This window comes from Theobroma cacao, chromosome 1 (assembly GCF_000208745.1).
Source record: "Theobroma cacao cultivar B97-61/B2 chromosome 1, Criollo_cocoa_genome_V2, whole genome shotgun sequence".
Taxonomy (NCBI): Eukaryota; Viridiplantae; Streptophyta; class Magnoliopsida; order Malvales; family Malvaceae; genus Theobroma; species Theobroma cacao.
The window spans coordinates 13,965,073-14,037,161 of record NC_030850.1 but is presented as its reverse complement, the minus strand read 5'-3'; the positions used below and the strand labels follow the sequence as shown (position 1 = coordinate 14,037,161).

Below are 72,089 nucleotides of genomic sequence, written 5' to 3'. Positions count from 1 at the left end.
ATTACATTGCAGTGTTTGTTTTGTAACAAACCACTGTAATGTAAGATTGCAATGCAATCACATTGCAGCCAATGGATGTAATGTGATTGTAGTCCAAAACCAATGCAATCACATTACATTGCACTCTGCAATATCTTTAAGGACATTTTTACCCATCATCTTTTAAAAAAATTACTCATAATTCGAAGCAAAGCATCGTTTTTGGGGTTGAGGGTTTGCTTTTTCTTCTCCATTTTGCTAAAGTCGCTTATTCTTCTTCTAGCTCTGTTTTTTCATCATCTGAAATTGTGGGTTGAAATCTCCCATTCTTCTTTTTCTTTCTTCTTTTTTATCTTCTTCTTGTATTCTTTAATCTAACTTTTTTCTGTTAATTTGGGTTTTCTTCATATTTATATTTTGGTTGCACCCTATCACAATTTGTTTAGTTGGTTGTGTGGTTAATTGCTTAGTGACGCTTGCATTATTGGTCTTGGGTTTGAGTCCTGCTTCTTACAATGTAATCGTTTTTTTTTTCCTTTGATTGCTACCATTAAATTGGTCTCTAGTATCAATTGAACTTACATTAAATTTTTCTAACATATTCCCTGCATATAAAAAATGGATCCTTCTATATGCTGTTTTTAAATTGAATATTCGTAAGGTGGACATGAAAAGTTAACTTTGTGCTTCCTATATACTGTTTTTATATAATGTTTATATTTCATTATTTTAATTATTTTTTTATATTGTTAGTTCACACAATGAAAGGGTTTTCTTAAGAGCAAACTGCAACGATCGTGTCTGCTATTGTATTAGCCATTGAGCTATTCAACATAATACTTTTAGCTAATACTTTGGTTCAAGGATGTTATCATATTTTAATGTATACTAGAAAGCGTAAAAGATCCAAAATTAGTACGTATAAGAGACATATTATTAGGCAATTGAATTTTAGGAGAATGGTGTTTGATTTTGATTTAACATGCATTGAAAATATTAGAATGGATGAGCTGTATTTTATAAACTATGTAATATGTTTCAATGCATTGGTAGGCTTACACCAACAAAAAACATGAATGTAGAGGAAATGATGGCTATCTTTTTGTAAATCATTTCTCATCATGCAAAGAATAGGATCATAAAGAGAGAACTTGTTAGAAGTGGTGAGACAGTGAGTAGGCATTTTGGTTTAGTTTTGAATTCTGTTTTAAGATTGCAATCAATACTACTAAAGAAGCCAAAGCCTGTACTCGAGAATTCAATTGACTTCAGATGGAAATGGTTTAAGGTAAACTAAAATTTCTTAAATATTTATAGCTTGAGTATAAGAATCTATTAAAAATGCAATTAAAGGATAATTTTTGTCATTATTCTATTGGAAACAATAGAATTGTTTAGGTGCTTTAGATGGAACTTACATTAAAGTCAATACCCTGAAAATTGATAAGCCTAGATATAGAACAAGGAAGAATGAAATTACTACAAATGTGTTAGGGGTATGTTCACAGGATATGCAATTCATATATATCTTACCTGAATGGGAGGGTTCTGCTTCAGACTCTAGGGTTCTTCGAGATGCAATATCCATAAGAAATGGATTGAAAGTCCCAAAAAGTATGAGGAAAATATACATTAAATTATTAACTATTTTAGCTCGACATTGTTCAGAGTGATGTACTAAAAATAAATTTTTATCATAGGTTTTTTCTACTTATGTGATGCTGAATATACAAATGGAGAAGGATTTTTAACTCCATATAGAGATCAGCGTTATCATTTGAATGAATGGAGACAAAATCGCACTCCTCATTCAAAAGAAGAACTATTTAATTACAAACACTCTGATGCTAGGAATGTTATTAAGAGATGTTTTGGATTCCTTAAGATGAGAAGGGCAATACTTAGAGAGAAGTCTTGATATCCAATGAAAACAAAATGTAGAATTATCTCTGTTTGTGCATTGTTACACAATCACATTAAGAGAGAAATGACACATGATCCACTTGAGGATGAAATGGATGAAGAGTATGTGGAATCAGAAGCAATGGAAAATGTAGATACGATCCAATACATTGAGACATCAAATGCATGGACTACTTAGAAAAATAACTTGGCACAAGAAATGTGGAATGATTGGATAGCTTCTAGAAATGAAACTTAATTTTTTATTTGGTTCAACAAATTGTATGCTTTATTTGTAATAACTCAAATTTATGTTGATTGAGACATATTTGTATTTGTTCTTAATTAAATAAGTTATGTTTCTTCTTTAATTTTTAATTAACTATTGTATACTATATATTTGTTATTATGTCGTTTCTATATTATGTGTTGTACTTGTAGATGGAAGTTGCATCGACATTAAGAACAACTATTACTATTATTATACATCATTTTCTCGGCAAAAATATGAACCAGGATGCCTATTCAATCACGTAAATATTATTAAATTAAATATTTTGTGCTTTATTTAATGGTTTACAATGAAATACAAATTATTAAGGAGTACAATGAATTTGATGATCCAATAAATGGGCTAAGTACTGTAATTGAAATTTGATGATCCAACTATGCAATGGCATTTTCGTAAATAATGGGAACTGTAGTAAACTATAGGATAAATATCAAATTTTTTCTAGCACTTTCTCTTCACTTCCAACAGCTTCTTCTTCTTCTTCCCATCTTTCTTCCTCAATAAACGTTTTTCATATTGCATGGAAGCCATCCCTTGAAACATCCATAACCTCAAAGTAACTTTAATTCTCATGCTTCGGTACACTTTTTGAAACCTCCATAACTAGCATAAGGTCTTTCTCTTCCATATGGACATCTTGTGTATCTTACTTTTCATTCAAACTCTGTCAAACTCAAGTTGAAATAGTATTATTCAATGCAAATATCAATGGCCATTTCGAAACAATCCCTAACAACTGTTGTCTGAAGGGCCACTATCTTCAGGTATGACACCTATAACATTATCAGAGTTTGTAGTCCGCATTGGACAACGATTTTGTCTGTGCCTGGGTTGTCTGCAAATTGCACATGCCTTGGGTTGACGTCTTCGAGCCGTCGGTTGAGCAAATAATGTTTCCCCATTTGTCGGTAGAGATGCAAACGTAGTCCGACAATTTTGTCTATTATGACATAAATCTTGCATTGTGAACATCTACGTCGTCCGTTGCCTTCCCCAATTGATGGAATCTTTTTCCTCCTAGGTCTTCCCACTTGACCTCTCTAACTTGGTGGCAAAATAATTGAACGTCATCGGGGATGTCCCACTCACTAAGATGCCCAACCGGATGAATGAGAACCTCATATCCTTTCACCTAAGATCGAGTCTTGTAATATTCTAAGCAGAATTCAATGGCTGCACGTTTGCACTTACTGCCAAGGTAATGAAATCACAGTTGGCGAATAATGTAAAAATTCAATTCATCATGCACAATATAACAAAACATGATTGCTCATACCTTATTGCCGCCATGGCATGTGTGCAGGGGAGTAGATCGAACTAGAACTCACAACATGAACACTCCCTGGTGGAAAGGTTCATGACTCTGTCCTTATTCCCGCCTATAACTTGAAACTCCACCCGATCGATTACTTGTATGGAAAAGTGACATGCTTCATTGAATCGTCTATTCAACAGATTGGTAGCCTAAAGGCTAAGGGGCATGGTCAAATTCAATGCCTCATTGTGCCGGTCATGGAACCAACATTGAAGCATGCCTCTGACGCACTCGATCAACACCGTTATTGGCATTTTTCTTGCATGCCTCAAGCAGGAGTTAATACATTTCGCAGTGTTGGATGTCATTAGCTTGTATCGCTTTACTGGTGATCGTGCACGTGCCCATCTCTCAGGGCCTAATCTCATAAGGCTGTCATAAGCAGGTTTGCAAAGCTGTTTCAGCTGATTCATATGTCTGTCAAAATCGGTGACCTTATAACAATTGGTGGCCATGGTGAAAATCGCTGCAACATCTTCACACTTGAACCTGTTTTTAACGTTTTTCCCTAAGTGGTAATTGCATAGACCGTGATGAGTGCCCTTGTACACTTGTTTAACTGCATTCTTAATGCCAAGATGCTGATCAGAAATGAATATTGCATTTTCAGGACAACCAATCGCATGACGCAATTGGTTAAGAAATCACAACCAAAACTCTTCGTCTTCGACGTGGCCAATGCCAAATGCAAGTGGATATATCTGCTCATTCGCATCTTTGCATACCGTCACAAATAGAATACCCTTGAATCTGCCTTTCAGATGTGTGGCATCGATAGCGACTACAGGCCGCATTACAACACTGAACCCCTGAATACATGACCCAAAAACCCAAAAACAATATTTGAATCGTTGTTCCCCATCAGTAGTGACACACGTGACAATATCGGGATTTTCATGTTCCAACATATGGAAATACGAGGGGAAGAGTTGGAATGACTCTTCCGATGGACTGAACACAAGACTCTCCACGTACTCCTTTGCTTGCCAGGCCTTACCATATAGGCATTGCAATCCCCACTTACGATTCATCTCTTCCATTAATTCATTTGGTCTCAATGGGGTTACACAATTTCCTTGCACCCTGCTGGAGATAAGCTCACCAATTACCCTCGTACTCGCAGTTTAGTACCCACATTGCAAACCATCGACAGTAGACGTGTGTATCTTCTGCAACGTCCGAACTTGCCAATATTTTCCCTCAGGCAACTCCGTTTCACGCAAAGCAAACTTGCATGCCTTATCCTTACAACCAACCTCAAAACAAGCGTGACATGACTTTTTAACTTTAAACTTAAAATGCTCTTTTACTGCCAACATGCTCAAAGCTCGTTTCAATTCAGCCTTCAATAGAAACACTTTTTCGCGATATAAATGGCCGTCCATTGATCTGGATTTCTCACTCCCAACTGTTTTGAAGGATATCATATCTAGCCAGGGAATAATCCATTGACGAATTACCCCTGTATTTACCCTCTCTTGATCACTATCATCAGGCGAATGAATGTCGTTCTCAAGTGCGATGGCGTTTTCGTAAATAGGGTCCACACTTTCAACATCTTCTAATTCAACAGTTCTGCCCTGGTTGTCCAACTCAACCTCTTCTAACACAACAGTTGTGGTATGACCTGTACCGCCATTTGCATGATTGCAATCAGGAATGTCAGTTTGCTCAACTCTATCACCCTCTAAACGGTCTTCATGTCTGCCAACATAATCATCTTCATAGTCATAACACAACTCATCGTTCCGATCCACCATGTCGTCCTTTTTAACATCATCTTCAATCTGATCAGATGCACCATCATCACTCACAACCATCACAATGTCGTTTGCTAATGACAATGGACCCAATGCATTTTCGAGCGACAATTGTGTTTGTTGCAAAGTACTGAGTATTTCGTTCGATGCACATTTCGATCAGAATTGTGCAGACATCATTTGCAGATGCTTCATGTGTGGGCCAACCTGCTGAAACTCATGAGGATACATCAAACATGATTACCATGGTTGTTCGTTAGGAAATCATGGTGTGGTATGTCAGAATAATTAACATTATGTTCTTGTTGATTACTACGTTGGATATCGTGCTCATGTGGAATATTGTTTGCATTTCCTGCCTTAACTGTCACAAACACAACAACTGCCCTCTCATCTCCCAGAATACTCGCTACATCTTCATCATCCCTGATAATTACGCGCGAAACCCCTACGACATGGCTGAACGATGCATGTAGCTCGATTTCATTATTATGTGAATTAACCACAACAACCTCTTCAACCAACTTCACTAGTCCCAAAAATGACAAATCACTCTCAACACCCCTCACTCGTGTCTCACCACCTTTGTAAGTGTCATCGACCCAATGACCACTGTATGTAATCATAAGCTTCACATTTGGCAAGTCGCTGAAATTTAACAGAAAACTATAAAAAATAAGTGTCATGATCAATCAATTTATCAAAAATAGCCTCTCAATGCATAGAAACCACTTATGCAATGCCTAAGTCACATTTAGCTGGCCACAAAAATTTAACAGAAATTAAGTGTCACAATGTATAATACACATTAATGCAATGCCTAATAACTAGTGAACAAACGCCCCTAAACAAGAGGTGAATTGCACAAGTCACACGCCACTACTCTCGCAATATATAACAGCAGGTCATGTAATCTATAAAACTAGTAACGTAATCCTAAAAAACTACTGAACAAAAGCCTCTAAACAACACATGAATTGCACAAGTCACGTGTCACCACTTTCGTAATACATAACAACAGGTCACGCAATATATAAAAACAAGTCACGTAAGCCTAAAAAACTACTAAACAAAAGCCTCTAAACAACACATGAATTGCACAAGTCACGCGCCACCACTCACGCTACAATAGGTAAGGCAATATATAAAAACAAGTCATGCAAGCCTAAAAAACTACTGAACAAAAGCCTCAAAACAACACATGAATTACACAAGTCATGCACCACCACTCTCGCTACAACAAGTAACGTAATATATAAAAACCAGTCATGCACTGCCTAAAAAACTACTGAACAAAAGTCTCAAAACAACACATGAATTGCACAAGTCAGTCACGCACTGCCAAGCTTGCAACACCTAAGAATAAATCACTCAATGAATAATAAGCGTCTAAACAAGAGGTGAATTGCACAAGTCACGCACCACCAGTCTGGCAATACCTAATAATAAGTCAATCGATACTTAATATCCACTCACGTTATGCCAACTTAAACAGTCACGTACTAGCCCAACGTCACGTAATACATAACAACACGTCACCATAGGTACTCTATTCCATATACATACAAACCACTCACGCAATGTCTCAACAAAAGATATGTATTGCATAATTCATGCACCGCGTATAACCCACTCTTCCAATACCTAATAATAGGTCACCCAATGCCTAACATCCACTCACGAAGTTATTCAGCATATTATAACTTAAACGAAAAAAATAAATCAACAAAATATGTGCTCAATGAAAATAAAAATTACTATAAATTTTATTCAAATTTTATTAAAAAGACCCCCCCCCCCCGAAAATATAAGGAGATGATACAAAAAAATGAACCGTAGTTCATTTTTTCATAAGTTCATCTACTTTGAACTCTATCTCGATGAGAATCTTTTCGTTGCTCAAGATGGCAGCCTTCAGGTCAAAAGTCCTTTGCATTAGGTTGTCGATGAGGACTTGCATCTCCTGCTGGAATATGTGCAACTGGTCCCTCACACTCAAGAATATGTGCAACTGGTCCCTCACACTCAAGGGCATCTCTTCCTCCTCTTCGGAGGCTGCCTCTTTCCCCTTTTCGACTTTTAGATCTCTAGAGGTCATTTTTCAATTATTTGAGATTGATTAAGATAATTGAATTTGATTCAAATGGTTAATGGTTCCCTTTATTTATAGGCATGAAAGCTGACTCTTCGTTTTCTACAACCATATCAGTGCAATGAAGGGGGGCTGATTTGGTTATTAAGTACCTATTCGGCCTGCCCTTTCATCTTATCTACATCTAAAAAGCAAAAACCAGGCCAAACATCATTTTTCAAGAAATTCTTAATAAAAAGCAGTTTAAAGGTTTTCCCTTTTTCACTAATCAAAAACGATTTTAAGGTTACCTCTTTTCTCTTTTCCAAGAAATTCGTTATCGTTTCCTATTTTCTCTTCTTCTTTTTTTTTTTTTTAAATTTAGGCATCATGGTAGGCCAACCAAAATCTAATACTATTGCTACTATACAAGTCTGAAATTATATGTAAACTTCAAGAATTACATTAGAGCTTATTAGGTTATTGAAGATAATCAATAGAGAATCACCTTCAGCATTAGGTAGCTAAAGTCATGCAATGCCTACAAGCAGGTCACACAATGCTCAATAAATATTCAGTCACGTAATGCTTGTCACGTAACGCTAACAAATATTCAGTCACATAATGCCTATAAAGAACTCACGCAATGCTCAACAAATATTCAGTTAGGTAATATTCAGTCACATACTACCTGTCACGCAATGCTTAAATATATTCAGTCACGTAATGCCTATAAAGAACTCACGCAATGCTCAACAAACATTCAGGCACCTAATGCCAAATAAACAAGTAACGATTCCTAATATCTAGTCACACACCCTAATATCCAGTGACTCAATGCCTAACAAATATTCACGCATCGCCTATAAACTGATTGATTTCACTACCCCCAGCTAGATTTAAGTTTTCAAACTCATATAATTTGCCCATCAACTTTTTCGTTCTATGAATAACCCAAAATAAACGCAAGAACTTATAACAAATACCTTGAAGTCATCTCTGCACTATGGGATCGTGAGAAAATTGGCTACCGATATAGACCTCAATGGCATTGGAGAGCTAGACGAAGGGATAGCTAAATCTAAATCGAGATTTAATTTTAGAATTTTAAGCTGAATGGCGGGAGAGCAGAAAGAAAGAAACTGAAACGCTCCTTCACTTGGATTAATTGGATTAAAGGGTATTCTTGTCAAGTAATATCAAAAATTGACTCAAAACAGTTAAAATTATAGAGACAGTCATTTTTTAAGTCACTTTTCTATGAAGGTCATTTCTCACAATTTTTTCTTTAATTTATTAAGGATTTGATACTAACATAATCATTTTGAAAGTCAAAAGTTTTTGCTTTGATTATGTAATTTTTCATTTGTTAGCTTCAAACTTAGCTCATGGTCAACATTCAACAATATTGTGAAATAATTTATTAATAACCAAAAGTCTATCTAAAATAGCCCAAAATAATACGTCAAGGATTCTCTTAATAAGACACAAAAACCTCAAACAAAGCAGAAAAAAGTAGTTGACTTATGTAGTTGTCACTCTTGTCAGGAAAAGCTGACTGACCATTTTCAGGAAGCAGCAGATTAAAATCAAAGTCAAGTCTCTTAACACAAAAAGCAAGTCCTTTATGACAGAAGAAAATTGTCCCAAGAGAGAATGCCATTGCTTCTTAATTCCACCTTGTCACGATCGACGATGCCGGGAAACTTTGTCCAACGTAGAAATTAAAGAATAGAAAATACCTGGTAAGTGCTAAGAAAGCCATGCTTGAATAATTAAGGAAAATAAGTAAGCTCTCTTGGTCTTAATTTCTAGATGAAATTTATTAGTAGACTTTGACTATTCAAAGTTGAAAATTTTCGCTTTCGACCGTTTCTATCACTAATTTTTATTAACAGAGCGATATATATCAGTGGAACAGTCTTAGTTTTCTTTCTTGTATAAATGGTTAAGTTTTGAAATGCATGTTAGAGTCAGTAAACCCCTTGTAATATTAAGAGGAGCATACTCAGAGATCTAAAGGATGGGAAGGACCGGTTTGAATTTTGCTGTCTGTACTTTGCTGCTAGCATATTTAGCGTTATCAATGACTTGGTGTCCTCTGACAGTGGAAGCAAGAATTCCTCAGTTTTCAGCTATCAAAGGTACAACTCTTTATAACTTCAGTATCTGTATATTGATTTAATATTTGATAGGATACACTTTTTCTTATTTTCTATGTGCATATTGTATAGATGAGGCATGATCAAGTATGCCCAATTTATTTTATTTTTTGATTTGCATACATAATTATTTAGCTATCAAAGGTGCAACTCTTTATAACTTCAGGATCTGTATATTGATTTAATATTTGATAGAATACACTTTTCTTTATTTTCTATGTGCATATTGTATAGAAGAGGTATGATCAAGTATGTCCGATTTATTTTGTTTTTTCGATTTGCATGCATAATTATTTATTTTCAACTACCAACGACAGAAAATCTAGCTCTTCAAAGTTTGGCCCGTCGGCGTCTGCGGAAGGATCCTCCACCTTCTAGTCCCCCTCCGCATCCAAATCCAACACATCAGCATGGCTAAAAGTTGAAACAGACAAAGATCGCATGGGAAACACGTAACGAGCCTCCATTGGAAAGGATTGTGCATTAATTTTTTTTTTGTTTGGGTAGATGAATTCATGATTACTCACTTCTATTATAACTATGTAAAAAAAGATCCCATGAGATAGTGTAGCAAGCAAAACCTTCTTGCGTTTGCATTTGGCTTTCTTGTTAATTTGAACATGGCACATTGGTTAAGTGTAATGAAGAACATCCTTGTGAGTCAATCCAAGAGAACTTTTTGATGGAGTATAATAATTAGTTCCGATTTACGTGGGTCATGTTGAAGAATATGTCAGGATTTTTAGACTTCAATACGAGCACGACAATAGATGAAAAGAACTTAGCAGTTTGAGAGATAAAATGATTTTTGTAAGGTTTCTTTTTTTTTTTAAGATATAAGTATCGATTTCATTGTATACATTTTTTATAAAAATTAGGGTAAAATACATTAATACTTCTAAGTTTTAGCGATAATTTCATATAGGTCCATTAGTTTTCAAATTGTATAGTCCATCAAAAAAATATCTTTTGCTGGACACATAAGTTCAACTTTTAGTCAACCGTTAATGTTTTTGTTAATTTGCAGATGTAACAATATTGAAAGGATAATTTTACCCTTATTAGTTTTAAAAATTACCAAATTATAATTTTTCAAAATAAAAACTCTATCCTACCATTGGCCAGCTGGCCACCTTGCGGCCAGATCTGGCTGGAAAGCGCCAAATCCGACTAGACCGTGCTCCCCTAAGGAGCACAAATCTGATGCTACCATATTTTTTTGTATAATAAAATTTTAAAAAGTGTAATTAAAACTCAAATTTTTTGTAGTGATTTTTTTAAAAAAATTTTGAATGAAATTAATAAATAAATATGAATAAAGGACTTGGAAATATGCCAATGTCTTCAATTCCATTTCAAATTTGTTGAATTCCAAATCTACCAATATTATCCATCATATACAAAACAAAAACTCGAAACCTAATACATTGGCTTTCAAATTTGTGAAAGCTTTCAATTCTAAGCCTTATTCGTTTGAGTACATTCTTTCTATTTATGTTACATTTTTTTATCAGATCTGATACTTTAATTTTCAATCTGCTATTATGGTATTTTTGATCGATTTCTTTTGCTGTTTCAAGCTTTCTTGTTGCTAAATTAATTTGCTTGTAAAATTTCAGTTAACAATATTATTTTAAAAAAACCTAACAACTCAAACTTGGAATATTTAATAACAAAAAAAAAAAAATGTTGTGATTAAAAGTCAAAAAATAATTATTGAAAGTGATAAAAGAAAATAGAAATAAGAAAATAAATACAATTTTAACCCTCCAAAGTCTAAACTAGAGTCATTCGCTGTTTCTTTTTCTCGTTCCTCGCCCTCTCCCTTTCCCTCTGTCATATAAAGAGGTTAACAACAGCTAAGCCTATAACTACGTATTTTGAGGCTGTAGACCATATAATCCATGTTAATATTAAAGGGTTTATATTGACATAATTATTTTCAAAGCCAAAGCCGCAAGTTTTGAGTCTTTTGCCTACTTTATGTAATTTTTAATTTCTTAAACCTAGCTAACGGTCAACAGTCAGCAATAGGAAAATAATTAATTATATACTAGAGTGTAGCTTGTGTTTTGCGCTCAAGGCACAACCATTTATATATGAACAAAATATGAAATTAATTTATATTTTATAGTAAAGATACTTGTCTAAAAACAAAAGGTGAATCAAAATGTTATCTACAAACATGAAGTTACATTGTAGTTTGTAAAAATAAGTCTTCAAAAATCAAATGACGTTGTGATTTTGCATCAAACACGTGCATAATGAACATGTTTGATATCCTTCACTGTGGTATCATCAAAAGAGCACGCAAGTTAGTTAGGCTTCATGTTGAGCTGGTTCCAAATATTTGTCCTCTTCTAATTCTATTTTCTCTTGATTGATTAATATGATCCATCATACACAAAACAAAAACTCAATAAAAAAGTATTGCAAACACCTATTATACTCAAGATATGGAGACACCTGCAGGGAAACAAAGCAAAAGAAGAGCTATTTTCATTTTTTAAAAAACCTACAAATAATAAACAATATCAATGTATGAAATATTGTTATCAGTATATTATAACCAGGAAAACACATCTACTTAAGCTTGGATTCTTTATGCCTTCTTTAATTGAAAGTAGCTTATTCTTCTGCTTGGGAGTGAATTTGATTGACAAAAGATTGTTATGCTTATGTCTACTCTCTTAGTTCTTGATATTTCTACCCTTTTATCTTATTTTCTCTTGATTGATTAATATGATCCATGATAAACAAAACAAAAGCTCAAACACTCAATCGAAAAGTATTGTAGAGACCTACTATATACAAATTACGGACACACCTACAGGGAATCAAAGCGAACAAAAAAGGAAGAAGCATATTCTAAAAATACAAATAAAAATGATATCAACTTTTATTAGAAGTAACTATATTATAACAAAAGAAAAACATCTACTTAAGCTGAGACTCCTGATATGCCTTCCCTGCTTGAAAGTCGCTTGTTCTTCTACTTGAGGGTCACTTTGATTGACAGAAAATTGATTATTTAATTCTGAATAAGATTGTTACGCCTACTTAACACCTTAGCTCATAATATTTTTATTCTTTTAATCTTATTTTCTCTTGATTGATTAATATGATCCATCATACACAAAACAAAATTTCTTAAATACTCAATCAAAAAGTACTTAAGAAACCTATTATATACAAATTACATTATAGACACACCTGCACGGAAACAAAGCAGAAAGAAAAGCAATTCTCAAAAAAAAAAAAACTACAAATAATCGATAATATCAACATATATTATATGTTAAGTTATCACCATATTATGACAAAATAGAAACATCCACCTAATCTTAAAGTTCTATTATGCCTTCCCTGATTTGAAAGTAGCGTGTTTTTTAACTTGAGGTCGAATTTGATTGATAAAAAATTGATTATTTAATTCTGAATAAGATTGTTTTGTCTACTTAAGATCTTAGGGTTCTATACTTTTGAAAAAATTATCAATATTTGAAAGTTAGTATGTTCTCTATGTCAAAAGTATCGATATTTTTAGTATAGGTATCGGTACATTGTTTCCAAAATGTCCTGAAAGGCATTCTGTTTGATAAGTATCAATAGTCTTGAATGAGGTATTGATACTTAAGGTTTATTTATGAAACTTGCACTCTTTTAAAAGGATTTTGAGATGTATTTGACTTAGTTATTTCAAACTAAACTTATCAAAGATTCTATAATCACTTAAAACCTTCTAAATCAATTTCGATAATGTTTTGAGATGAAATACTTATGTCTGCATTTTTATTAAAAATGTATTTGTGTAAACACTTTTCCGTTTAACTTATTCCCCTTCCCATATCTGCTCATGGAGTTTTATAACTCACACACGTACGTTGCATTTGTTTATTTCAGATAAGTAGACTACTTGGCTCATTGTCCTTTGGAGAGAGCTACGTCTGTTCACTGGTAAGTGGTTGGTAAGACATTCAATAGACCTCACTCTTTATTCAAGTTGTACTCCGCTGTCTATTCTGATTTTGTATATCATCTGTTGGGTTTATCATACTTTGTTTTATACTTTGTAATAAGTTTACATACTTTATGATTTGGCCATGAGATGGCATATAACCTTATCTGTTTTAAACCTTATTTTTGTTATGAATATTGAACATGAGATAGTGCACTTGGTTTCTGAAGTTTATATGTGTGTGTGTGTTTACACATGGAGATGCATTTCATGGCATTATTATCTGTTATTTGAATTCTGTCTGTTATTGCTGAGGCTTGCTTAGTTCTTGTGGACTTTTCCCATTAAACCCTTGCACCGGTCATGTCCCCGAAATTGGAATGTAACAATGTTGGTATCGAAGCTCTAGGTTTGTTTAAGTCTTAGGCTTTTCTGTTGTTTCAGTAGAGTTTTCAAGTCCTTATGTGGAATTTTTTGTTTGAGATTTATGTACCAAAATACATATCGTGAACAAGAGACTACATAGATTCCCTTACCTGTTTAGAAACCTACCTATCTATTCATTATGTAGTAAGACAAGTGTTTACTCTTGTTTAGGTTAGGATGCCACCTAGGACCCAAGCAACAGCTTGGGACACGATCAAGCAAGATGCTCCTATCGAGATGTCAACAAGGAAACAAACTCCTATTGCTGAGGAATGTGGTAGGCATAATTTTAGTATTCCATGCCAATATTGATGGAATTACCAATGAATTTTAGTATTTACCAATAGATTTGGGCTCAATTTTACCCATGGAATCAACCCTATCACCAACAAAATAAAGGATATCACTGGCAGAATAAAGGATAGCACCGACGAAACTACCAAAATTCAAAAGGCTTAGTTATATTGGTAAATTACCGACCACTTCAGCTTTTGACGGATTGCAAGTTTTATTTGTTGACTCCATATGTTTTTGATGATAACAAAACATTCTTCATCCCTTGATATCTAACTATATCACTTAAGTGTGAAGGACAAAGTTTAAATCCCTTAATAGAGTTGTTATTTGAAAGCAAGTGAAGAAGCTTACTCAATTACAAGATAAGTTAATCAATCAAGACAAGTAAAGAGGAAAGAATTTAATGGAGACAAAATGTTGTTAACTGATTAACATGGAGCCTTAATTAGTGTGTATGATTAAGGCTCCATGTTAATCAATTAAAGCAAAACTAGGTGATATACAAAGGCAAGATAAAAAAGCTTTAAACAGTTAGCATAAGGCTTAACTGATTAAAAGAGTGCTAGAAGCAAACCAAAAGCTCACTAATTGGTTAACCAAAAGGTAATAGATTAAAACTCAAACTTGAAGCACCTTGAAGTGCCAAAATTCAAATTCAAAGTGATGATTAACCGTTAAAGAGCACCAAATGAGGAGATCCAAATTTGAAGATTTTGTAATCACTTGAAGCATATTTTAATCAATTAAGAATAAAGAAAGAAAACCTTCAATTAGTTAACAAGAAGACTAATTAGTTGAAAGAAGGTTAGTGAAAAACTGTGCTTGAAAGTGTCTCAAAACAAAAAGTTCCTAATAAGTTAAACTCCCATTTAACTAGTTAACACAGTGAATGACATTGCTAGAAAAAAAAAAGGCTTAATCGGTTAAAGTGAGCTTTAATCAATTAAAGGTTCACTACCAATACATTTGAATTTAAGCATTAGAAGATAAAATAATTGCTATAATGGGTTTAGGACTGTTTCTAACAGCTAGAATCTATCTTCAACAGCTAAAAGCTATTTTTAAAGTATTTAAAGGGTCTCTAATGGTCAAAAAGAGAAAAAGAAAAGATACCAAGAGTTTATGAGAGCAAAAAGAGCAAACACCTTCTCCTTTACACTTGTATTCCAGTCTTATCTTTGTAAAAATGTTTGAGCTTGAACTTGTACAACTCAAATCAGCTAAATGATCATTTGTACATAATCTTTCTCTTATTTCTTGTTTGAATAGAGTGTGTGAGGCACTCTAAGGGCTGTTGTAAGGGTTTAGAGCTTGGGTTAGAAGCTCACCTTGTAAAAACTTAGTGAAAGTTATTAATTTATGTGTGTGATGCTTAGTTATGGATTTGTTTACTATTATGTGCTAATTATTATGGATATTCAATATATCTTGCTTAGCTACTTGGATATTGTATATCTTGTTTAGCTATTGTGGATATTATAAAGCTTTTATTCCAAATCTTTAAAGAAAACTAAATGCATTGACTAAAGGATAACAACTCATTATGCATAAAGATTTGAAGCATTCATATTGAATATAGACATTACACTATTAATTTAGGAGTGTTTTGTCATCATCAAAACTAAGAGAAAGAAAATGTTGACTTTATATATTTTTTATGGTAACAAAGCATTCCTACTCATTGGTGTCTAATTATATTGTTAAGTGTGCAGGAGAAAGCAAACAACATACTTGTTTAATTGCAAGATGGGTTAATTGGTCAAACAAGCAAAAAAAAGAAAAAGAAAAAGCTTTAATGAAGACAGATTAATCTTAACCGATTAACACAAATCTTTAATCAATTAAAGTAATTCTGGGCGCTACATTAAGGAAAGACAGAAAGGTCTTAACTAGTTAACACAAGGTTTTATCAATTAAGCAAGTGCTGGATGCAAACTATAAGCCTTTTAATTAGTTAAAAAAAAAGGAGTTAATTGGTTAAAGGTTAAAGATAAAGTGTCAAAAAGCGCCAAAATTCAAATTCAAAATATTAATGACCGTCCAAGGCACAAAATCAAAAGATTTAAAGTTGAAGAATTCTTAATTGGTTAGAGTCCATTTTAATCAATTAAGGATGAATGGAGAGAAGTTTCAATCGGTTAAATGGAGTATTAATTTGTTGAAAGGAGGTTGGCCAAAAGCAGTGCTTCAAGGTGCTTGAAAACAGAATGTTATTAATCAGTTAAAGCTGCCGTTAAATGGTTAACACAGAGAAACAGACTACGAAATAGAGAAGACTTAATCGACTAAAAAGTATGGTTAACCAGATAAAAGTTCACTGTGAGAAATTTGAATTTAAGCACAAAAGGATAAAATAATGGCCAAAAATGGCTAGTTTCTATCTCCAATAGCCAGAAATGATTTTGCAAATATTTAAAGCCTCTTCGACAGTTAAAAATGAGATAGAGAAGCCATCCAAAGTGATTTTGGCTTAAAAGACCAAAAACCTTCTCTTTACACTTGTATTGTACTCTTATCCTCTGAAAAAGTGTTTGAGCTTAACTTTGTACATCTTAGATCAGTTAGGTGATCAATTGTACTTCATATTTTATCTATTTCTTGTTTACTTAGAGTGTCTTATTTCTTGTTTACTTAGAGTGTGAGAGACACTCTAAGGGGTAGATCAAGCTTGCGTTAGCTTGGTTGTTGTTGTTGGTTATAACTTAGCCTTAGAAAAGTTAGTTTTGGGTTTTAGTTGATCCCGTGAAAAACCATTATCAAAGGTGGTGGTTGAGCCTGTGAAAAGCCATTGTAAAAGCTTGGTGGAAGCTTGACAATTTCACTGATTTTAGTGAATTAGTTTTAAAATCCTTGATTGAGGGATCAAGGTAATGGATGTAGATCAAAGGACTGAACCATTATAAATCATTGTGTTATGTCTATTTTCTTTTATTTTCTTCATACTCTTAGCACTTAAATCATTCCTCTAGCAAGCTTTAAACTTCCATTTTCAATTCCCTTAATCAGCTCTTTACTTAAAAAGAATTTTCGTGTCTTTCTAAAAATGCTATTCACCCCCCTCTAGCACGCTCTTTGGGACCAACAATGTTGTTGTTAGAGAGAGAAAATGAGGAAAGGAAGTGAAGAGAGAGGAAAGACAAATAGCTTAAATACCTAGGGTTTGGGGCTTCAAAACGATACCCTTTTTGCAATGGTTGTAAAGCAAAAGGGTGGTTCTTGAACGACATCGTTTGGAGGGATTTCAACACACCAAACGGTGCATTTTGCTTGGCTTTGGTGGGTTGCTGTGATCCTTCACAGTTTAGTCATTCTTAAGCTAGTCCAAAGCCTAAATAAGGTGAGGCCCATAGTCATTGGTATTTTATTTGGATGTGGTTTGGTTTGAGTGTATTGTGGTTGGCCCAATATTTTGTTGGAAAATGTATTAATCTAGGTATGTGATTAATTAAAATAAGAGGATGCAAAAAAAATAGAAAAATTATATAATGATAGGGTAGGAATATTAAGTGAAAAAAAAAGTAAAAAACTGTAAAATAGAAAATAAATAAATATTTAGTTACAAAGAAAGAATAGGTTTAGATAGATAAAATAAAAAGAAAGAAAGTAAATGATATTAGATTTAGGTAGGAAAATATAAAAGAATAATAAAATATTTAGCTAAAAATACAAATCTAAATAAAAAAATAAAAATTATTTAGTTATAGAGAAAAAAACTTAGATAGATGAACGAAAATATAGTAAAAAATAATAAAATATATTTAGTCCTAAAAATAGATTAGGTAAGTAGTAAAAATAATAATAAAACATGTAGTCATAAGAAAATAGGTAAGGTAAGTAAAAAAGGGAAGTACTTGGTCATAAGAAAATAGGTTAGGTAAATAAGAAAAATAGAAAAAATTAGTTACAGAAAGTAGATTAGAAAAATATATATAAATAATAGCAATTATAAAATAAAATATTTGGTTATAAAAAATATAGATGTAGATAAAAAGTAAATATTTATAGAAAAGTAGAACAACACTTAAAAATATATAAATAATTAGGTAGAGAAAATAATAATAATAATAATAATAATAATAATAATAATAATAATAATAATAATAATAATAATAATAATAATTAAATATTTATTTAAGATATGTACACATAAAAAAAATGAAATATTAAAAATAGAGAGATTTCAAAGAAATAATAAATGAGCTATAGGAAAATTGAAAAAGATAGATTGAAATTTATAAGTATATCAAACACCATCATTGCATCATTTAAATATCATAGCATGTAAACGTATTGTGTGTGCGAGTCTAAGCCCCGATAATGAGACTTTTCGAGGGGGCTTGCAAAAGCGAGTTCCTTCAAAAAATTTCTTAGGTGAAAGGATATCTTCAAGTCCCACCAGTATGATGGGAGGGCTCGGAGAATGTCCTTAATAAAAAGTTTTTACTCATATTAAGGTCTGTATTCATGAAAATATTATTTTTCTTACTTGCAAACGACTACCCCAATGATGCAATTTACTTCTTAAACTTGTGAAGACGAGTTTCTCGAGCATTTTTCTAGGTGAGAGAGTATCTCTGGATCCTACCAGTATGATGGGCAAATTTAGGAAATATCCTCAATAAAAGATTTTCGTTTGGCATTATCCAAATTTTATGTCATGCATTTCATAATTGCCTCATGTGCACGTTACACCCATAAAATCGAATAAAATATTTTTAATCTATTAATAAAATAAAGAATAAAATAAATAAACAATTATTAAGGAAACATAAGACTAAAATCAATAGTTTAGGTTAAAATAGGATAACATATGATTAAATGGTACCATTCGTGGAATGGGTGTCACAAGGGTGCTAATCCTTCTTTGTGCGTAACCATACTCCCGAATCTAACTCTAAAATTCACAGACCAGGTCATTGTTCTTTAGACGGACCAAAAATCAATTTGGGACTCCGTTGAATATAACAAATTTAATAGGTGGCTAATCACACCTTGATAAAAAAAGATTGGTGGTGACTCCTTATTCTTCCACGTCTAGTGGTTGGGTTCTTGGACCCTCACGTTACAACAGTTAATCATTGTATAAAGGTTCAAAATGAAAAGGGGCTTTTCATTGTTAGCATTATAAGTGACCAAGGTGGAGAGTTTGAAGTTGGTGATTTTGAAACTTTTTGCAATGAAAAAGGTTTTAATCACAATTTTTCAATACCTAGAACTCCACAACAAAATGGAGTTGTTGAAAGAAAGAATAGAGCTTTAAAAGAAATGGCAAGAACAATGCTTTGTGAAAACAACTTGCCAAATATTTTTGATCTAAAGCTATAAACACAGCAACCTATATTTTGAACAGAGTTTCCATTAGGCCTATAATTTCAAAGACTCCTTATAAGCTTTATAAAGGAAGAAAACCAAACATTTCACACTTAAGGAGTTTTGCATGCAAATGTTTTATTTTAAGAAATGGAAAAAACAACTTGGGAAAATTTGATGCTAAGAGTGATGAAGCTATTTTCTTAGGATATGCATTGAACTCTAAAGCTTATAGAGTGTTTAATTGAAAAAACTTCAGTTGTTGAAGAGTTTGTTCCTATTGGTTTTTGGTTTTTATAAACTAATGTTGCACTGAGAAAAGTTGTGCTTGATGATGAGAATGCAAATAATATTGAGAAGAAAATGGAAAAGATGAGCTTGAAAAATAAAAAAGATAATGAAGACAGCTCCAAGTTAAAAAATGAAAAAGAACCATTATTAGAGGACTTGCAAAAAACTAAAAATCAGCACAATGATCTTCTTATAAGTTGGAGATTCATAAGAAATCATCTTCAAGAGCAAATCATGGAGATCCCTCAGAAGGTGCCAAAACTAGAAAAGAACTAAGGAAAGCTTGTGAATATGTGGCATTCATTTCACAAGTAGAACCTAAGAACTTTGAGGAAGTTGAAAAGGAAGAGAGTTGGATGATTGCAATGCAAGAAGAACTTTGCCAATTTGAAAGGAACAAGGTTTGGACCTTAGTTCCAAGGCTAACCACCATCCAATCATAAGCACCAAGTGGGTATTTAGAAACAAAATGGATGAGTTAGGTAATGTGGTAAGAAACAAAGCAAGGTTAGTTGCTCAAGGCTACAATCAAGAAAAAGGTATTAACTATGATGAAACCTTTGCTTCGGTAGCTAGATTAGAAGTAATTAGACTCTTGCTTGTATTTGTATGTTATATAAATTTTAAATTGTTTCAAATGGATGTTAAAAGTGCATTTTTAAATGGTTTTATTCAAGAAGAAGTTTATGTTAAACAACCCCCTAGTTTTGAAGATTTTGAAAAGATTGATCATGTTTATAAATTGCATAAAGCTTTATATGGATTCAAGCAAGCTCTTAGAGCTTGGTATGAATGACTATCAAAATTTTTTATAGAAAAAGGATTTTCTAGGGAGAGTGTAATTGTTACTTTTCTAATTAAGAAAGACAAAAAGGATTTACTTGATGTTCAAATTTATGTGAATGACATAGTGTTTGGTGTTACTAACGAAAAATTTTGTGAGAATTTTGCTAAGAAAATGCATGATGTATTTGAGATGAGTATGATGAAAGAATTAAAATTCTTCCTTGGTCTACAAATCAAGTAATGTGAAGATGGAATCTTCATCAACCAAGAAAAATATACTAAAAAAATGCTAAAAAGTTTGGTGTGATGAATTTGAAGTCAATTGAAAGATCAATGAATCCTTCCGCAAATCTTGATAGAGATGAAAAAGGAAAAAATGTTGACCAAAAGCTCTATAAAGGTATGATTGGTTTACTTCTTTATTTAATAGCAAGTAGACTTGATATTATTTAATGTATGCTTATGCGCAAGAATGCAATCATCTCCTAAGGAATCACATTTAACTGTTTTAAAGAAGATCTTTAGATACTTTTTGGATACTCAAGGTTTAGGCCTATGGTATCTAAAAGGATTATCTTTTGATCTTCTTGGCTATTCTGATGCTGATTTTGCTGGCAGCAAAACTAACGAAAAAGTACAAGTGGTATTTGTCAAATCCTTGGGAACATGTTTGTGTCTTGGTCTATTAAGAAACAAAACTTAGTTGCTTTATCCACTGTTGAAGCTAAAAACATTTCAATAAGTAGTTGTTGTGCACAAATTTGATGGATTAGGCAACAATTAAATGATTTTGGCATGTCCATGCATAACATTCCTATCTTTTATGATAATACTAGTGCTATTAACATCTCTAAAAATCTTGTTCAACACTCTAAAACTAAGCACATTGAAATTAGACATAATTTTATTAAGAATCATGTGCTTAAAAAAGATGTTCAAGTTGGATTTGTGAATACCCTGCATCAACTAGTTGATATTTTCACAAAACCATTGAGTGAAGATCAATTTTGCAAAATTAAATGAAAATTAAGAATGCTTAATGTGTATGAGCTTTAATTGAATTGAATTAATTATGGTTTTGATGTTATGTCTTGCAAAATATGCCTCAATGCCATGCTTTGATTGGTTAAAATCACATTTTGTTGAGTTATAGGAATTCTAGAAATGAGTTAGGACTTGCTTTGATTAGTTAAGACTTCTTCTAACTAGTTAAGGAAACTCTATGTGCAAAAGCTAAGTTAGGACCAGTAGAGTTTTAATTAATTAAAAGTCCTCTTAACTGATTAAAATAGTTATGTTTGGCAAAGCTAAAACAAAGCCCTTAAGTTAGTAGGACTTTAATCGATTAAAGCTTGCTTTAATTGATTAAAGCACTGAGGTTAGGAAAAACTGGCACATGCATTATTTTAAATCTCACAAAAAAAAAAGAGGAGGAAAAGCTTCAGGAACCAACCACTTAAAACACGGGCTAACTAGTTATTACCCATGATCAAGACTTTCCATTTTCTCATAAATTGACATCCTCTCTTTAGATTTATGATCTAAAACCTAGATACTTTCTCCACATTTTACATCTTTCTACTGCTTGACTACATAAAAACCCTAACCTTCCAAATCTATGAAAACCATGACAAAAACCTCACTAACTAAAAATGTCATTGACAAAGGAAAAGGAAAAAGGCTTGTTAAGGAGTCTCCAACTCTTTCAATACAAAAAAAGAACAAGATGAGTTTAAAACTATCTTCAAGAATGAAAGGTTCAAGCCTGAAGTAAAAAGGGTCAAAAACAAAGGAATATGCTACAAAATGAATCTTTATTGGCAAAGGTATTCCTCAAACCTCTCGATTTAGGAACAAAGCACATGTTGATAGATTTAAGAAAATAAAGAACACCACTGTGTCTTGTGGGAAATTTGTTGATTGGTTGAGCTTTGATGAAGCTCTTTCGGTTAAATCTAACTTGTCTGTGTTCTTGATGCATTTAAATTAAAAGGTTTAAGCACCTTTGGAGGTAAATCGTACAATCTAACCCTTGTTAGGGAATTTTATTCCAATATTACTCTAGAAAGTGATGAGTTAGAGAACCTTGAAGATTTTGATGAAAAAGAACTGAATGTGTTCTTAAGTGTCAAAGAATTCAAAATTACTGTTCATGACGTAGGAAAACTGTTGAAAACAGAGTACCAAGCAAGTGAATTTAAAATTCTAGAGACTTATGACCTAACTCCCATTTGGGGAACTATCATTGGTAGGAAAAAAAATACCACTTCAAGAGTTATGCCAGTGAGATAAAAAATGTCCATATGAGGACCTTTTACTACTTCATTGCCTTCATATTGTTGGGTATTACGTAGCATGGAAGAGATCATACATAACAGTTATGTTATATATCGTGAAAAAAAATATATAAACAAAATCTTATGCTGCGACCCATAGATCACCTTGGTGGTTTTAATATAACCAAAACCAAAGAGAAGAGTAATCAGAAAAATAAAATTACCTTTTCCAAGTGATGTGGTTATCATGATGGTACCTCTTCCTTGTCTAACCTGTGAACACCATAAAGGGAGCAAAGAAACCGAGCTACTTAAATGCTTGGCCTCCAACAGTTGCTCACACGATTGCACTTGAACCTTCACAATGAGGGAGCTTTCTCAAGTATGCCTTTAGGGTAGCAAGGTGGACAACCACTTATCCTCTCCACACAATCACACTATTCCTAGCCGAATCACAAAGTTGAAAAACTACTTTGCAAAATTTCTCAAGAAAAGGTGCGGCTAGGGTTAGATATAAATATTTATATCTGTTGTATTTTTCTAACAACTCAAAACTAACTTGTGTATTTTTCTTTTTCTCTCGTGTAAGGAGTAGCTGAAAAATAATATTTATATCTAGGTTATTTAACTTCTTAAATTGCTAATAAGTCATTAATATTATAACCCTTTATAATATTGTCCCAACACTTAATTAAACTTTTTTAATTAAGTTATTGTAAATTAAAATCAAATTTAATTTACTTTATTTGTTTGCAATTAAGGTTTTAATATTATAACTAATTATAATATTGGCCTTACACTTAATTAAATTATTATAATTAAGTCCTTAGAGGTTAAAACTATAGTGTATAATTTAAGTCCAACGTAAATCATCACACTCTCAATTTAATTCATAATGCAACTTATTATGTGTGACCCATTAGATTCCTAACATGTTGGCAATGGAATTAATTATAATCTTTATTAAATTAATTAATTCAAATCCATAGAGTAAGATTGGCATCTAGCAATGAGTCATGGCCACCCAATTATTATGAAAGTCAAATGGTTCTTTGATAACTTTTCAGTATATAATTTAGCATTGTAATTCATTCTCTCATCATATATCTCGAAAATGATAAGAGCATGGTATAGTGTCTACTCTTATTGATCCTCATATTCATTCTTGAAGTTAAATCATTAGCTTTATAGAAACTTATGAAACTCTTTTCATAATCTCCAAGTCGCCTTGGCCAAAAATTTTAACAAGCTAATATCAACCAAGAATTGTTAGGATACATCCCCTAAATCACTTGGGGTGATGACTTGTTTCTTATCCACTCATTTTCCTTCAGATGCTTCATGTGACAACCAACCATATCCTATTTTGGCATCCTTAATAGGACTCGTATAGATATGATCAAATATATAACACTCCACATGTAAAACAACCTGATGTCTCAAGTCTAAGGAGTAATTACACGACTAACACATGAGAAATATTTGCATAGACACTAAAATGAGATACCAAACTCATTTCTCATGTCGGGTCATGTTCAATGAACTTGTTCATGAAACAAGCACTTACATTCTAGTTTCAAGTATTTCTATACTTCAAATTATGAGATCGGTGGCTTATTTCCTAAATAAGGAACATAGAATGCACCAATCTCTAAGCTTCATTGATGTCCAGTCTCAATGTTATGTCGACCAGGAACATTTAGAGATTATTCTTTGATGCACAGGATCTCATAATTGTAACCCATTACAATTCTCTTACAAGGCATATTAATCTCATGGACTTCATCCAATAAACTTATAACCTTTATAATTGATGTCTTATTTATGAATGAAAACCTCTAATTATTCAATGTGAATGATATAATTACCACTTTAGAACTAAGCTTTATCCAATCTCAAGTGGCTACAAGGCTCATTCCAATACATGCTCTTAGGACCTCTAGTTGATGGAATTTGCTATCAATGAAATCCCACTAAATGTGGCTAGATACATGATAAAAAGAAAAAGGGGAACATGTTTGGGTGATAAGGCTAACCTACCATATGGAAACATTATCTCCTCACTATTTAGGAAGAAAAATATCTGGAGCATCAGGTTTTAAGCTGGTTAAACCAAAAGCAAGGATCAACGAATATTTCTGGTGAGTCTGCAAACAATAGGATATAAGCTTACTAGTAAGGAGTGCATCAAACTCCCTAAAAGTACACCAGCAACACCAAGCATTGAAACCCCTTACACACCTTTTTCAAGAGAAAATAAGCCTTCTGTTTCTAATGAAATGATGTTAAACTTCTAATAAGGATAGATGGAAAACTAACCAAACAAGCTGAAAAGGATAAAAAAATGGAAGAGATAATTTTGAGGATTAAAGAAAGACTTCAAAATATTGAGACTTTTTTCCTCAAAGAAAAAAAAAAGGACAAAGATACTGAAACGCCTACAACCACCCCTTCCAAAGGTAAAATTGTAATTGAGATTACTACAACCTCAGATGAGATAAGTACCACAAAAGAATTTGAGGTACATACTTCTGATTTTGAGGCTAAGGTTGCAAAAGAAGATGCTAAGGTAAATCTTCAAAAAGATCAAGCACTAGAAATTGATAAGTATAATCCAGATGATGAGACAGCAACTGAGCTTAAAGTAGAAAAGGTTAATGGACAAGCAAGAGAAAATGTAACTGAACAAAAAAAAATGGAGTTGAGACAAAATAAAGGGAAAATGATGGTAACTCCCTTGAGGTTGCAAGGCCAGCAATAGTAGAAACTCCCACCACTTTAGAAAAAATACTTGTGTCTGACTTCATTAACCAGCTTGTGACAGAACATCAAGCTAAGCAAGCAAAAGCAAACGTTGGGATGGAACAAGAGGTTGAGTTAACACAAAAAGAGGAAGAGAACACTAACATTAGGACTTGAAGAAATCAAGATAAGGAGAAGACAATTGCACCTACACCCATACAAGAAAAACCTCCAAGCCAGGGTATAAAAAGGATAGCGACCAAAACCAAATTTTTTAAGAGAAGGAATTCTACCAGAATAGCTGAGTCACATTCTCAGTCATCTATTAACCTTGCCCTTTCATCTTTTGAAGTTATATCCTTCATTGAACCAGAAGTCCTAAAGCCTTCGAATGTTCAACCTTTGACACTGACTTAGGCATAGATGAGTCCTTTATTGACTTTGATTAGGAGGAATATGAACTATAGGAAACCTTTTTTTGTTGATGACAAAAAAAGGAAAAAATAGATGAGAAGCAGCATAAGATTTGATGTGTTTATCTTGTTTATCTTTTATTCTGTGTTCTTTCTATTGTTATATGTTTGTTTCTAAACAAATGTTAGATTAGTTATGATGCATCTATGTTTAATGACTGCTCTTATGTTTATATTCATTATTGAATGATTGTTCATAAATCTCTACATATGAATGGTTAATGGGATAACAAATATTTATATTTTGATTGAAAAATCTTGAAATTTTTATGAGCACATATTAAGGGGGAGCATACATCAAGGGTGAGTAATCCCTCATCTGCACATAGATATAAAGTATCAATAGATATTACACTCTTAATCTAAGAGTATTTTGTCATCATAAGAAAAGAGGGAGAATGTTGACTCTATATATTTTTTATGATAACAAAACATTCCTCATTCTTTGATGTCTAACTATATCACTTACGTGTGCAGGACAAAGTTTGAACTCCTTAATAGAGTTGTTGTTTGAAAGCAAGTCAAGAAGATTGCTCAATTACAAGATAAGTTAATCAATTAAGACAAGAAAAGAGGAAAAAACTTAGCGAAGACAGAATGTTGTTAACTAATTAACATGGAGCCTTAATCAGTTAAGGCAGAATTAGGCATTCTACAAAGGTGATAACTTTATGAGATAGAGTTATTTGGGCTTAATTTTGATAGTAGTTTAGTGTGATTCTTATAGTAATGCATAATCAGTAGGTTTTATTTAATTATTTTAAACTAGTTAATTTAGGTAAGTCAATCTAATCTTAGTTAATTTTGTACTTAATTTGGTGTTAATGTGGTTAAGATAGATTGTTATTGATTTATTTGTACTTTTGTAGGTGTTTGATGAAAGAAGAATTTTAATGGAAGAAGGAGAGCAATTTTGAGGTACAGACTTCCACTATATATATTTCGGTATTTTAGTTATAACTCTCTCTACAGAGCTCTAAATTAAGCCATTCTTGGACTGTTGGAAAGATAAGAGAAAAATCTACAACTTTCACATTTAACACTTCATCCAATCCTTCGTGAAAAGTGGTCAAAAATATTATCGAACTGGACATATTGTAGCAATCTTGGAGCAATTACAATTTCTATTAATTAATTGAGCAAAGCTGCGACCCACATAATCTGATAAGGAAATTCCAGTTGAAATTGACTTCTTTCTTCATCCAACTTGGCCTAACTTCCAAGCCCTATTAAAACAACCTTTCGGAGGACTTTGAGAAAAAAACAAAACACCATATTGACAGCTGAAATCCAAGCCACAAAATCATTGCAAAACAAATCTCATTGGAGCTGAAAAGAAATTGAAAGATTCAAGAAGATTCGGAGATCAAGAGTTTCACTCTTGGAGTTTCTCTATTCTTTATTTTTCTTGGTTTAGTTTCAATGTTTAAGCTTTATTTGATGATGATGTGTGACTTGATGAGGAATTAAATTACTTATCTAATATTATGATTGAACTCAATATGTAGTATATTTTATTTATCTCTCTTTTGCTTATTAGATGGATTTAAATTGTTTATTTTATTCTGTTCTTAATGCTTCTAGTTGCCTAATCACCAATTAGATTAAATTGGAAACCTAAGTTAAACCTTGATGAAGGAGATTTAGGTAGACCTTAAACAAAATAGCATATTGTCACGACCCGGTACTCCCCTCGAGCCCGTGACAACCGCCGCGGTGTCCCGGTAGACACTTATTGCCCGGAATGTCAACCCGAAACCCCGCAAGGCTTTACTATCAGTTTCTCTGTTCCCTTGTGAGCAACCATTGTCAAATATCGTGTTCTAAAATATTTTAAGCTGTTTCCAACTTTAAACAAATAAAATATTAATTTTTCGTCTCACAAGGGTATTTTGGTCATTTTTCTCAAAAATTTTAAAACTGGCTAAAACGTAATATACAAGTACAAAACACACAATTCATATTCAAAATGAGTTTAAAAGTCTAAAATCTTCATTTAAAACGAAATTATGGTTATTTGAATATAATAAGAAAATAAAAGAAATATTAAGTAAAATATTCTATTTTCTTATAAAACAATATTTATAGAGTTATACGTGAATAATTTTTATAACGTAAAAGCTAAATAAATTTATACATACTTAAATACAGTAAGCCAAAATATTTAATTTAATTTACAATAACAAGAGTGCCCCCGAATAAACAAAAGTAAAGAGGACTGTGAACCTACGGTTTGGAAAATGCAGATCCCACTGTAGTCCTCGATGAGATCAGCTATCTACAGTCTATACTGAACCTGAAATGGGTGGAAAGGAGGGTGGTGAGATTATAAAATCCCAATGAGTAAACAAACATCATCATAAACATCTAGAGTTGAGTACATGGAGACAATAAAGTAAATCATCATAAACTGGGTTATAGCATTAGAACACATTTTGTTCAAAACACGTAAAGAGGCTTATGAATCTCATAAAAATCTAGGCTTGTGCCATAAATCCATTCTCGGGGACACCTTGGCCGAGGCATCCTACCGAGACCGCCAAGGCTATTAAAATTCACATTTCACATAAATCATGTTTTTGTTTTGAAAACATAGCCGTTCCTTGGCGTTGGCTGAGTTCCCCCTCACGTGGTGGTTTAGCGTGAAGTGAACCCTAAACTTTACCCCAGGAGATACCCTACGCGCCTCTCCGTTCGAGGTAAGAATATAATGGGGTTTACCGTGCCCCTCTAAAAGGCTGGTCCACAGAAACCCCCTACTGCAGTGATTAATTAATATATAATCCACCATATAATAAAACTCAATAACATGATATGGCAATTTTGTAATTCGTAGTTTTTCAAGGTAACCAAACAATTCGCATTTCAATACAATTGCCAACTAGCCAATCATGCTCGATTTATCATAAGCCAGTTAATTTAAACAATCAAATTGCCACAATTAACAGTCTCCGTGTACTCTATTTTTCAAAATCACTATTAATTTCAAAACAATTTATAATTTAATTTCATTGAAACTCATTTATTCATAAAACATGAAAATTTATCTTTTTAAATTCCTTTTTCCATAGAATTCATGAAAGCATCTAAAAACCACCCTAGATAATTAAAATGACAGTAAGTTTACTCACAATGTCTAGAATGCAGACTTTCGAAGCACTCTGTCTACTGGTCCTCGGATGCAATTTCCTTGCCTTTATCGGAGGACTCACCACCTTGACACAGTACAAAATCGAGAGTTTCACCAAGTTGGTACTAAATCAAAATTAAACTAATTTAGACTACCAATGCATGATATGGAATGCAAAAATGCACTGGTAACTATCTAAACCCGGTATTGGCCTAATTCGTCTTATCACCCGATTAAATTCCTAACGGGTCCGTTTAAACTCCAATTTAATTCTTTTCAGTTTCTATACCTCAATTGCACCCAAATTAACTTAATGTCCCTCAGTGTGGTGCAAATTATCAGTCCCAACAGCAAATTACGAAAATACCCCTAGTGGGTAAAAATTCGTATTTTTGCTCCGAAAATTCCCATTATTTTTCTAGGCTCATAATTCATTATTCCTTAACCAATTCTCCTAGAATAAAATCAAACTCATCCTCACTCACTACATGGTAAATTCAGCCATTAATGGTTGGGGGAGAAAATAAATTCTTTTCTTGTTGTTTTGTTTCTAAATATGCTAAACTAACTAAAAACACTAACATAAATTAAAATCAAATAAATCCAACAACTTTCTCTCTCCTAACCCATTTTTTCAGAATTGAATTCATCATGAAAACATGTAATTTAATCATGGAAAATAAAGAGAAATGCTTGGGAATAAGAAAACTCAAGCTTAATAGAAAAAACTCACCTTTTTCACTTAATTTCCTTGAAAATTCACACTTTTTCTTTGATTTTCTCTCTCTAGGGTTTTGTTTTTGTTTTCTCTCTCTTCTTGCTGGTTTGGCCGGCCATGGGGTGGAAGATGGGCTGATTTTGTGCCTTTTAAAAAGGAAAATAATAAATTAATAAAGGCATGACACATGGCATCATGTCATTGGCCCGTTTTTAAAATTTTAAAAATTTAAACATTTTATCTCCACCACATGTTTAGTCAAGGGTCAAAGATGAAGACAAAGGAAGACCATGTGCTGGAAAAAATATCCTGGTGGTGGAAAATTACAATTTTGCCCCTGAGGTGGCAAAATTACCATTTTACCCTTATACTCCAAATTATACCGAAATTAAAATTTTTCACTTCTAAACCTCAAATCATACTTCAATAAGTCAAATTATACTCTAATAAGTCAAATGGGGTCAAAAAAATCTTTTCTAAAATTCTCATTTTGTCCCCAGGTGGCAAATGACCATTTTGCCCCTAGTTAGTGAAAATTCCGATTTGACTCCAAATTGATCCTCAAACTCCAAATTACCATTTTAAGTCATCCATGAACTGTGAAACTCTTAATCTCACCTTAAAATTCCTATTTGATCTAGTTCGAGGATTAAATAAACTTTGTTGTACCTCTAGGTACAATACCGACTTTTGTAAATTTTTCGGGACTCTCCTAGCATGCAATCATGCTATCATCACATGTATGTCATGAATAGTATTTTATAAGGTCGGGCTTTACACATATGATCGAATATACTTAGTTGATTAGGTGATTTGATTTGCATATAGGATAGACATACACTTGTAAGCCATATGTAGCCTAAATTAGAGCACGAACTTAATGAATCTTTCTTTAATATAATTTGCATAGACATATAGTTAATTAATTAGGAGATGTATTTTTATGAGAAACTCGATCGAGACTTATAAATAATTTAGGACTCTATATTAGCAACTTAATCCATTAAATTGAGTTAAGAGAGAGACAGACAATAATTAGATGAAGTATTGAGGGACATCCTAATCTTAGGTTTAGTAGTCACTCGAATTTAATAAAGTAAATTTACCAATAGATTTTAGATTAGTTTTATTTTTAGTTTATTAGTTTCAATTCTAATTTTAATTGTTTGGATAATATTAGGGTGTGTCAATTTCAATACTTAACAATAGGAATTAAAACAATTCTCTATGGAACGATACTCTACTTATTATTATATTATATTTTCAATACATATACTTGCGTTGGTAGAAAATTGAACAACAAAAGGCAAAACAAAAAAGTCTTAATTAGTTAGCATAAGACTTAACTGATTAAAAGGATGCTTAAAGGAAAACAGAAGCTCGCTAATCGATTAACCAAAGGAGTTAATTGATTAAAGCTCAAACTTGAAGCACTTAACATCGCCAAAATTCAAATTCAAACTGATGATTGACTGTTAAAGAGCACCAAATAAAGATATCCAAATTTGAAGATTTGTTAATCCATTGAAGCATATTTTAACCAATTAAGGATAAAGGGATAGAAGGTTCAAGTAGTTAAAAGGGAGACTAATTAATTGAAAAAAGGCTATTGAAAATAGTGCTTGAAAATGTCTTAAAACAAAAAGTTCCTAATCGATTAGAGTCCCTTTTAACTGGTTAACACAATGAAGAAAACTATCAGACAAAAAAGGCTTAATTAGTTAAAGTGAGCTTTAACTTACTAAAGGTTCACTACCAACATATTTGAATTTAAGCACTAAAAGATAAAATAACTACTAGAATGGGTTTAGAACTATTTCTAACAATCAAAATCTGTCTCCAATGGCTAAAAGTTGTTTTTCAAGTATTTAAAGGATCTCCAACAATCAAAAAGAGAAAAAAGAAGATACCAAGAGTTCGTGAGAGCAAAAAGAGCAAAAATCTTCTCCTTTGCACTTGTATTCCACTCCTATCTTTGTAAAAGTATTTGAGCTTAAACTTGTACTACTCAAATCAGTTAGGTGATCATTTATACATCATCTTTCTCTTATTTCTTGTTTGAATAGAGTGTGCAAGGCACTCTAAGGTCTGTTGTAAGGGTTTAGAGCTTAAATTATAAGCTCACCGTATAAAAGCTTGGTGGAAATAGTTAATTCCACTAGTTCTAGTGAAGTTGGATTTAAAATCTTTTATTAGGAATATCAAAGTAATGAATGTAGGTCAAGTGGACCGAACCACTATAAATATTGAGTTTTGTCCACTTCTCTTAACCTTTTTTTGACTAGGTGTTTAGTAACTTTTTCAAGTTCTTGAACCATCCATCTCAAAATCTTTCAAACATTTTTAAATTCCAAGAGTTACCTTTTAAGTGCTATTCACCCTCTCCTCTAGCACTTCTTTTGGGACCAACATTATCGACTAAGTATTCCAACAAAATATTCTGTTAAAGATTTATCGATAAAATTTTTCATTGCTATTTTAGAATATCGACGAATTCATAACCTTTATTGAATTTTCATTGATAAAAGTCATATATTTGTAGTGTATCTATCCTTCTATATATCTATCATATATATTAATTACTTTTTCTTTACTTCGAACAATCTTACGTTTGAATATCAATAATTATTATCTATATGTTCCTTAACTAGTTTAAGACTTTGCCCCACTTATTTCAAAATACAATATTGCTTTCCTTGATTTTTCATTATTATTAGTTAAATAGCTATTTACAAATATGAAAAGTCAAAATTATTATTTAATTAAATTAAATTATAATATTCTTTGTATTTTTTTATTTTTCAGTTATTGAGGATAATTATTACTTTTAATATTTGTAAATAACTATTGAATAATGGTAATGAAAAGTCCAGAGGTCTATAATGCATTTTAAAACAAAAGGGATCAAAGTGTACTTTCAAAATATATTAAGGGAGATTTTTGTATTTTATGCATGGACTCTTTCAGTATAATCTACCATTTGTGTTTAATATTAAGGTCGATTTATCATTGGCTATTATAATTTTGGAAAGAGTTGAATTTGACTTCTTCCATGTTATTTTTAGTTAGTTTGTTAACAAGATATACATCAAGCCTTTAAGTCCTAATGACAAGAAAATTATTGGAATTATAAATGTATGTCAACTTTCTTTTCGCAACCAGTACTATCCTAAAAGCCTTTGATGGTTACTTCAAAATATTTTAGAACATGTACAGTTTCCAAACCAAAATCAAAGCCTATTTGCTATATATGGTCCTTTAATAATTTCCAAACCAAAAATATTACGCTTACTTAAAGATCATAGCTCATATTTGACCTTTACCAACAATTTTGTAGTTATTTATGGATTTTTTTCTATTTATATTAATGTTCGTGGAACAATACATGGGTTAATCTCCGTAGTTATTACTTTTAAATTGTTGGTCATTGAGAATATAGACCTATTCAGCATTTTCTACAATCTTGAATTTGTTAACGTCAAGCCTCAAGGAAATTACCATAGAAAATGGGGGAAAATATTCCTGGAATCATTAGATTTTTACTATCATATAAAGGCTCAATTTTGTTTCTAAATACAAGTTGCAAAACAGATCAACTCAAATCAAACCCTATTTGCTAATATATATTGCTTGACCATTGAAATGCACTAAAAATGAATTTAAAAAAAAAAAAAACTAAAAAATTGAATGGGCCATTGTGAAGGAGCTACGTCGTTTTGTCTAGCTTGCCACTATATAAACACCAAGCAAAGGAGGCTTCTAGCCAGTACACTAGAGGTGAACATGGAGTACTTTAAGTGTGCAGGTCTCGTAGGAGTAGCGCTGTATGTGCTTTGCTTTTAGCTTACGTATTGATCTCAGTGAGTTCGTGGCCTCTTTTAGCAGAAGCAAGAATTCCAGGGTTCTCAGTGAGCCAAGGTGCTAACCATCATCTTTGCACTATCTAATATATGATGTATCCAACCCTATGTTTACAGCATAAAGGAAGAACTCTGAATTTTTTGCTTCCGAATAAAATTTTCTTCAGAATGGGGAATATATATACTAGATCTTGACTTTTGACTCGTTAGATAGGAACTAGCAACTAGATGAGCATGCTTTTTGAACCAGTCTTTTGATCAATATTCATGCTATTTTCTGTTACTAACCCTATGCCTTTGAACACTTGATTGTCAGCAAGTCTAGTCCGCCGGCTTCTGAAGCAAGATCAACCACCTGCCACTACAAGAATTCCTCCAAAACCAGCAATACCAAGCCCTCAGCTTCCACCACCACAATATCGAACTTGAACCGTTCTTTGATCATGATGGAGTAATATCAATATATATGGGCGGCTGGTCAATGAAAACAGCGTAGTTTTTGTATGAAGTTTTTTCTACTCGTTTAGTTTTATGTACTGAAAAATTGATTCTCAATCTGTCTGCAGTTTAATTTCCCATACTTTAGACTTAGTGGGATTCCTCGTATTTTTTACATAGGGTCAACGCGAACCAAGAATATTGTTATTTAGCTAACTCCAAATGTCATCGGATGGATAAAACAAATTCGTATATGAACCAAAATTCAGTGTCACGACTCTGTACAAACAACTTGAAAACAAAGCATTCCACAAAAGGCATTTACAACAGGCCCGGAATCATTCAGACAAGCTCATGAACACTAGGCAGGAATACTCAATGACTAATCCGTAGACAAAAAAAAATCAGCTTACAGTGGCCAAAGCATTAAAAAAAATAAAGAAAGGAACCTGGTTCTCCTTCATTCAGACAGCATACCAGGATGTTGGTACCGAGCCATTTCATCAGGCCAACGGAAATAATAGTTCGATGCTTAGGTGGTCATGAACACCTTGGCTAGTGCGTCAGCTAGTTGGTTTCCCTCTCTCATTATGAGCATAGTTTTCCACTCCTTTACCCGAGACTTAAGATTCTCAATCTGTGCAATTAACCCACTTTCTCATGCTCCATGGGGCGGAGTCAGGATGATTTGTCCATTTTAGCGCATGCTTAGAGTCGCTTTCCATGATAAGAGTATAGTCATTCACCCATCTGAGGCTGCGAAAATCAGATAGGCTTCTTTGATCGCAAGGACTTGTGCCAGATTTGCATCACCACTTCCTATGTTTTTTGAAAACATATAAAATAGAAAGTGATCAAAATTTAAAATTTTTAACCAACAAAAAAATTAACATGCACAAATTACCAGGACAAAGCATGTGTGTGTATATATTCAATCAATGTGCAAATAGAAGTCGTATTAACTCAAATATAAATATATATATATATATATATATGTATATATAGCGTAAATAAAATAATAACTACATGGACTATATAATCAAAGTGAATTTTGGATGATCAAACCCATCCTATCATCGTCATCTAAATGTCATAACAACTCCCTAAATAACATAGTAACTACGTTTTCAAAATAATAATTGTTGAGGTTATATGGTCAAAGCAAACGAGAATGACCAAGCCTCAATAAAATTGAGGAAAAGAAAAAAGGAAAAAAAATCATTCCACCTATGATTAAATTGATTTTAGGTTGGATGCTAATTTAAAATTTAACATCATAATTAATTAATTTTATTAATTTTCATAACAGGAAATTTGACCTTTAACAACCACTTTGTAGTTATCTATAATTCTATCTAGTGGCATATGTCTATTAATAATTAATTAATTTTCATAAATATATCTTAATTGGATACCTATTAACCTTCTAACATTATATGTCGAGTTTAAGAACTTTATTCTCTATCTATATAAATGATAATTGTCCTTCTATCTATTTATCCCTCACATCTCACTTTCTCTTATTGTGAAACAATCTCATGTCCAAATCTTGACACTTAGTTATTACTTTAAAATCTACAATAAAATCTACCTTGTAAGTATTTTTGTATTTGAGAATATGTGCATAACTATTTTTGTATTTTAGAATATGTACCTATATCGAATTATCTACAGCGCACCTTATTAACGGCAAAAGGTTGAAAATTGACTAATAATTTTGAAGCTTGAATTTAAATATTTCATTTAATTCTTAATTTGTTAATGTTGAGCCTCGAGGAAACTACCTAAAAACGATAAAAAGAAAATTCCAAAATCGTAGGTTTTTCATAATTGATTAAAATGCTCGTAACACATGTTTCGAAAGTGTTCAACATTGAAATAATTATATATTTGGAAACCTAGAAGTATTGACTTCGTCCACGTAATTTATAATTTGTTAAGTTCAAGCCTTAAGGGTCATCTTAGGAAAATAATTAATTATAATAAAAGAGAGAAAAAAAAAACTAGAATCAAAGATTTTCCTCCGCAGCTGCTAACATATAACTTATTTAATTTGATGATTACCTAAAATCATTTTATAAATCTATTCCAAACCAATATAGATCAAAGTCAATTCAGTCAGAGTTTTAAACTTTTAATGAAGATTTACAAGCGTCATTTGTTGACAAAATCTTCTACATCTCAGAGGAGAAATTCAGAACTCTTCCTTCGCGCACGGACTTTCAAGTGTATTAACCTTGTTTAAGCCGAAGAGAGTTAAAATGGACAGCTAAGAAAACTGGACAAGTCGGCCATTGTTATATAACCAATGCCACACTAGGCACAATGAATTGAATCAAAACAAGGGTTTTAGCGTTTTGGTTTATATATACAAGGGTTGAACATAAAAGTGACAAAGGGACAGATTTTAGTGGTTTCAGATCATTTTAAATTTTATGTAAGATGTAACCATGAAACGACTGTATAACATAGCTAGCTGATTGCTCATGAGTGGTCCTTTAATTAGTTGAAAATTGTGATGAAGACTTGTAAATATAATAATGCTTTGTTGACCATAACACTTCAGAGATGAAATTCAGCCTTCTACCTTATCAGAGGCTACTCGATCTCAAGTGTATAAACCTTATTAATTAAATAAATAAGAAAGTTTTTTAACAAATTAAAAGAAATGGATGGGGTAGCTGCCCTTGTTATATAAACAGTGTAATTCCATTGCCATGGCTAGACGGAAGCAAGGGAGGCTGTTAGCTAGTAGTTTGGTCTATAATTTGTAGCTAGCGAAGGTTGAATATGGAGTACTACAGATTGTGCAGGTCTCGTAGGAATACTGCTACGTTATCCTTGCTTGTAGCTTATATATTGATCTCGGTTAGTTTATGCCCTCCTTTAGCAGAAGCAAGAATTTCAGGGTTCTTAGCAATACAGGGTGCAAATCTTCCATCTTTAAACTATCTTCAACCATGTGTTTATATTGTGTGTGTGTGTGTAAGTAGTATACACTGATTAAGATCTCTGAACTTTTGCTTTCAACTCTTGTTCTGGGTGGGAAATTTTTATACCAGATCAAGAATTATATCTGACTCTTGAATTACAGAACTAGCTAGGCAAGCATGATTCGATGTCTAAACCTGTTGATTGATGCTATTTTCGGTTATTAATTCTATATTATTGTATTCGAGAATTGCAGAAAGTACTCTAGTCCGTCGGAGTCTGGTGGAGCCATATGCAGCAACTGTGAAATCACCAATCCTAGCACCACCACAACGGCCAGTCCCATCACCCGCAACATAAATAACCTTACTCATGAATACTTAATGAAATATGTCGACTCTTGCTATGGTGAACATGCACCATATGGGTTTAGAACATTAGATCCTCTCCATTTTGCTTTTTATTCCGTACTTTTTAATACACTTATTATCATCATTTACAAATATTGGAAGGGAAAATGATTTCAAATCAAGTCTAGATAAGGTTATCACTTATCAGTCATCACCACTGCAGCTCGAGATGAAGATTTATCTTGTGTTTGATTTAAATTATATTTCTTGTATTATGTCTCACTTGTATTGGGATATGGGAACTTTATCTTTGTACAATAAATACAGCTTGAATATAACACACAGGCTATCAGCCTTTCCATCCGATTTCTTTCAGTCTTCTATTTCTTGATAATGGTCTCAATGCATGTCCCATATAAATTGGATAAGAGTTAACATAATTGTTAAAACCTATATATATAAGATTCAAATAATGCATTCTTAATAAGTTGACTTTAAGCAAACCTAAGAGCCAAACAAAAAGGAAGGAAACAGAGAATCGGCGAGGGCTTTTGAAACCCTAAGAATTGGTAAGAGGCTAAATCCCTACAAGTCGACTTTTGCCACCGAACCTTGTGAACCGGCGGCATACCTTTCCTCCTTCTCTTTGTGCTTTTGGGTTTCCTCCTTAGAGAAGTGAGAAATCATGAGTCCCTTTATCTAGCTAGCACTAGACTCGTAACAAAAGTAAATTCCATATCTTCTTTGGTGTTTTTTGACTTGGCATCTTATGTGATCAACATTAGAAAGTTTTTTTTTTTTAATTGGGGGAAGCAGGGGCTAAATGTCAGGGGCTTGGAACTTTAGCCAATTTTCGTACAGCGCTAGTCTCGTGTTCGTAAGACTAAGCAAAACTAAATGAGGTTTCTTGATGTTCGGCACAAAAACGTAAAGTAAATAAATATGAAGAAAGAGATTGGGGAGAATAAATAAGTATTATTGCTCCAATAAGAGAAAAATAAAGTACCTAAGATCTAAGCATAAAGAAAATTGCTTGATTCAGCAAACTCGATTTAATTGCCTTACAATAGCTTCTAAGGGTACTATTTATAATAGCATACTTGACCTAAACTTGGTGTGCAAGTAAAAGTAAATATGGAAATATCTAACCTAGACTTCCTTGAAGTACAAGAAAAGTAAAGTCCTAAAACTATGCCTCTTTGATGAGCAAGTAATCAACAAGGAAAATTTTATTTTTGGAAAGTATTCTAGCTGCCTTAGAATACTTTGCTTAACTGCCAAAGCAACAGCTGATGGACCCTTGCATGAGACTAGCTTGGCAATCTATACAGGGCTGGACTAGTCACGGATCTACGGACCATGACCTTCTCCCCCACTTGATTTAACAACGCCCTCGTTGCCTTGTAGTTTCTTTCCACCACAAGTCTTCATCAAGTTCCCCATAAGCGTTGTGGGTGTGTTTGAGGTAATTTTTCTCCAACTATCTTGAGAACACTTCAAAGTTAGAATGTGTTTTGTCGTATGAATTACTAGCTCATAGTTGGCTAGTGTCATCTAAGTACACAGCTCCTATGTGTGTAGTGTTTCCATTTGTGACACACACAGAATTTGAGCTTGACGCGTAAGTAGTGTCAAAACTTAATGAATCAAATTTATTTTGCCCCGTAAAGAAGTCATGGAACACGTCTTCCTAGTGCTTGTCTACCATCAATTCATATTACCCCACATCGTGGCGAATTTACAAATCCACCGTGTTGTGCCATCTTTTGCGAAGCTCATCGCTATTAGACCCCAGCTGCTTGATGTTGTCTTCGACCTATTCGAAGTTGCCCCACACCTCGTGATTGATATCATCTCACTGCAAGGTACGCGATTATCCAGTGCTTGCAAGATATCCTCATACTCATAACGCTTCGCGGCACGTGTGTGCATAGTTTCCCTGTCTGCAACGTATACACTATCTTGAACCAAGGCATTCAAGAGGGATGTGGTCTGGTCACCAATTGATGTCATTCTCTCTCTCAATCCTCAAATCATGTGATACATAGCTCTGAAAAGCGTTGCTTTGATACCAACTATCACGAGGTGCAGTACTATAGTCTCGTGTTCGTAAGACTAAGCAAGTCTAAACGAAGTTTCTTGATGATCGACGTGAAAACGTAAAGTAAATAAATATGAAGAAAGAGATTGTGGAGAATAAATAATTATTATTACTTCAATGAGAGAAAAACAAAATATCTAAAATCTAAGCACAAAGTAAATTGCTTAATTCGGTAAACTTGATTTGTTTGTCTTATAATGACTCCTAAGAGTACTATTTATGATAGCCTACTTAACCTAAACTTGATGTGCAAGTAAAAGTAAATATGGAAGTATCTAACCTAGACTTCTTTAGAGCACAAGAAAAGTAAAGTCTTAAAACTATGCCTCCTTAATGAGCAAGTAATCAACAAGGAAACTTTTATTTTTGAAAAGTATTCCAGCTACCCTAGAATACTTTGCTTGGCTGCTAAGGCAACAGCTAATGGACCATTGCATGTGGGTTGGCTCGGTAGTCCATACGGGCTAGACTAGTCATGGATCTACGGACTGTGACATAAAGGCATCCTTATGGGATGGGTTAAAATTTTAAAAAATATTCGTTTTATATAATTTTTTTAATTTTTTTATAAATTTTCTTAATAGCCCCCCCCCCCCCCCAAAAATGATTTTTTATTTAATAATTAATACAAATAAAGAATAACAAAATAATTTCATATACTAGACTTAATTTTAAAGTTTTTATATTTTTTCTTTTAATTTATATTATTATTTTTATTTATTTATTTATTTCTATTTTATTTTCTCATATGTTCTAAGTCTCTATAGATTTTCTTTTACAATTTCTACAAACCATTAATCATATTTTTTTCTTTCTTTTTTATTATGTCACATGTAGATTCTATGTTCTACTTGTCATGTTCTTCTTTTTTCTATTATGTGGATTTTATTTTCTATAATTTTAATCTTTAAAAATAAATAAATTATTATATAATTCTCAAATATAAGTTTCAGTTTTACAATGTTGTTTACAATTTTATCAATATATCATTTTTTATTCAAAATAACTAATGTATTCTAGCATGTATGTTGCAAACTTTAAATAACAAAGGCATACATACAAATTGATAGAATGAAATAATTATGTTTTTTTCAATATAATTTTATTTATCATATATATTTTTAATGGCTTTCAAAAAAAAATTTATTTAATAATTAGTTTTATTCTTCAAATTGTTTAATAAAATTAGAGTCATTATGATTAGCATATTGCTAGTTAAGCTAGACAAATAAATTCTAAACTAATATGTTAAGTCTATCAAATTTAAAAAATAAAAATAAAAGTGAGTCTACTAATCTAAACTCATTAAGTTTTAATATGAAAGCATGTTTGGCCTGATTTTTTTTTAGCTTAAAAGCTATTATAAAGCTCTTATGAAAAATAATAGTTTTTAAAATTAAGCTAACACTGTTTGGTAAATTTACTTTTTTATAACATATTTTTTATAGATAAAAATTTTTATTAAAATTACTATAAAGGGTATTTAAAATCAAGAAAAAAATTGAATCAAATAAAAAAGGATAAGTGTGAAAAAAATATAATTTTTCCTATAATATTATGAATTGATGAAAGATAAAAGAAGAATATAAAAAAATATTTTTTGTTATTTTTTAAAGATTGGCTTGAATTTATGACTTTTGGAACTAAACAAAATTGATGTTAAATACAAGGAAGAGAATCCAAAGTGGTATTAATAATGGATACAACTCGATCAAGAAAATCATGTTTACCCATTGATTTGGCAACCAATTTTTCTATTGAAATCATCAACGCTAATTCCATGCAAGTCTATTAACGTCTAGACGTCTTTACCAACAAAGTTCTCCTCCATAAATAAAAAGGTTTTAGCTTTTATATTTTTTTCTCATTTTTTAATAGGCTATTTATTTTGTCAAATAGTGTCATAGCATCTGTTGGGTATTGTTAGCTCAAAGAAGTTCAAGGATTTTGCAATTCCTATTACCAAAGGAATTAAAGTCTATTTCAATTTTCTTGTAATGCAACCTATTCGTATACCTAAAAGAAAAAATTCTTTAAAACTGAGTTACCACAAACGAGTACAAATATTGACTTTTTAATTTTCATCTAATTTATCTCAACAACCATTGATCTATTTGACTAATTATTTCAATAATAATCAACAAATACTATATACACCAGAAAGAAGTTAAAAACAAATAAACATCACGTAATTGTCACATCAAACAATAAACTGAGAAATATCAAACAATAAAGAGAATTTTCAAAGCAAAAAAAATGATAGAAAATAAAATGAAAAACAAAACAGAAAGAAAAAGAAGAAATAATACTTGAATGCAGTTTTGAATTTCAGATTTTCTTTTCTCTTAATTTTTATAAGAACAAAAAAAAACCATAAAAGGATGATTTGTGGAAAAGGGGAAAAGAGGGAGTTCGATAGGGATGTGTATGTTTTGAGAGAAGATCTTTTTGAAAAAAAATAACTCTCCTAAAAAGCTAGCATGTTTAAAAAAAAAAAAAAAGAGAGAAGAGAAAACTCTTATTTTGAGTTTTTTTTTAAGTTTTGTTTTTTAAAAAAAATTACTTTTTTTAGGAGTTTTTCATAAAATATTGTTTGGCTCAGCTTTTACTTTGAAAAAGTAGATAGATTAAAAATAAACTAGGTCAAATAGATACTAAATCTAAGCTTATCATAATATATTATATCTTAACAATTTAACCTAATAACCTATCATAAAGTATTATATCTCAATAATTCTATCGAACAACCTAATATATTAATTAGTAATTTAAGAGGTAAATAGAAAAGAAAAGGAGAGCTTGACCACTTAAAGTAAAAAGAAAAATTATTTGAGTTTGAAAAATTGTCTTCTTTTCCACTCTTACACGTAAAGAATGAGAAAGACTCCTTTTATAATTCCATTCAATTATATATATAAATGACACCATCATTACTGTTAATTTACATTTTTTATATGTCCAAGTTTTTTTAATTTTATTTAAATTTTTATATGAGTGATAATTGAATTATATATAAAGTTTTCTTTAACTGTTTAATGTCTCTTTCTATTTGACCTCCTTTTGAAAATACTCTAACTTCCCTCTAGAGGCAAGGGAGATTCGAATCCTATTTTTTAGACAGGGATCATGCACTAGTCAATAAATCAAATGTTTAGATACGTGATCAACATTAGAAGTTGAACAAGTGGATAGCTTCCAGTTTTTAACAACTCTAACTTGGTGGGAGAAGTTTTTGAATCACAAATTGTTGTGGTCTCTTGATATCGACATGAAAGGCACAAAGGTTAAAAGTTTTCTATCAAATAGTTAGAATAATTTGCATTAAACAATCAAAGCATGATCTTATTTGGGATAAAAGTTTTAATTTTCCGTTACACTTCTAATTCATCCGCTGGCTTGTCCTAACATAAGTTCACTCCAAACATACTTACATCCGATCTTTTATCTCAATGCCTACAACCCTATCTTGTGGTCACCAAGCTCCATGAGAAACCACCACCAAGCTTGAGCCTAAGTCCAAACTTGTCTTACGAAATAACCATAATGAATCTCTCCTCTCAAGTCCTTATTCTCATTTTGCTCCTTAACGAAGGCAACCTATTTGTGCACCTTGTCAAGAAACACTACATGCGTGTACCACAATGAATACAGAGCTCTCTCAGTGCTACACACTAGTGTCACAAAACACACATTAGTGAGATATAGAGTGAGTCTTAGATATATAAATATAGATCATCTTTCACTTAATAAACATATATCTTTTAAGTTGAAAATGTGAACCGGTAACAATTGTTATCAAAACAAATACAAATTTTCATTTATATGGAATCTCATAAGAAATACAAAAATCGAGATAGACTCAGACCAGTGTAAGGGTCTTTCTCTTTTATAAGTAAAGAGTTAGTACAACAAAAACGTTATACAATTAGATAGAATAAAATGTCACGTATGATAAATAAATAAGAAATGAGATGGGTCTTACATATATATAAATATAAGTCTTTTTCCACTTAATAAACAAATCTATTGAATCGAAAACGTAGACCAGTATACTAGTACAAACTCCACCTTCTGGCTAACTCCATGATTTGAGTGTGCAAACCAACTCCTTGACTATCTCGTAGGTCTTACATTCTCTCATCGCATCTTTGGGGCTAACGATCTTACAATTCTAAGAAAGGTATGAACACGAGAATCCCTTTGATTACCATATCGTTAGTGTTGCCATTTTGTTGCCAATATTTCATCACTAAGTTATAAACGTTCTAAAGTACGTGCTCCTGCTAATGTACACTAATCCCATGACACGAGTATTAAGTGTCAACTGCCAACAGATCCGCATCAAGATCATGGGCTATCGATGGTTTTTCCACTTGCAGATGAGAGGCATTAACAATATTTCTTTCCCTTCTGGATCTAGATATGCCCTTCTATATTTGGCTCTGAATAACAGGAAGTCGTAACACTAGTATTCTATACCGTTCAAGTCTGAAGCCACTTCCTCTTAAGATTTTTTTTGTTGCGTTTTTTTCTTTTTTTTCATTTGCTCTGCTTGTTGCTCGTTGTTTTGTTAGTCTTACTAAGCACAACATTTTATGTGTTTGGGTAATACTACATTTGTTGTTCTCATCCTCGTTGATTGCGTAAATTGTAGTATATTGTCTATTTCAAGGTTCCATGCGAAGAATTGACTTCGCAAATACATAAGCATGAATACTTGACTTACTGGAATAAGAAGCAATTACTGTCCATCAGATTAGTGTAGTCCATCAGATTAGTGTCCTATGTTTTCCTGAATTAAATGCCAGTAGACAGTCTTTGGAAGGTTTCTCCATGCCAAACCGGCATTAAAATGGCTTATCTAAGCAACCAAAGGTATTATCTCTTTCCTTAAAATTGCACAGCTAAAACCCTAAAATTGCAGACAACTATAGACAAAAGTTTTTAGTTGAGCAGAACACAACCTTTACACATCGTTCGCAGGTCCTCTCCCTATTTAGTACATTATACTACCTCAAATATACACCGTATCCGAGAAAGAGATTAACTGAAGGAAAGTGAAAGTAATATGCTATTGCAGTACTTTCTCAAGAAAAACTAGCGGAACCGTAGCTCTAGTTAGCATCAACATGTAACTTTCTCAGATTACAGTTCCACTTGGAATCAAGGCATCCTTGATTACTGTGACAATCCCACTCTTAATGAAATATCCATCCGTCTCCCTTGCAGCTTCTTGCACACAGTCGCTGTTAATGATCTGAAATAGCAACATCTAATGTTAACATTTACGCTTGAGAATTTATAAACACATACCTATGAGTTAGAGATAAATAGTTCCACATTTATGAGCGGTACAATGCACTCAATAACAAAATATTGCATTAAAATTTTTGTCTTTTGCTCTCATTCCATTGACAACTGAAAAGTTCTCTTGCCTTGAGAAACTTTTAACTGGAGAAAGAATTTAACCACCAACAATTCCATCAGAAAAGCAACTAGCAATGCCAAAGTGGATACTGAAAAAGAGAAGGGGGCTGAGGAGACAAATTTTTATTATGGGCTGAACTTCCATGCAGAGCCAGCAGCACTATGGTGACATTTTAGCCAATTATCAGTGAAGCTCATATCTCCTTCCAAGGAAAAGGGTAATAAACTAAAAACTAAAATTTATGTGCTGCGTCCATAAAAGAAATCATGGTAAATTAATAGTAAAAATAAAAGCCCAACCTTCACATTGTCACCAATTCGAGCATTCTTATCAATAATTGCTCTCTTGATGTGAGAATTCTTTCCAATACCGATTGGAACACTACCCTTTGCAGTCAGAAACCTCCTGTCAGCATCAGTCTGGAGGAAGATGGTGAGGAAATAAAATTATTATGGATGCAAATCATATATGTCATAAGAAATAGAAAAAAGAAGAAAAAATAAACCTAAATACTTTTCAGGGCATAATACCTCATAATAATCAGCTCCCATCAGCAAGGTATCTTCTATGATTGCACCCTCTGAAATGCAAGATCGCAGACCAACAACGGAATGGTGAATTTTACAGTTCTGCAATCAACCAAAATACCCAGGGGATTAACTCACATAAGTTGTCTAATTAGCAAGTGAGTATCAGAAATCATTTCTAACCAGAAAACTAAGCTGAGTATAAACTTATCCTCCAAATAACTCACCTTAATAACACAACCCTCACCAATAACACTGTCCGTGACATCAGCATCAAGCATTTTGGATGGAGGCAGATACCGAGGCTGGGTGTAGATTGGAGATGAACGATCATAGAAGCTGTGAAGAAAGTTCAAAATCACAAATGTAAATCAAAATTATCCTCAAGCTGGTCACAATATAATGCATTGATGAACTAGAACCACCTGAAATCTGGCACTGGCTTTTTGGTAATTCCTAGATTTGCATTATAAAATGCCTCAATGGTACCAATGTCCTCCCAGTAGCCATCATACAAGTAAGCTTGCACCTTCATAGGTTAACAATTGATTAAAACTCTAAAATAAGTAATTATGGGTAATGTAAAGAAGGAAAGAGTCAAGTGGGAACATAAAGGCACCCATCATGTATGGAAATTGTAACACTAGAGCTTCAATCCAGCAGACAAAATAAATTTTGTTAAGTACACGACATGCTTCATGAATGGAAGTACAATTACACTCAAACTATTCACAATATGAATGATTTACATCTTGGAAACTATCTTATTTTCAGAACTGTTCATAACCAGAAAAGAGACAACACATCATCCAATCTCCAAATTCTTCTACTTCTTATTGCATATGCCAACTAAGGGTGTAAACAAGCCAATCCAATACAATGCCAGGCTCAAGCTTGGCTCGATTAAAAACCTTGAGGCTCAAGCCCTGCTTAAACTCGATCGAGCTTTAATTTTTGCACTCAAGCTCAACTTTATTAGGCTCAATTATCATCAACTTGAGTAAGGAACTTGAAACCCGTGCTTGAGCTTGAACTCAATACTCAAATAAAACTTGAAAATATGCAAATAAATATAATATTTTTTGTATACGAATAAAATATTAGTATTAATAACAATTCAAAAGTTCAATAAAGCTTACGAGCCAACTAAATGGTGTAAAAAAGCCAAGCCAATATAGTGCCAAGCTTGAGCTCTGCTCAATTAAATAACTTGAGGCTTGAGCCCAACTTGAACTTGATTAAGCTTTAATTTTTGTACAATCTCAACCGATTAGGCTCAATTATCATCAGCTGGAGTAAGGAGCTCAAAACTCGAGCTCAAGCTTGAAGTTAAAACTCAAATAAAAGTTGAAAATATGTAAATAAATATAATTTTTTATTTGTACATAAATAAAATATTAAATATTAATAACATTTCAAAAGTTCGATAAAGCTCACGAGCCACTCAAGTTGAGTATTACAAAGCTCGTACTCGGCTCCACTTGTTACTCAAGTGACTCGAGTTTGAGCTTGGCTTGATAGTGCACAACTCAAGCTTTAATGCTTATTGAGCAAGCTCAAGTAGCTCATAAGTAGCTTGACTCCCCGCAAAGTAGCTTGATGAATATAGAAATAATGGACCCACACAAAATGCTCATATATCAATGAACAGTGGTTCATTCTGTTAATGGTAATAGTGATTCAAAGGGAGGGATGAGGCAATGTAATACTTACCCTCATCCCAATGGAGGTAGCACCTGGAATGACTTCACTTCCAAAATCATTGGCACCCGGAAACTTCTCTCGAAGAAGATTCAACATCACGTCTTTGCTGACAACATATATACCCATACTAGCAATGTAAGGCATCTCTTTTGCTCTCTGATCGTCCAGACCTAAAATTGTCGTATCAACCTAAAATCATAACAAACAAATTAGAACCAGAATAAATAACAGCTCATAAGTTACAACATCAATACTTCGTGTGAAAATTTCATTTGAAGGAGAATTTCTACCTGCATAGCTTTCAGTTGGTCCCCTTTGGGTTTCTCAGCAAATTCAATTATACGCCCTTCTTCATCAATCTTCATTAGACCAAAAGCAGAGGCCCGTTTTTCATCCATCGGCAATGCAGCTACAGTGATATCAGCATCAGTCTCTCTATGCGCCTGAATAAACCTTTCATAATCCATTCTATACAAATGGTCTCCAGCAAGAACCAAGAATTCCAAAACATTATGCTCCTCAAACAACCACAAATACTGCCTCACCGCATCCGCTGTCCCCTGTTCATTCAAAATCAAACTTTTGCAAATCAAAAGACGCAAAAGGACATAAACAATTTAAAACCCATTTTTATAGCACCTAACCTGGAACCAGTTTGGGTTCTCAGGACTCTGCTGAGCAGCGAGAACTTCGACGAACCCTTCGTTCTTGTAACCACCCATGTTACTAGCATATGCACGGGAAAGGTGGCGATTGAGAGAAGCAGAATTGAATTGAGTCAGAACATAGATTTTCGATATGTTACTGTTCAAGCAATTGCTAACAGGAATATCAATTAGCCTATAATTTGCTCCTAATGGAACAGCTGGCTTTGCTCTCTTCTTTGTTAGTGGGTAAAGCCTTGTCCCTGCTCCACCTCCCAAAATAATTCCCAAAACACTCTGCCAAAACCAATCAAATTCCCGTCAAAAAGTAGAAAAAGCTTTGGCTTTTGCGCATATTTCAGTTATTTGAGCAATCGAAACGCATTGTCTCCAATCAGACCAAAGATTTCAGAGAAACCAGAGAGATAAACTGAAACTTACTCGACTAGCGTCGGGGTCAAGACATGTCTGCGAATTCTTGGAATCCGAAACGGCTTTGGGCGAAACGATTGAAGGAGTGCGTTCCGTTTGGCGGGAACCAGAAACCGTTTTGGAAACAACCTTGTCACCAGAAAGAGCAGAAGCCGAGAAGGACAAGCTCCGAGGAGCCGCGGATTTACAGCTCGAAGAACTGGAAGAAGCATTGCAGGACGTGGTAGAAGGCAACCTCAAAGCACCGATCGCAGCCATGCTCGCCATTGTATCTTGCTATTTTACTCTAGAGAGTGGAGAGTGCGGACTGGCATTTTTAAGGGGCAGAAGGATCTGAGATTGATGGGACCTTGGGAACAATTTGCCATTATTGTTTAGGTAAAATTACGCGCCGGACCTTGGGGGGATTGGTTGCCATTTGGCGGGGGATTGGTCTTGCTTCAGATCTGGAAAGGCATAAGGGTGTTTTGGGGATTTCGTAATGATTTAATTGGTTTTTGTAGGGGAAGAAAATCTAGGAGTTTGTGAAGAATAATTGGGTGGATGTCATTTCACAAGTACACAACGGTCACGTGGTCATAATCATAGACCACAGCTCTTTGCCACCGTCCATTTACGTGACTTTGTTTTTTCAGTTTGGGTAATAATAAAATAATAAAAGAAGGAAAAATAAATAAAAACACAAAAGGAAGATTAGAAATGTTTAGAGTACGTATGAAAAAGTAACGGAAAGGGAGCATGAATCACGTATATTTATAATTACTTAATTGCTCTCCCTCGGACATGTGACTTTACTAGATTTTTTCTTCTCTTGTGATTATTATTAAAATAATAATCTATTGAATGAAATTATAATTTTGATCTGTCAATCATTCTTTTTATCTGATATACATGAAAAATTTTATAATATAAGTATAGCGTATCGGAATATTTAGTTTAATTATTAGTTTCTGATTTTTTTTATTTAAAGAATAAGATTGAAATTCTTTTACCTCAAATTTTTCTTTAAAAAAAAACTTAAAGAGTTTAAAAATGAGATTTATTGATAAATAAAAGCCATATGACACCTAGAAATGATAAGATAATTAACTTGTTAGATCAAATGAAAGTAAGATTTACATCCATATTTAAGTATAATAATAGATGGATGCATAAATACACAAAAATGAATAGTTAATGTTATCTTATCATTTGTATTACAATATGTTAGGTGAAGGAGATGGTTGTTAATATGATAATATTGCATAAAACACTTGTGCCAATTTGGGATCAATGTGATAAATTAATAATTCATTAATTTTATAAAATAATATATTTAAAAATATATATAAATCTCACTTGATATATAAATTAACAATCTCTTTATACATCAAAATTACATATATACATGNATATTATGATATATATATATATATATATATATATATATATATATATATATATATACATGACTCAATTAAAAGGTCTTATTTACTCAATGAGTTTTTAATGATAACAAAGCATTCCCATTCGTTAATGTCTAACAATACTACTTGAACGTTCAGGATAAAAATGTATGTCACTTAATGAAATAATCGCTTGAAAGCAAACATTAAAACTCACCAAAATAAGGGGTCACAAACTGGGTTATAAGCAGAAACCTTTTAGTCGGTTAACCAAGGGAGTTAATTAGTTAAAATCCAAAAGTGAAGATGCAAAGGGAAGACAGTCAAATTTGTGAAAAACAATTCAAGAAGTCTCGAGTGACTAACATATCTCATATCTATTTAAGGGCAATGGAAGATCAACATTAACAAACTAAGAGAAGAATTAGTCAAACAAAGAAAAGTTGCTAAAGTTGGTTGCTTTAGAAACAGTAAACTATTAATCGGTTAAAACATTTCTTAATCGATTAACATAGTAAAGCAAATGGCAAGATAAAGAAGACTTAATCGACTAAGAAGTATAGTTAACCAGCTAAAAGCACACTAGCAAAAAAATTTGAATTTGAATGTCCACAGACAAACTAATAGTTATAAAGGATTCTAAACTGTTTCTAACGGTCAGAAGCTGTCAACTTTCATAAGAGTTAATTTTTCTAGTATAAAAGACATCTCCAACGACTAAGAAAGACATGAGATGTTTTTAAAAACAAAAAAGCCCAAAAATAACAAAAATCCACTCAATTCTTTTTGTGTTCGACTCCAATATTTGTAATAGTTTTTAGCACCTCATCTTGTACTATTTAGATCAGCTTAGTGATCATAAGTACACTTTCAAATTTATACTCCTTGATTACTTAAAATGTGCGAGGCACTCTATGGGGATTAATCAAACTTAAGTTAGCTTGGTTATTATTGTAGGTTTTTGCTCAGCCTTAGGAAAGTTAGATTTTGGGTTTTGGTTGATCTCTTGAAAAATTATTATTGAAATGTTGTGGTTGAGCCTATAAAAAGCCATTGTAAAAGTTTGGTGAATGCTTGAAAAATCCACTAATTCTAGTAAATTGATTTGAACATCATTGATTGGAATATCAAGACAATGGATGTAGATCAAAAGACTGAACCACTGTAAATCTTTATGCATTGTTTATCTTTTTTTATTTCTTCATTTCATTCTCCTTTAAATCATTCTTCCATTTGGTTCTCAACTTTTCATCATCTACCTTTAACAAGTTTTAAGTTTAGTGACATTTAGAAAATGCTATTCATCCCTTGCTAGCACATACCTAGGGACCAACAGGTCTTTGTAAAATATGACTTTAATATTATTTGTTTCCTCTTAAAATTGATGTCTCCTTGTACTTTATCTCTAACTTTTCTTAATGCATTAAAAAGCTCAAATGTTATGTTCTTGTATTGTAAGAGAAAATTATGCAATGTAGTGGCGAAGTCAAGATTTTATATTGGGGGCGAAAACAATGTCTATGAAACAATTATATTAGAAGTTTAATATTTAAAGAAGCAAAATTTTAAGATTTAAAAAAGTAAGGACAAAACTATAAAATTTAAAAAAAAATAAAGGAAAATTATAAAATTTTAACACTTTTGAAAGGGTGAGGCCCTTATTAGCTATTCTCTTTGCTTATGATACAATGTAATTATTGCTTTGAGTTTATCTATGTGCTAGATAAGTTTTAGTACAGAACTATCATTTTCAACTTTATCTTCTTTCTTGTTTCCTATGACGTTATTAATAATTTGCTTGTCTCGAATAATGATAATTTTTAATTCGATAATTAGATAATATTCGTATAATTATAATACACAATATACGTATTAAATTTAATATTTTAAAAAATAATAAAAATTACCTTGATAAATTATTTTTTATTAATTAATGTATAAATTAATAAATTTTATGATCTTAAAAATATTAATTTATAAAGATTTTATTGTATATTTAGCTAACTATACTAATAATAAATTGAATAAAAGCTTAAATTAGGATGGAACGGGAACGGCTTTGGCTTAGTTGAGGTGGGGTCGTGACACGTGGGGTCATCCATGAGCAGGTTGCTTTAGTGGAATTAGGAATAGCGACGAGCAATATGGTGCGGTGGGGGCCAAAGCGGATCAGAAATAGCTGGCGTTAAATGACACAAAGGGGGGCTTTTTGCATTCAACTTGGAATTGAAGTTGGTGGGCCACTCCTCTTGGTTCAGCGTTGCTGATGCTGATATACACATTCCTTGGCCTTTCAGATCTTTGATTCAAAGTTGCCATTCATATCAATTTATTCCAACCGTTGTTCTCGGAGAAGCTATTTGAAGTTGTATTTAAAAACAAGAATAATTAGAATGATGTTAACTAGACAATGACACAACCCCCCCACTAGTTTGAAAAGATCCCCTGGCCCTTTATTGCTAAGGTTAAGGTAATTATTCAACCCTTAACTCTATCATATTAACTCCTCCTTCTTTTTAATAATTTCAACCTCTTTATTCCTTAATTTATAATTTGACTTAATAATCAAAATTAAAAAGAAAAAAAAAACACTATAATCAAACCCTTTGCTCTTCCCCAACAAATAAAAAATCTCACATTGACTTAAATGGCAAATTACCTAAATCCGAACCATCTGAAAAAAGTAATCTAAAAAAATTTCAAATAAACAATTTATATAATTTAATTTTAAAAGATTAACAATTTTGAATTCAATGTAAATGATTTTAATGTTAAATTTAAATGACTCGAATTCAAAATAACTTGAATTAAAACTAATTCAAATTTTTTCATCCAAAATAATTCATTTGAAGTGACTAAATCCAAATTTGACCTTCCCAATCACCACTTTCTAAACTCAATAATTGCCTTTATATATTTATAGGTAGTAAAAATGCTTCATAATTAAAATTGAAAGCAGTACTTTTTTTTCCTATCGTTTTTTCTCAAATTAGGGAAGAGTTGAAGTTGAATATCTAAAACTTTAATTATTGATCATCCTTTGCAATTAAAAATTATTAAGTCAAAGTTAAGCTTAACATAAGATAGCGTTTGGTATAAAAGAAGTGGGAACACATTCTCTACAATGTATCCAATTAAATTACATTGCAGTGCTTGTTTTGTAACAAATCAGTGTAATGTAAGATTGTCATGCAATCACCTTACAATAAATGGATATGTGATTGTAGTCCAAAACCAATGTAATCAGATTGTATTACACTTTGTAATATTATTAAAGACATTTTTATCTTTCAACTTTGTTACTTTATTAAAAATATTTTATTTTATTTTTGAATAGCATATAAAAATTTTATAGTTTTATAATTTTTTTTATATAGATTTCGAGTATGTCTTTTTATTATTCTCAATAGTCTGTTAATAAAATTTATATTATCTTTTAAAAAAATAAAAAAATGAATAATATAAAAAATTATATTAAGTAATGAAAATAAAATTATAAAATTATAATAAAAATAAAATATATGATATTAAAAATATATTTAAGAGATAATATTATACATAGATTAATAATAAAAAATATAATTATATTAAATTTGTATTTTAATGAATAAGGATAATTCTAAAAATTGACATTACATTATCGGCAAAGTATTTGTAAATCAAACGCTGTAATATTATCTTTCTAGTATTTTAATCATTACTTTGTTTATATATCAAACACTATAATATTATCTTCTTTACAATTATATTACTTGTAATCATGTTATATTATAAAGTACCAAACACTACCTAAGTATTAGTTACAATTGCTTTTAAACTCATGAAAAAAATTAGTAACAAAAAAGGGAAAAACATTATATGAATTTGGTCATGTGGGCATGTTCGATGTGTATCAACATAAATTTTTTCAATATTAATGATTTTTTTATCAAATGGTTGTACATTATATTTAATTATCATTTTCTCTTGCCATTTAAAAAAATTATCATTTTCTCTTGTTATTATTATTTTCAATTTTATGAATTTCACTTGATTGAGTGTATGAGTTGATGTAAATGTGTCCTTTCCATTTGGTTAAGAAAAAAAATACCAATAATATGAAAAGTAACATGGCTTTTCATTTTAAGAGAATTGGTAATGACTATTCCCATCTTTCTTGAAATAATTATTCGTCTAAATATCATTCTGTAAACCATATGCAATATTGAAAAGAGATTAAGAATAGGGCGACCGCGACGCAACATGGAATAAAAGAAAGAAAACAAAAAAAGAGAAGAAATTAGCAGTCTTGGGCCAAGCTATCTTTGGCCCAAATGAACTTGCGACCCACCGAAGTAGAGTCAGATTCAGCCTTGAATCCGATCCACTGCCGATGCAAAGTTCTCTAGTCTCCAAAGGGGAAGACCGTCTTGCACTTTTGCTTTTGCATCATTGGCGCTTGACTCTGGAGCTTTACTCTCTTGCTCTGCTCAAACCATTTCACCATGAAGCTCGTACGGTAATACTCCTATCTTCCTTCCTTTCTTCGTTTCTTCTTCTTTTGACAGTTTTCCACTTTTTAACTTCAAATAACAAGCAATATTCCCTCTCTTTTTCTTTAAATTTCGATTAATGTCTATAAATGATGGAAAAATTTAGGTTTTTAATGAAGTTAAACAACGAGACTGTCTCCATCGAGCTCAAAAACGGAACTGTCGTCCATGGCACTATCACAGGTTCCTCTCTCTGTCTACTTTTATTGTTTACAATTTACAGTTACAATATTCATTATTCTCATTTGGGTTTTTCCCTAAATAAATGAATATATATATAACTATATAATATGCCTTTTCTGTTTTTGTTTTCTTCTTCTTTTCTGTGGTTTTCGTTGTTAAGATTTGTATTTATTACTGTTTGCCCTTAATTTCAAATAAATAGTACATTGTCTAAGAGATTATTATGCTATACACCAGCAATGTAGTTTAAAAACATCCCAATCCGGTCTATATCCTAGATTTTATCAGCTTATTTTGGGTAATTATCAAAGTATGAGTAAAAAAATAAATAAATAAATTACCCCTACCTCTTAGGTTTTGTCTCTAATTCCACACGGTCCATCAGTATTGGTAATAGACAGCCCCTCCCAAAAGTGTAAACGGCGTTAATGGATAATATGAAATGACTAAAATGCCTCTCGTATAAATATGACCTAATCACGTCATTTGGAAGCCTAAGCACTCCTCACTACCTAATGTTCACCCCTTTACATCTTTTTATCCTTTCTTCACGCCAATCGAATAGGGGTAGGGTTTTTCTAGGTTCTCAAATTAGTGAACCGATTAAAAGCTTCATCCGACAGTCAAAAAGCTCAAAACAAATTTGTTCCATCGACTGTCTTAAATTGGTTTGGTTTTTAGATACTTTTGAACCGTATTTAAAATTGAGAGTGAAAACACAAGGTTTGTTCATCTATTTGCATCGATTCTGGTGTTGTTCTTTTGTGTTAAGCATTTTGCTGTTGTGCTTTTTGTGGTTAGGGTTGAGTTTTTTAATTCTACAATTCCGATTAGGATTAGGGTGTGGGTCCAAGGTTAGAGCTGTAACCTTGCACCCAAACCTTAACCATAACCTTAATTGAAATGAATTTGGCAATTTAGGGGTTGGTAAGTAATTGGTGGTATTAGATCAATTTGAATTTGGGGATTTAGGGTTTAGGTTCGGGTTCAAACCTTGAACGCTAACCCTAATCGATTCGAACTGAACCCAAACTTGAACCTCTATCCTAAATGATTCGAATTTGGAGACTTCGGGAACTTAAAACCCTAATTGATTCGAATTTGAGGATTTCACCTTTGCTAAGTAATTGGCGGTATTTGGGATAGGTGTTAAGGTTAGGGTTAGGAATGGAAGAGGCAGTGTTGGGGAAGGTAGTTCTAGTTGTGTTGATGCTGGTACTTCAGTTGTTACGTATGGTATTATTGAATCAAGTAGTGATTCTAGGGACACAGATATGTCAGAAGGAATGGATTTGTCCAGTGAGAATATAGACTGGATGCCTAAGTCAAAGAGTGAAGAAGATGTAAGTTTGTCTCGAGGCAATTCTTGGGAGAATGTTGAGGAAGATGGTGATAATGATGGTCTGTCTAATATTGGTAGTGGTGTGGAGAAAGGTAACCAAACAAGCATCGACTTTGGTAAGGAGGGTATATCTATTGATATGTCACTTATAGCATCTCTTACGCTCTTGATGAGAGAGGGAAGGTAAGACTAGCTAAGAACATCTTATTCAACATTGTTCATCGCTTAAGGGAGGTGATGATAGGTTTGATGATTTTGGAAGGGATTGAGTTGTATGGGGCCAAGAATGAGAAAACAAGATATAGGGTATACTGCAAAGGTAATGAGTGTGAGAGGATGGTTCATGCATCCCTCTGTTTGGATAGAAAGACTTTTAAGATCAAAAGTCTCCTACTTTATCTTGAGATAGGAATATTTTTATATGATGTTTTGATTCTTGACATTGAGTTTGGACCCGTTGATAGTGGTTCTCAGATTCTTTTGTGAAGCTAGTGATTTTTATGTGAACAAAGAGAATTTTGTGAAAGTAGTAGTTTTTATGTGCACTAAGGAATCTAAGGTAAATGCACTATATTTATATGGTGAAGAGCAATATATATGTATTTCAAAATTATTTATATTCAATTTCTTTATTTTCAGTTTCTTTATGTTGTTATTCACCATAAATATGGTGCATTTACATCAAATCCCTTAGGACCACTATTTTCACAAAACCCTTTGTGCACACGAGGACCACTAACTTCACAAAAGAATTTGAGTTTTGAACTGTAATCCTAAATTCCCAAATTCGAATTAATATGGGTTTTGGGTTTGAACTCAAACTTTATCCCTAAATTTGAATTGATTAGGGTTAGGATTTGATTTTTGAGTTATATAACCTTAACCCTAATGCCATAAGTTACTTACCAGCCTTTAAATCCCCAAATTTGATTCAATTAGAGTTAGGGTTAGGGTTTGTGTTTTGGGTTATAACCTGAACCCACATCTTAACCCTAATAGCAACGATAGAACCATTTTTTACTAGGGTTGAAATCTTCAAATCCTAATGGAGTCCTAGAATTAAAAAACTTTAACCCTAACAAGGGAAGCACAACAACAGAATGCTTATCATAGAAGAACAACTCCAGAATAGATGAACAAATCTCGAGTTTTCACTCTTGGTTTCAAATACGGTTTAAGGGTACCTTAAAAACCAAACCAATTTTTCTAGAGGAACAAAAACCAAACTAATTTAAGGCAATCATTGGAACAAATTTGTTTTGGGCTTTTGGGTTGTCTGATGAAGCTTTTAATTGGTTCACTAATCTACAAACCTAAAAAAATCTAATTCTAATTAATTGGTGTGAGGAGAGTCTGAAGAGATGTAAAGGGGTGAATAACAAGTAGTTAGAAATGTACACTTTAGGCTGGACTGTCAATTACCAATATTAAGGGATCCACGTGAAATTTATCACCCATAATAATGGACCCATGTGTTACCTTTTTTTTTTTTTTTTCCTTTCCATGCACTTTGTGAAGCATGCAGTTGGAATTTTTGCTTTATTGGATCTAGTATTCAATGCCAAGAATTAGCCTTTTTTATTGTAGTTGCATATGATCTTACCTATGCTGCTTTTTTTTTTTTTCTGAAAGTTTTTTGTTGTAAATTATTCTTATTCTTTCAGTTTTCATTTCAATTCTTCCTGGTAAGATGATAAGTGGAAATGGAAGTTTTGGCAAGACTACTGAAAATTTCGACATGACTTGGAGACTACTGCTCCTTTGTTATCCCTGTTTTACTGTTTTCTGGAAAGTCAAATGCACCGTCTGAAAAGTTGCTTTTGCTGCAATCTTATAGGGGTTGATGTTAGCATGAATACACATTTGAAGACAGTGAAACTAACGCTTAAGGGAAAAAACCCAGTTACCCTTGACCATCTGAGTGTGAGGGGGAACAACATTCGTTATTATATTCTTCCTGACAGCTTGAATTTGGAAACTTTGCTTGTGGAGGAGACACCAAGGGTTAAGCCTAAGAAGCCAGCTGCTGGTATTTGTATATTTCACTCTTCCGTTCCTTTGTTCCCAGCAGACTATAATTTTCTATGCATCTTACTCATTTCTACTAATTTACCCATCAATTCAGGGAGGCCTTTGGTACGTGGTCGGGGTCGGGGGCGCGGACGTGGCCGTGGCCGAGGTCGCTAATTGCCTTCTGCAATTTGCCTGTGTCTGTTTTTGCAGTATCATGTACTTTGCTATCGGAGTATGCTAGAGGAGAATTGAAGGGAACAACCAGCTTGAAATATAGGAAGAATCCTTCTTAGTTTTTCCCTAGTTGCCTGTTCTATAAATGTAACTAAGTTCCATCGCAAGAAAATTTTAGGGGAAAGTCTAGTTAAACAATCAGTTAACAGAGTTGCATTCACTTTAATTTTTCTGAGAGAAAGAAAATCTAGGCAAATGTCTCTAGCAGATGCTGCAGACATAGAACAGGGTGACTATAAATTTCCAGGGATGGCGATTGTAGTCTCCGTTGCAAGCTTTATCATTCTTACAACCGTCGGATTATATCGAAAACAGTATCCTGTCATGGTTTAATTATTTGCTTCAACTGGATATTGTTTTGTAAGTTTAATGTTACATGGTTGAACTTGAGTTTCTGTGTTTGGTCTAAGTCTCTATGGACTAACCTGTAGGGTCTCCATTGCCTATAAGTTGCATTGGATGATGCCATAAAAGGTTTTTCACAATAAAGGGATAACTCACGAATATGGTGTGCATGCGTATGGACTCAGACCAATGGTTCTTTGAGTCCAAGACTTGTTACATTTGAGGAAAGAAAAATGGAAGAACAAAATTCATTGCAGTACCAATGGCGGGCGGAAAAAGAAGAGGGGAGAGGGAGCTGATGGTTTCTTTCGAAAGAAACTTAAGCAATAAGAAATAATTATATCTATTAGTAACCTGTGGAAGATTATTGTAAAAAAAACATGATGGAGTATCCAACAGCAAAAGGACAACAAACCTATAAATTCACAATCAAATGCACAAAATATTTCAACTTGGAAAGAGAACCTAATTTTCAGCCGCAGCAGCCACCTGCCTGAGAAGCTGTCGCATCTCGACCTCCTGATGATGCTGCGATGGCTTCATGTCCAATTTTTATGCCATAGGACTGCAAACATAGGACAAGAAAAGAAGGTTGATAATTCAAGTATTCAACCATTCCATAATGCTGCCTTAGAAACAACTAACATTCTTCAAGACCCAACAATTTCTTATTAAGTTGAGATAGAGATAATTCCTAAATTTTTGCATTGAGCACTACCCTAAAAACTTAAAAAGCATGTGATTTATTTAATTCTAATTATATTTACCTCTCTGATTTAAATCTTATTAAATATCACAACAACTGCAAGCCAATTTCTCAGAAATTAAATATGCAGACAGACATAAATATTGTCTAATATAATAAACAATTTATTGGCCTCTCAAACCCTTGTGTACACAGGGGCATTAGTTAAAAAATAGAAGCTGGAAAGAGAAAGTGAGAAAAGAGAAAGATTAAGGGAAGGGGACTGAAATTGCACTATAAATTTTTCTTTTGTGTAAAAAGGGGAAAGGTAGGAGTGAGAGTTGAGGATAAAGATAATATTCAAATATGAGCTAAATAACCAGATGCCAAAATTTGATATAACTTTTGCCGTATTAAATACAAAACAGAAAGAGAGAAAGGGAAGGATGAAGGGACAGAAATTGGTGAATTGAACACAATAGTTTGATACAAAGAGATGGTAGAAATTGTAGGGTAAATATAAGCAGACAAAGCTAACCTCATTAGATATGTCAATAATGCCGTCCTGTATTTTCTTGTAAATTTTTGCAGCTGAGCTTATAAATGCCTGCAATAATTTTTAGTTAAAAAATTTTTGAGAATAAATATCAAATAGGACATATAAAGATCAAAGAAGTTATTATCACCTCTTCAACATTTTGAGCTGTTTTTGCTGAGGCCTCCATGAATATCAGCCCATGTTCCTTGGCAAACTGCTCGCCTTCCTCTGTGCTAACGGCTCTTCTATGAGCCAAATCACACTTGTTGCCAATAAGCATTACTGTCATGTTTGCATTTGCATGCTGCCTTGCATCCTCCAACCAGCTAGCCAAGTGATTGAAAGTCTCCCTCCTGAATTTTGATCATATAAATTTATTTATCAACAGCATAGGCATACATATTTGATCCATCCAGACAACTTCATTCAGTTATATACTTATTGTGTATACAAAATGCAGTATCATGAATATTATTAATGTACTAAAGAAATCTTCATACTAAAAGAGAATCCTTGATTAGTGCAGCATTAAAGAGAATTAGATGGCGAATGACAGCAACAGAGTTCTCTTTCTCCTAGAAAACAATATCTATATCAAAGGCCAATTTTGGTTCAAACAACATTGCCAGCAATCACATAGTAAAAATATTGCAATGTGTTTGAGAATTACACAATCAAGAATAGAGTTCCGAAACTGGTAGGCTAAAATTCTAATATCCATTTAAATAATTCAATCCATAAATTGCAATGTTCTTCTATTAAGCAAATAAGCAAACAACATATATATATATATATAGATAACAGCAAAAATCTACAAACTCCTAAGCAATGGAGCTACAATTTGAACTTTATTATAACATTGAAAACAATTTTCACACCAATGCCCTCCAAAGTATTAACATTAGTAGTAAGACAATTACAAGCTTAAATTGCACCCAACAGACCATGGAAAATTGCTTCAATGAGTAATATAGTCATGTAGAAGAATATACAAAAGAAAAGGTGGGTTGCCTAGAAGTTAAGTAACTTCATTGTCATAACTCAAAAGTTCTGAAAGAAAGAATACCTAGTGATATCATAAACCAGAAGTGCACCAGCAGCCCCTCGGTAATAAGACCGTGTAATGGATCTGAATGACTCTTGACCCGCCTGAAAACAAAGAAAAATTCAGCATCCACAACTGAAACGAACATGCTTTAAATTTTAAATGGCTTAAGCAAGGGTTTCATTAGTATTTAACAATGGTAGAAATAGCAACCACTGAGGGGAACACGTCACAATTAATTTTGGCATCATCAAGGAAATTTTGCTAGAGCATATAAAATTCTAGAGCAGCTAAACTTATTATCCTACTTCAAAGCATGATAAAGCCTATCCTTTTTCCATTACAAAATTAACGAGTCCTACATACATGGTATTAAATATGAACACATGTTCCTCAAACATTTAAGTATTCTAATTATTTGGTATTAGGGTAAAACTAAGATCCATTTATCTTAACACAGCCCTTCAGGTGCTTGCCTGAAAGCCTAGCTTCCACATAATTGCACTCAGACCTCCCAGAAATACCATAAATTCACAGGATAGACAATTTGAACCTTTGACATCCTATTTTGATACTATGTTAGGGAACTCCTGTGCAATGTAGCAGCTTAGATTGACCAATATAAGTCCAACTGCACAAAAACACACATTACATAGAACATAACTTTAAACTAAAAACAAGAAAAAACCAACCGTGTCCCATATTTGAAGCTTTATCGGTTTGTTTTCAATAGTGATCATTCTGGCTCCAAATTCAACACCAATGGTTAAATCATGAACAGGCTGAAATCGTTTGTCGGTAAATTGCAAAAGAAGACATGATTTTCCAACCCCTGTACAAACAAAAAGAACATAACAATATTAGAAGCACATAAAATACACTTTCAAATTCTTGAATAGAGGCATTACATCCTTGGGAAAGTAATCTTGCAAAAATGGCCAAATAGAGTATCATATGCCAAAGTGCTTAATGTAGCTAGCTTCATCGGAAAGCAATTTCAGTCTTCGTTGTCTCAGCATTTGCAGTGCTAACACAATATCATGCTTAATATAGGCATTACTCCATACTAGATCCTCTAAACATTCTTCATCTTAAAAAAAGTCATAGGAATCAAGGTCCTCACCAAATTATACAGCTGGTGACAATGCACCCTTTACTTCTTTAATTGGCAATGACAAGCTTAGAAATTGACAGTGTTAATGAAAAAAAAATCCTTCAGTAAAGCTTTAAATTCCTAGCAAATTCAAAACTTGATGTTGCTTACGGAATCAAACCCATAAAGACTTTTTTTTTTCTTTTTTAAAAAGGCCTTGAATGAGATATAAAGAAAGAGTCAAAACAGCAAATTAAACATGTAAAGAGACATTAAAAGAAAAAAACATATAAGAACGACCCAGATATCAAAATTCAAAATAAAAATATACTAGCAACTTAGGAAACTACGAAAGGAATCGTACCTGTATCTCCAATGATAATATACTTGAAAAGGTAAGCATACGACATCGTTTCTACTCGTATTTGCTCAAACCCCGACTACCCAAAATCCCGAATTCGGTACTTTTGATTCGTAAACGAATGGTCAGATCTTATGAACAAAGAATTTGATTTATATCACCAAAAACAATCAAACAAGTAAAAAAAAAAGGTTTTTCCTTTAGAATAAATGGTTTCAACAGTGTTAAGTGTATGTTAAGAATGAAAAGAAAACCTCAAGCAAATCAAAAGAAACAAGAAGTAATAGAGGGGTTAATGATCTCTTCTTCTTCCCCCCTCTCTGTTTTATTTCCTTCTAACACTGCAATTCCGTTCAACATTGAAACGGAAGGGCCTTCCTTTATATGAACAGGCTGTTCGTCGGTTATCTTAACCGCGAAGAATTATAAAAAACACACAAACGAACAAAGGCCCGCTGTTATCAAGATTCAAGCCCAAATTATAAATCTTTGACTTTGATTTTGCTGTATTTCCAATTGGTATGGCTTGCCAATTTTTATCCAACAGTCCGATTGACACTTTGGAAATTCAAGCTCAGTTCACTCGGCCCGGCCCAGCCTGTTACTAGTTTATTATTAAATATAAAATAATAATATTTTAAAACCAATAAATAACATAAATTTATTTCATTGGAGCTCTGCACATAGGTTTATTTTCCTACAATTATTTAATGGATTTATTTTCCATCTACAATTATTTTGAAAAAAATATTAAAAAGGGCAATGGGAGAGAATGAGCTGGTTCAATTGGTTAAAATATTAAAATTAGAAATAATTTAGGTTTAAATAATAAAAATATTCTTAAAATATGAAAATTTATACTTTGAACTCTTATATTTTCGTTGTACCAAAAAAAACTTTTATCTTTTGATTTTTATTAGAAAAACTCTTTATTTTTCTATTTTGTTCATACAATCTCTTAATCTATAATGAAAAATTAACGTTTTAATGATAACTGACAATTTCTATTCATATGTCATATTACATGGTTTAATAGTGTAATTGTGTGACAGCTAAGGTGACTGTGTCCTAAAACTCCATCTCATGGAACATGGTGAGTGTGAAAAGGAAACAAAAAAATATATACCTTGGTTGCTAATGATTGCATCATCAAGACAAGTCATATACCATATGAAAAAAAAATACCAATTAACATTTGGTTTGACCTGTCATTAACTTTTCATTTTGAATTAAGAGTTTATGTAGATATAATGAAAGAATATAGTTTTTTTTTTTTTACAAATCAAAGATAAGGAGTTATTCTGAAGCAAGACATTTAGAAAAACTATGAATTAAAGGAAGCTGAGAATTGATGGTATTGAATCGGTTTATGCTGCTAGGAGATTTGATTTTTAGGGTAAGCAATTCTATGTTATTTAAATTTCATTTCACGTGCACATAATAATAAAAAATCATCAAATAAATAAATGACCTTTTGAATTTAAATGTCACAAATAAGCGTTTTTCGAGTTTTGTGGTGTGTAATATAATATTAGTAACTTTGAATCACATGCGAAGTACACGTGAATGAATATCGGAAATTAACAATGCAGCGCATGGTTAAAGCTTAATGTCTCAAACATTTTAATCACAATAAATTTATAAGTCCCAGGTATTTACTAAAGTTTTGCTTGTATCGGCATATAGGCTAGCCCCATGAATATTGGGCGTTGCCATTAGCCTGGCCCAAACTCTTGTTCGTTCTGCATAATTTGCTTGGTTTTGACGAGGAGTCTTTAAGTAGGTACACTAATTGTATCAATACGCATTTAACAGGCGGTAAGAGGATATTTTTAGCCAATCAAGAGTCCTGACTGAATCTGCAGTTTATCGCGTACGCACCTGAGCAGAACCAGACATGCCATTTGGCAAAAACCGTTGCTGCGAAATAGGAAGATGTTTGGTTCGAAGAATAGCCATTAAATAATACTTTATTTAATTGAGAGGAATGATAGTTTTTGGAATTATCATTATTGAGACTCCATATTGGTTATTTTGTAAAATAAGGAATAGAGTAAAAATATTAATAAATAAAAATATTTTTTATTAATTTTAAAAATTATTATATTATATAAAATATAATTTATTCATTTTTTTTTATAATTTTTTTCTCTTTTTATCTAACTGCCTCTCTCTTCCTCTCATTAAATTTTCTCCGCTAAGGAGGACAGACAATGACAACGATGGATGGCGACAAAGGGCGAAATTGATTTACCACGGTCAAATTAGGCCACAACAAGTGCTAATTCGACGCTCCCTAACCAAATCCAATGCTCTTTGGCTAGATCTGATCGCGAGAAGCATTGGATCTAGAGCTTCCTCTATAGGGAAATCCCACAGTCAGATCTAGCTTGCCAAATCCAGTCTTGGGGAGTGTCAATTTGGTGCTCTTCAACTAGATCTGGTCATAGAGATCGCATATTGATGCTCTTTACATTTGGTCGATGAGAAAAAAAAATAAAAAGAAAAAATTAAAATGAATTTAAAATAAAAAGTTTAAGTTTTAAATATAAATTATAAAAAATTAATATTTTGAAATTTTAAAAACAAAAATAAATAAAAAATATATATTTTAAAAAGTAATAAAATAATGATATTAATGATTTAATTATAAATCATTAATATTGTCACGACCCGGAACCTCCCTCAGGCCCATGACAATCGCCGCGACGTCCCGATTGACACTCATTATCCGAAATGCCAACCGAAACCCCGTAAGACTTACATATCAGTTTCTTTCCTTTCCTGTGAGCAATCGTTGTTAAATATCGAGTTTTTAGAGAATATACACTATTTTAGATAAAAAACAATCAAAATAAAATTTTCGCCACACAAGGGTATTTTGATTATTTTCTTCTCAAAAATTTTAAAACTGGCTAAAACGTAATATACAAGTACAAAACACATAATTCATATTCAAAATGAGTTTAAAAGTCTAAAATCTTCATTTAAAACGAAATTACGGTTATTTGAATATAATAAGAAAATAAAAGAAATATTAAGGAAAATATTCTATTTTCTTATAAAACAATATTTATAGAGTTATACGTGAATAATTTTTATAGCGTAAAAGCTAAATAAATTTATACATACTGAAATACAGTAAGCCAAAATATTTAATTTAATTTACAATAACAAGAGGGCCCCCGAATAAACAAAAGTAAAGAGGACTGTGAACCTACGGTTTGGAAAATGCAGATCCAATGGTAGTCCTCGATGAGATCAGCTATCTACAGTCTATACTGAACCTGAAATGGGTGGAAAGGAGTTGGGTGAGATTTTGCAATCCCAATGAGTAAACAGACATTATCATAAATATCTAAAGGCGAGTAAAATGGAGGCAAGTTTAAACAACAAATTTCAACCCATTTCATAATGTTTTCAATTTATTTCTTAAACCATAAAATATTTGTAATTTACCAAAACAGTTGTTAAGGCTTATGTCTTTTATTAAAACAAGGCTCAAGCCAAAACTAATCCTCGGGGATACCTTGGCCGAGGCATCTAACCGAGTCCGCCAAGGGTGTTAAAATATTCACACGTGAAACACATTTTTATTTTTAAAACCAGCCGTTCCTTGGCGTTGGCCGAGTTACACATTCACGTGGGGGTTCGACGTGAAGTGAGCTCTAATACTACCCCAGGAGTTACCCTCCTCGCCTCTACAACCGGAGTAACTATATAACTGGGTTTACCGTGCCCCTCTAATAGGCAGTCCACGGAAACCCGTCACTGCAGTGACTAACCCACCAATTTTAATAAAATTTCGACAGTATAACGTGGCTTTTATTTATTTATCCAGCCTGCATAGTAAAACAACTTACATAAATTTCCCAATGCATTCACAAAATATAGCCACATATACTCATTTCTCATAAGCCATTCCTAGGAAAATATATATTTTTCAAGTCAATTTGTAGCCTCCAATTACTCAATTTCATAATCAATACAATATATTTTTATTTGTCACATTTATTCCTAAAACATCAAAAATCCCGTTTTAATCTCGTTCTCATTTCATAAAATACATAAAGGGCATTTAAAAATAAACTCTAGATAATTTACAATAATAATAAGTTTACTCACCGTTTGTACAAACTAAAAGCTTTCTAAGCGCCCCGATCACTACTCGTCGGGTACGACTTCTTTGCCTTTTCCGGAAGGCTCTCCTCCTAGACACATTACAAAAATTTACACAATTCATCACATTGATGCTAAATCACTATATAATTAACTTAAATCCTATACTAATGCATGGTATGAAATGCAATAGCCTAAAACGGCTTAAACGCGGTATTAACCTATTTTTGGCACTTTGCCCGATAAATTGCTAACGCGCTCCATTTTAGCTCTAAATCATCCCATTCTCTCTCCAACATTTCTAACCATTAAATATCAGCCAATAACCTTCTAAAAACAACAAAATCAGCTCACTCCCTTCCTTGGAAAATTCGGCCAAAAATGGGACATTAACTCGGTTAATTTTCTACTTTGTTTTTCTATCACGTTTAATCGTTTTTCATCATTTTCTCTTCATTTTCCTTAGAATAAAATCAATTCATCATCATTGTACAGCATTGAGCATCCAGCCAAGAGTGGGTATTGTGAAAATTTAATGATTTCTTGCCCAATTTAATTTCTAAACACATTTAACTAACTAAAACTATCAATTTAACTAAAAATCAAAACCTAAAAATTTCAATTTCTCTCCCCTAGAATTTCGTCCAGCCCTTGATATCACTTTTTGATCTCTCTCCTCAAGCATGCTAAATGGAAATAAAGGCATAGGAAAGGTAGAAATCAAGCTAAAATCGAAAAATCTTACCGTTAGACGCGTAAACGGTCGAAAACCGCGAATTTCCCTTTGAATTTTCTTGTTTCTCTTTGGTTTTTCTTTTTTTCTTCCTTTCCTCTCTATTTCCTCTCTTGTTCTTCCTTATGGCCGGCCAGCACTCAAAATTTGGGTTTAAATGGCTGACTTTTCATTAAAATAATATTATTTCATTAAAAAATGCCACGTGTCACTTTCCCATTGGCCCATTTTTAAAATTTCATCCATTTGTTTCCAAATTTTCACCATACACTTGTCTCATATATTCATAGCTTAGATAAAATTCTCAGACTCATCCAAAGTCTCGGTGGAGTAATTTTTGAAATTTACACTTTTGCCCCCGTAAAAGTCAAAAATTACATTTTTGCCCCAAAAATTGAAAAATTGCCCATAGACATATTTTTCATCCCTTATACTCATACCATTCTCCAATTTGTCAAATTTGATCTAAATTCTCTCAAAATCTCAAATTTTGTCCGTGGGTGGCAAAATTACGATTTTGCCCCTACACTCCAAAAATCACCAGAATTAAACTTTTTCACTTCCTATCATTAAATTATACTCCAAATAGTTAATCTTGGTCAAAAATTTCACTCCATGATCAAATTATTATCTTAGGTGGCAAAATGACGATTTTGCCCTTGAATATCAAAATTTCTAATTTTACCCCAAATGAACCCTCGAACTCCGAACAATCATTTTTAGTCATTCCTGGACTATAAAATATTAAATTTCATCCTACAATTCCTATTTGAACTAGTTCGAGGTTAAATCAACTCAAGTGTACCGTTAGGTACGATATCGGGTTTCGTCTTTTCTTATGTGCTTTCCTAGCATAATAACATGCTACTCAGTGCATGTATGTCATGACATGTATTTATAGGGTTGGGTTTTACAATTCTACCCCCCTTAAAATAAAATTTTGACCTCAAAATTTCACTTACCAGATTCGACAAATAGATGCGGGTATTGGTTCCTCATCTGATGCTCTACTTCCCATGTCATTTCCTCCATTCGAGCACTTTTCCACAACACTTTGACCATTGAAATACTCTTGTTTCTCAGTACTCGATCCTTTCGATCCAAGATACTCACAGGTTGTACCTCGAACTTCAAATCGTCATGCAACTCGATCGGAGGTGCTTCGAGGACGTGAGAGGGATCTGGTACATATTTCTTAAGCATGGAGACATGGAAAACGTTGTGGATCCGATCTAACTCCGGAGGTAATTCTAACCGATAAGCCACTGGTCCAATCCTTTCAATGATTCGGAATGGTCCAATATATCTCGGGTTGAGCTTTCCCCTCTTCGCAAATCGAATCACACCTTTCATTATCCAATAAAACACCATAATTTATCATGATAGTATAATCAATAAGATTTAATACTTCAAAGTATTCAAATTATTACCTTTCCAAGGAGAAACCTTAAGAAAAACTTTATCATCGATCTCAAACTCCAAGTCTTTTCTCCGTTTATCTGCATAGCTCTTCTGCCTATCCTGGGCTACCTTTAGCCTCTCTCGTATAACCTTGATCTTGTCATTAGTTAGCTCGATCAATTCCACACTCACTAACTTTCTTTCACCCACTTCATCCCAACAAAGTGGAGTACGACATTTCCTTCCATATAAAGCTTCGTATGGTGCCATACCAATGCTAGACTGAAAGCTATTGTTGTAAGCAAATTCCACCAATGGCAAATGTCTGTCCCAACTCCCAATAAAGTCAATGACACAAGCCCGTAACATATCCTCCAAGGTCTGGATAGTCCTCTCTGACTGACCATCCGTCTGTGGGTGAAAAGCAGTGCTAAATTTCAATTTGGTTCCGAGAGCTTCTTGAAATTTTGGCCAGAATCGAGAAGTGAATCGAGGATCTCGGTCTGACACTATAGAAACGGGAACTCCATGTAGCCTCACAATCTCATCTATATAGAGCTGAGCCAGCTTCTCAATAGAGTATGTACTATGGACAGCTAAAAAGTGAGCGGACTTAGTCAACCGATCTACGATCACCCAGATCGCATCTTTTCCCCTCTGTGTCCGCGGCAATCCCAAAACAAAATCCATAGTTACATGCTCCCATTTCCACTCGGGAACAGGTAAAGACTGAAGTGTACCTGCTGGCCTCTGATGCTCCGCCTTAACTTGCTGACATACGAGACACTTTGCTACGAATTCTGCTACGTCTCGCTTCATACCCGGCCACCAATAATTCTCCCTGATAGTCCTATACATCTTGGTGCTTCCGGGATGTAATGCATAGGCAGATGAATGGGCTTCTTCCATGATCGCTTGTCTCAACTGGTTTCCCTCAGGAACACAAACTCGATCTTTAAACATCAAGACGTTATCCTCTCCAAATCTGAACTCACTGACTCCCCCATCGGTCAGTTTTTGAATTTCTTTTCTTAACTCATCATCAGACCTCTGAATGTCCTTGATCTGATTAAGTAACGAAGGTCGCACAATGAAGTTTGCCAATAAGGATCCATCCTCACCATTTCTCAACTGGACCCCAAGAGATTTCATCTCTATTAATGCTGGAAAATAACAACTCTGAAGTGCTGCTAAAGACGATGAAGACTTACGACTTAAGGCATCAGCTACAACGTTCGCCTTTCCCGGATGATAGTCTATCACCAAGTCATAATCTTTTATCAACTCCAACCATCGCCTTTGCCTCAAATTAAGCTCCTTTTGGGTGAGCAAATATTTTAAACTCTTATGATCCGTAAATATCCGACAATGCTCACCATACAAGTAATGCCTCCAGATTTTTAAAGCAAACACCACTGCTGCTAACTCTAAATCATGGGTAGGGTAATTTGCTTCATGCCTCTTTAGCTGTCTAGAAGCATAAGCCACAACTTTTTCATCCTGCATCAATACGCACCCCAACCCCAACTTTGAGGCATCACTATATACTACAAATCCCTTACCATTAACAGGAAGTGTTAAAACGGGAGCGGAGGTTAACCGGTTCTTTAGCTCCTGAAATCGATTCTCACAAACATCATCCCACACAAACTTAACTCCCTTACGAGTTAGACGGGTCAAAGGAGCTGCTATTAAGGAAAACCCCTGAACAAACCTCCGATAATAACCGGCTAATCCGAGGAAACTACGAATCTCCGTCACTGTCTTAGGTTGCTCCCATTGTAAAATTGCCTCTACTTTCTTAGGATCAACATATATTCCAGTTCTCGATACTACGTGTCCCAAGAATACCACTTCCTGTAACCAAAACTCACACTTCGAAAACTTTGCATACAACTGTCTTTCCCTCAAAGTTTGTAATACTATACGCAAGTGGGCAGCGTGCTCATCATTATCTCTCGAGTAAACCAGTATGTCATCAATGAACACAATAACAAACTTGTCCAAGTAAGGGTGGAACACCCTATTCATGAGATCCATAAAAGCTGCCGGTGCGTTAGTTAACCCGAAAGGCATGACCAAGAACTCATAATGACCGTACCGAGTCCTGAACGCTGTCTTGGGTACATCCTGTTCTTTAATCCTCAACTGATGATACCCAGACCTTAGATCAACCTTGGAAAACACTGTAGCTCCCTGTAATTGATCGAAAAGATCATCAATCCTCGGTAACGGATACTTGTTCTTAATGGTCATTCTGTTAAGCTGTCGGTAATCGATACATAACCGAAGTGTACCGTCTTTCTTTTTCACAAATAAAACCGGTGCTCCCCACGGAGATATACTAGGGCGTATAAAACCCTTGTCCACCAACTCTTGCAATTGTACTTTCAACTCCTTCAACTCTGCCGGAGCCATTCTATATGGAGGGATAGAAATAGGTGCGGTACCCGAAAGTAAATTAATAGGGAACTCAAGCTCTCGATCAGGAGGCAGTCCGGGTAAATCATTAGGAAATACATCAGGAAACTCACTTACTATCGGGACATCCTCTAACTTAGGTTCCCCCTTTGAAGTATCAATTACGTATGCCAAATAAGCCGGATACCCTTTCTGCACTAATTTCGAAGCTTTGATGGTCGAGATTACACAAGACAGTAATACTCGACGTTTCCCTACAAACACAATCTCTACTCCCTCTGAATTTCGAAAAACAACTTCCTTTCGAAAACAATCCACGTTCGCCCGATGTGTAGTTAACCAGTCCATACCCAATATTAGATCAAAATCTAAGATTTCTAGAGAAATTAAGTCACCCCTAAATTCTTCCTCGCCTACCCTTACCCCACAGTCTCTATAACAACTGTTTCTAACTAGCTTTTCTCCTAAAGGGGTGTGAATTACAATTTCTTCCACTAATGGTGACAAGTTTCTATCAGCAATTGATGCAAATGTGGTGCTCACATAAGACCTATCTGAGACAGAATCTATCAAAACATAAGCATCTTTATCAAATAAAGACATAGTACCTGTCACTGCTCCAGGTCGGACCTGTGCCTCATCTTCCGTCACAGCGAAAACTCTTGTCGAGGTACGAGTCCGTGGTCTCGAAGGTGGATGTGCCGGGGTATTACTCTTCACACCGGACCGTATGGCCACTCTCTGTCTCGGTGGCAACCCAGAAGAATCTTTTCTCTGTATATCAGTGCGAGCTGGTGAAGATGATGCAACTACCGTGGCTCGTCCTAACCGTGGGCAATTACTCCTAATATGACCCGTCTGTCCACATTGGAAACATCTTGTTGGCTCTCTACATAGCCCATTATGATAATTCTCACAATTTCTGCATCTGTCAAAACCTTCGAAACTCTTCCCAGAACCAGTCATAGCAGATCTGCTAAACCTCGAAGGTCTCTGTTGTGATGGTGGAAATGGAGGTCGAGGAGATGTCACGGAAACAGAAGTAGTACTCCCTGAAATCGTTGAGTTCTTGCCTCTTTTTACTAGCTGACTAAAAGACATACCAGGATTCCTCCTTTTTGCAAACTCAGTCCGAATCGTCCTATTCTCAGTCGCGAGCTTCTCAACTCGTAAAGCCATCTGTACCACCTCCTTATGCGGCTCCTTACCAGTCACTGTCATCCGCTCTCTAATCTCATTACGAAGCCCTTCCTCAAAATAACTGGCCTGATCTTGCTCAGATTTCACCAGATCCGGTACATATAACATCAACTTGTTTAAACGAGTCTTGTACTCCTCTACAGTTAGATTCCCCTG

The 72,089-nt window shown here is 33.2% G+C and overlaps 4 protein-coding genes across 5 annotated transcripts; 1 reads left to right on the top strand and 3 right to left on the bottom strand.

Annotated features, from left to right (window-relative positions):
• LOC108661344 lies at positions 3,638-4,528 on the bottom strand. The gene is made up of 2 exons (XM_018117368.1): positions 4,214-4,528; positions 3,638-4,069 (listed from the first exon to the last, which is right to left on the bottom strand). Exons 1-2 carry the CDS (start codon positions 4,526-4,528, stop codon positions 3,638-3,640), a joined length of 747 nt encoding a protein of 248 aa, XP_017972857.1.
• On the bottom strand, positions 44,477-48,625 carry LOC18612536 (glucose-1-phosphate adenylyltransferase small subunit 2, chloroplastic). The gene is made up of 9 exons (XM_007049390.2): positions 48,313-48,625; positions 47,872-48,168; positions 47,518-47,787; positions 47,237-47,416; positions 45,949-46,052; positions 45,751-45,862; positions 45,527-45,625; positions 45,296-45,415; positions 44,477-44,825 (listed from the first exon to the last, which is right to left on the bottom strand). Exons 1-9 carry the CDS (start codon positions 48,568-48,570, stop codon positions 44,709-44,711), a joined length of 1,557 nt encoding a protein of 518 aa, XP_007049452.2. The 5' UTR covers positions 48,571-48,625; the 3' UTR covers positions 44,477-44,708.
• On the top strand, positions 54,030-58,382 carry LOC18612535 (small nuclear ribonucleoprotein Sm D1). 2 transcript variants are annotated; one of them, XM_018113815.1, is made up of 4 exons: positions 54,030-54,186; positions 54,327-54,403; positions 57,583-57,774; positions 57,871-58,382. In XM_018113815.1, the coding sequence occupies exons 1-4, from the start codon at positions 54,173-54,175 to the stop codon at positions 57,930-57,932; spliced, it is 345 nt and encodes a 114-aa protein (XP_017969304.1). In that variant the 5' UTR covers positions 54,030-54,172; the 3' UTR covers positions 57,933-58,382. The 2 variants fall into 2 exon arrangements, with proteins under 2 accessions (XP_017969304.1, XP_017969303.1); XM_018113814.1 differs by lacking the exon at positions 54,030-54,186 and having other exon boundaries at positions 54,298-54,403.
• LOC18612534 (ras-related protein RABB1c) lies at positions 58,657-62,478 on the bottom strand. Its single transcript, XM_007049388.2, has 6 exons — positions 62,063-62,478; positions 61,298-61,437; positions 60,627-60,709; positions 59,709-59,913; positions 59,561-59,629; positions 58,657-58,902 (listed from the first exon to the last, which is right to left on the bottom strand). Exons 1-6 carry the CDS (start codon positions 62,106-62,108, stop codon positions 58,810-58,812), a joined length of 636 nt encoding a protein of 211 aa, XP_007049450.2. The 5' UTR covers positions 62,109-62,478; the 3' UTR covers positions 58,657-58,809.

Excerpts from the sequence above, each read along its gene's own strand:
- LOC18612536 (XM_007049390.2), bottom strand. The coding sequence starts at position 48,570 with ATGGCGAGCATGGCTGCGATCGGTGCTTTGAGGTTGCCTTCTACCACG. Across the intron at positions 46,053-47,236 it reads CTACCTCCATTGGGATGAGG|GTGCAAGCTTACTTGTATGA; the intron begins GTAAGTATTACA and ends TAACCTATGAAG. Across the intron at positions 45,626-45,750 it reads GTGAGGGTTGTGTTATTAAG|AACTGTAAAATTCACCATTC; the intron begins GTGAGTTATTTG and ends GGTTGATTGCAG.
- LOC18612535 (XM_018113814.1), top strand. The coding sequence starts at position 54,310 with ATGATGGAAAAATTTAGGTTTTTAATGAAGTTAAACAACGAGACTGTC. Across the intron at positions 54,404-57,582 it reads CGTCCATGGCACTATCACAG|GGGTTGATGTTAGCATGAAT; the intron begins GTTCCTCTCTCT and ends GCAATCTTATAG. Across the intron at positions 57,775-57,870 it reads GCCTAAGAAGCCAGCTGCTG|GGAGGCCTTTGGTACGTGGT; the intron begins GTATTTGTATAT and ends CCATCAATTCAG.
- LOC108661344 (XM_018117368.1), bottom strand. The coding sequence starts at position 4,528 with ATGGAAGAGATGAATCGTAAGTGGGGATTGCAATGCCTATATGGTAAG. Across the intron at positions 4,070-4,213 it reads AGGGTATTCTATTTGTGACG|CATCTTGGCATTAAGAATGC; the intron begins GTATGCAAAGAT and ends ATTTCTGATCAG.
- LOC18612534 (XM_007049388.2), bottom strand. The coding sequence starts at position 62,108 with ATGTCGTATGCTTACCTTTTCAAGTATATTATCATTGGAGATACAG. Across the intron at positions 61,438-62,062 it reads TATTATCATTGGAGATACAG|GGGTTGGAAAATCATGTCTT; the intron begins GTACGATTCCTT and ends TTGTTTGTACAG. Across the intron at positions 60,710-61,297 it reads AGCTTCAAATATGGGACACG|GCGGGTCAAGAGTCATTCAG; the intron begins GTTGGTTTTTTC and ends CTTTGTTTTCAG.